General features: G+C 36.4%; 3 protein-coding genes across 8 annotated transcripts in view; 2 read left to right on the forward strand and 1 right to left on the reverse strand.

The window, feature by feature from the left end:
- The first annotated feature begins 1,036 nt into the window (after positions 1 to 1,036).
- On the forward strand, positions 1,037 to 7,848 carry LOC148676797 (vitamin K-dependent protein S-like). Its single transcript, XM_088613285.1, has 8 exons — positions 1,037 to 1,375; positions 1,900 to 2,015; positions 2,588 to 2,777; positions 3,586 to 3,747; positions 4,661 to 4,826; positions 5,286 to 5,440; positions 6,704 to 6,929; positions 7,360 to 7,848. The coding sequence occupies exons 1-8, from the start codon at positions 1,280 to 1,282 to the stop codon at positions 7,512 to 7,514; spliced, it is 1,266 nt and encodes a 421-aa protein (XP_088469411.1). The 5' UTR covers positions 1,037 to 1,279; the 3' UTR covers positions 7,515 to 7,848.
- A 1,181-nt stretch (positions 7,849 to 9,029) lies between these two features.
- LOC148676798 (transmembrane protein 255B) lies at positions 9,030 to 35,924 on the reverse strand. 2 transcript variants are annotated; one of them, XM_088613304.1, is made up of 9 exons: positions 35,613 to 35,924; positions 31,643 to 31,785; positions 29,662 to 29,724; positions 17,861 to 17,950; positions 15,699 to 15,779; positions 14,737 to 14,822; positions 11,851 to 12,010; positions 11,190 to 11,324; positions 9,030 to 10,553 (listed from the first exon to the last, which is right to left on the reverse strand). In XM_088613304.1, the coding sequence occupies exons 1-9, from the start codon at positions 35,659 to 35,661 to the stop codon at positions 10,407 to 10,409; spliced, it is 954 nt and encodes a 317-aa protein (XP_088469430.1). In that variant the 5' UTR covers positions 35,662 to 35,924; the 3' UTR covers positions 9,030 to 10,406. The 2 variants fall into 2 exon arrangements, with proteins under 2 accessions (XP_088469430.1, XP_088469421.1); XM_088613295.1 differs by having other exon boundaries at positions 11,190 to 11,327; positions 35,613 to 35,907.
- Positions 35,925 to 48,750: 12,826 nt separating this feature from the next.
- Positions 48,751 to 72,089, forward strand: part of LOC148676799 (uncharacterized) — a 35,186-nt gene continuing 11,847 nt past the window's right edge. For 4 of the 5 annotated variants that reach the window (XM_088613315.1, XM_088613338.1, XM_088613319.1 and 1 more), the window contains exons 1-6: positions 48,751 to 48,858; positions 50,026 to 50,251; positions 52,578 to 52,730; positions 66,035 to 66,183; positions 67,673 to 67,813; positions 68,205 to 68,296. In XM_088613315.1, the coding sequence (XP_088469441.1) occupies positions 50,060 to 50,251; positions 52,578 to 52,730; positions 66,035 to 66,183; positions 67,673 to 67,813; positions 68,205 to 68,296 (727 nt within the window). In that variant the 5' untranslated portion in view covers positions 48,751 to 48,858; positions 50,026 to 50,059. Of the gene's footprint in view, positions 48,859 to 50,025; positions 50,252 to 52,577; positions 52,731 to 62,958; positions 63,018 to 66,034; positions 66,184 to 67,672; positions 67,814 to 68,204; positions 68,297 to 72,089 lie in introns of those variants that run through there. The other variant, XM_088613348.1, reaches the window with a different exon arrangement.

Consider the following 72,089-nt stretch of genomic DNA (forward strand, 5'->3'; position numbering starts at 1 on the left):
TGACAATCGTTTTCAGAGAATAACCTTCAATAATTAATAATAATTGCTTACGCTTATATAGAGCTTTTCTGGACACTCCACTCAAAGCGCTTTACAGGTAATGGGGACTCCCCTCCACCACCACCAGTGTGCAGCATCCACCTGGATGATGTGACGGCAGCCATAGTGCGCCAGAACGCTCACCACACACCAGCTATCATTGGGTAGGAGAGCAGAGTAATGTAGCCAATTCATAGAGGGGGATTATTAGGAGGCCATGATTGGTAATGGGAAATTTGGCCAGGACGCCGGGGTACACCCCTACTCTTTTCGAGAAACACCCTGGGATTTTTATTGACCACAGAGTCAGGACCTTGGTTTTACGTCTCATCCGAAGGACGGCACCTGTTTACTGTATAGTGTCCCCGTCACTATACTGGGGCATTAGGACCCACATGGACCGCAGGGTGAGTCCCCCCTGCTGGCCCCACTAACACCTATTTCAGCAGCAACCTTAGTTTTTCCCAGGAGGTCTCCCATCCAGGTACTGACCAGGCTCACACCTGCTTGGCTTCAGTGGGTTGTCAGTTGTGAGTTGCAGGGTGATATGGCTGCTTGCCGTTCAATGTACATTACAACTTGACTTTGTTATAATCAGGTCTTAGTGGCAGTCAATGCAGAGACAGTGGAACAAGCCCAGACCTTTGCTTCAGTATTTTGATGCTTGGAACCCAAACTCATGTATGAATACTTTGCAATAGAAAACACAGGTTAAGACTTTTTTTAAATGATTAATTCAAAATGCTTGTTAATTTAATATGGATATTAAAAATTCTTCTACCTCCCTTCAAGCAGTTAGTTCCTATATACTCATCATAAATCTAAGTTACACAGTGTGTCCTATGACTAGTCCACTACTGATATTTTCAGTTTTCTAAATTGCCTTTTTTTATGATGGTGATATTAACAAGGACGTGATGACCTTTTCCCAAGATATGGTCTTAGAAACTGTGTCACAAAGGAATTTGCCTTGTGGTCTTGAGCTTTTTCTTTGTAAATATTGTGTCTAACATTGTGAAACTTGCAGTGGATTTACAACTGTACCAATGCTGTCTACGAGAGAAGAACAAAGACAGTGCAGTACTCTATCAAGCCTTCTCAAATTTCCACGATAAGACTGTTTCTTCTTCAGAAGCTTTTAGACGCACAAAAGCCCCAGAGAGGAATAACACAAGGCACAGGGTCACAGAAGGAAGGGCTTTAAGTTGGGCACTGTCAAGCTTTCAGAAACAAGCAGGCAATGGAAGTTTTAATTCAAGCTTTCATTCTAGTGCTCTTCGCACAGTGGGAGAATTGCATAGAAGCTCGCAGCCTGGAAACATCACAAATCACTCAGGTACTGTAAGCAGTTTTAATTATAAAAAGTTGAATTATGATAAAGTCCTGCCTTTGGACATTATTTCCTACTACAGCTCTTCATTTAATTGCTGCTTTATAATAAGTAACAATACTGACCTACCCAAAGAAAAAACAGAGGTAGTGTAAGCATACATTTGCCATCTAACCCTGAAATACCAAGGATGAGTCGAAATAATGTCTTTGATGTTCTTGTTGTATCTGATGGGCTGACAGGATAGAGAAGTACAATTTTTGCTGTAAGCTTGATTCTGTTTATAATACTTTCAGAAGAAGTACCTCATCCATTAGTTTGCAACCACACCTTTATCCTCTAGACACAAAGATAATGTACATAAATTTCTATTGTATGCATTAACTGTTTTTGTCAACGAAATCTTAATTAAACTATCTATATCACAGGGAGCAAGACAGTAAAACAGAAACATGTGGCTGAGATATATGATTTGTTAAATATTCTTAAAATAAATTCATTTGAAACTGGACATTTTCTGTCCTTTTAAGGCCGAGAATTCCTGCTTTCCCTTTGATGAAATGAAACCTTCCCATCTTCTCTACACTGGTAACAGCACTTCTGGGACAGTTCCTGTTTTGCAGTTTAAGATCTCAGAAATAACTAGGTATTTATTAAACTCAATATGTTTTCAAGTATTTTTTGTGTAGTATCCAGCAAAATTGTGTTTGCAAAAACACATTACAAATGAGCAGAATACATTTTTGTTTGCTCACTGTATTTTCACATGCTGCTTTAGCAACACAATATCCTTCCAGTAATGTCCTATTTTGTTGAATCACAATTTAAAAAATATATTTAATGAAAATGAGGTTGTTTAAAATAAACACTTTTGGGTTGAAAGAAGTAAAATGTCAATAAAGTCCAATAAAAATCAAAAAGCATAATATGAAACTCCAGTGTAATTATATATATATATTACAATTCAACAAAATAGGTCAGAATTGGAAAGGGGGTGAATACTTTTGCAAGGGACTAGGCAAACCACTCTGAATATTATCAAAGGTACAGTACTTTAAAAACCTGCAATGAGATTTATGTTAAATACCCAAAATTTAAATGGAGATTTGGAATTTATTGCGTTTTATCATAGAAAAAGTACATATTGTCATACACTTAATGAGATAATTTAAAAAATATAAACTTTTATTAAAGCTCCCTTTCTTTTTTTCTCCCTAGTTTTGAGTCTGAGTTTGAGGTGCGCACGTTTGATCCTGAGGGAATCATCTTTTTCGGTGACATGGGAGGGGAACACAATTGGTTTCTTTTAGCACTTCATGAGAACCTCCTGGAAATTCAAATTCAAAACAATGTTGCTCGGGCCACCGTCGACATGGGGCTCAATATCAGCGATGGAGAGTGGAGAAAGGTAATCCAACAGCCACAGCCCATATTTTTAATATTGAGCTCTGCTGCTGCTTTTTTTCTTTCCTGTATTAAGGCACATGGGTATTTTAAAACATATGCTGTTAAACAGTCATGGTCCCCTGATAAATTTACACAATTTCCTGTCTCCTTTCCAGACTCCCTCTAACTGAGCAAATCAAAGTTTGCTAAGACTTTACAGTACATTCAATACCCTTTACATTTCAATTTTGCATTTCCATCAGAAGCAAATCAAGATCTATTACCTAGCTTTTAAAGTACAGTATGTTAGGAAAAATGTGCGTGATAGCACCCTCAATTTACCATGGTAAATCAGCTGGGTATTTGTGCAGTATTTCCATGCATTTAAAATGCATTTATATTTTAGCTTCCCACAGTTTTTATGATACTTCCTCATATGTCTTCACTATGCTGTACTTCTGTTATAGTATTTTTTTTATTTCAGTAAGAGTATCACAGCGGGACTTGATTTTAAAGGTTATTTTTGTGAGGAATCCATTGTCTGTCATTGAATATCTGCAACAGAGAAATGTATCCTTACATAGACTCTTTCCTTGTCACTGTTCAGGTTATGTTTTGACTTTTACAATGTACAAGGAATCTCAAAATGTTGTCATATGCAGTTTAAAAAAATATTCCAGCTTTAATCTGAATTCAGTGTGTGTACCAGTTAAACAGAGATTCACAGCCTCCTGTCTTGTATGCCCAATATCGATCACAGGTTACTTTAATCATCTTCTTTTCTCTTGCATTACAAAGCACTTGAAGGTGGTTTTTTTTTGTCTTTACAGATAACAGTTTTAAAACAGGACTCCAGTGTCATTGTGAAAGTGGGCAATGAAAGAGTCTTAAAAGTGTTTGAGCCCGGGCTGCACACAGATATAAACAGGGAAGCTGGCTTCCTTCGAATTGCTATCGGGGCACTGTTTCCCAACAGCAGCATGACACTGGCAGTAAGTTTCAGCAAAACAGGATCAGTGAATGCAGAACCACCTACTGACATTCCACTGGCCCTTGCCAAACAAACTCAGCTGGCTGGATGAAATTTTAAATGAATGTCGGCTCACTTTACACTCTTTTCAACTGCTTTTATGTCCAGCTTGAAGTTAATAAAATGGTTTTCCACGCTTTGCTGTAGACTGATGTTTGTCGGTTCGCTGTCAGTGGGTTCTCATTCTAGTTTTGTTAGAAGAAGTGAAACCTCGTGGCTTGTGTTTCAGTACATTATTTTTGATTGACAATTAACGAAGAAGACTGGGGATGAATTATGATGGAGAAGGGGGCATATTTTTTTACCAAAACAAAAGGAAATCACTTTAGGCTAATGCAATACATATGTCCTTTATTCCTTTCCAAGCATTTTCATACATATTTCATGGTAGTTTCTGATGTTTGCTGAGCCTTGTAGTAACTGATCAAGGTTTTCTATTTAAAACAAAAAAAAACAAAGGTGCACTTTATAAACCCTCTCATTTTTGGCACCACTTATTATTTATAATAGTGAAATTTAAAAGGTGTTGATAGAGGGGAAATAAATAATATCCTATCTTTACACTTCTTCCACTGCATTTAAGAATGTTTCTCTCTGTGGCAATCCAGTGGATTGGTTGTAAGGACAGTGTTTAAGAAAAGCTTTTCAATTTTTAATCTGTGCTAAGGTTTAAATGTAAAAAAGACTTCTAAAGAAGAAGAGAATCCCCATCTCCTTTTTAGAACTGGTCCTTTTTTTATACTTCAAGATCCTGCAATCTGCGTGGCATCTTAAATCCCTTAAAGCACCTTTCTCAACTAATTCAACACAATGGTCTGATTTTCTGTATTGCTTTGAGCACAGGATACTGAAGTCAGCTTCTTTTCCCAATTTAGTTCAACCCTCACTTTGACGGCTGCCTTAGAAACTGGAACTGGGTTAAAAAGGATGCTGGTATTCTGAAGCAACTCCTGGAGTCTTCAGAAAGTCAGAGGTGCTGGCAGAACGTTGCACCAGGAACCTATTTCCCTGGGTTTGGAGCTGGAGTGTTTGAATCTCAAGGTACAGTAGCCTTTTTTTTTTGTTTCACTTCATTCACCCACTATGTACTATGTGCTGCTATTAAAAATGGTAAGTTTACACTTGGAAATGATAAACACTATTATAACCTCAGCCATTCAATTAATTTTTGTTAACAATTTTTTTTGTGAACAATTTTTGTTAACCGAAAACTTGTTGAACATTGAATTCTGGCTTATATGGAAAACATTATAGCATTGATGCAGCACGACGTCTTCAAGAAGTAACGCTCTAGGGGAACCCACAGTGCACCGCCTCCATATGGGGAAAACCAATGGAGGTCCTGAAAACCTGCAATTTGAATTTCAACACTGACAATTAAGGAGAGTTATGGGTTACGTTACTTACATTAGGATCTAATTACTGTGAAAGGGGAAGTCTTTTTTTTGTCCTCTGTGAAAGAAAAGCTTTGAGCTCTCCTGTATTTTATATTGTTGACAGTGTTCTTTTCAAATTCCACCGACCCTGACGCTGAGGGCTGGAATCTAGTGGTGGAGCTGGCGTTCCGGCCTGTGGTGGATGATGGTGTTCTGTTTGCTATTGTGGATTCCCAAAATAACATTTCCTTCTCCGTCTCCATGGATCGAACAACAAAGGTACTGCAGGGCCTTCTGCCTTCTCCGTGTAAAACGCCACTGCTTGTCCCAACAAAAAACTTGTGAAACCTCGTGAAACTCCTGTGATCGGGCACAAGTGCTCGTTGATTGATATCTCAGGATGAATACTGCAGCTCTGGTTTAAAGAAAGGCAGAATGGAAAATAGCTCAGAGCAGGGCTTTTTCCTACTTAACCACCCCATAGTACAGCGTCATTCTGTAAGAATTATTGCAAACAGATGAAAAAATCAAACAGAAAGCTTTCCTCATGTGAGGCTAAGGAAACACACGTTCAACATTTATTGCTGAATTATGCCAAACCCCAACACACATATGGTTGATTTAGGGCATATTTGGCAGTCCTATACACTGTTACACAGAGTGAAACTTTAGATATGATCATTGATAATAAAGGCAAAATGTATTCAAGATTGGTTTAGGACCGTGCTCATTCTACTGTATATACCACCCTGGGTGGTGAGTGAAATCAGCCATCATTGTTAGATGGTATACAGCCTTTGTAGCAGACTATGCATAGGAATGACAACAGACATGCCAAAAGATTGAGATAATTTTTCGTCTCAGTTTCCATAGTAGCTAAAATTACATTCATTAATGTTGCATCTTGTTGCCTTATTATGAGAATTGCTCATTAGTTTAATGTAGTTTAAGCAAAATGTTTAACCACAATGCTCAGTCCATGTTGGAACTGTTTCATTGCTCTATTTAAAAGTACCTAAAGCAGAAGCTCCGAAGTATTTAAAAGCGATATTTTACTCAGTACCTGGTGAATTAATTTATTTAGAACACGTTTGAAAGAAATTCGTCAGTCGAAGTACTGACAGTTTACCACATGGGGTACTCTAAAATACCTGGAACTAGAATTACATCAAATTTATTGCACATCTGATACTTTTAAAATATGGATATTAGTCTGATTCAGGAATTGACTTTCCTACAACTTAAAACTGTTTTTTGTGAAAGTAATAGAATTGAAGCTGATGTTCCTGACTAGTAGAAGGGAACAATTCTGAGAAATAATTTATAATAGATCATAAATACATTTAATACAAAAAGCCACATTTCCTGCATCATTTTTCACAGATTGTTTATGACAGGTCAATTGTAGCCTAAATGAGATACATATTGAATATTGGGTTACAAATTGCAGCTGACAGAAAGTAGAAATCAAGCAGATCCCTCCAGGAGAAAGTCAAGGTGATTTTTGCAATTAAATGTTTATTCTAAAACTTTCTTTCCTAGAATTTAATCCTTACAATTGGAAACAGGATTGCTGGTTCTCTTAACTTCCCTCCAAGTCTGTGCTCTGGTGAGAGTCAGTTCCAGCAGCTTACACTAACCAAGACAAAGCTGAATATGATTTGGGGAACAGATGAAAAGATGTGGAATATTTCTGGCGAAAGCTTTGAAGCTCTGCAATCTGCATGGAAACAGCCAGGGACTATGGTCTCTCTAGGAGGACTTCCAGGTACTTCAATGGGCAGATACAAGATACTGTATGAACTGATGAGAAAGGAAATCAGAAGATTAAAAGTTTATGTCCACCTCCTTCTGTCTTAATGCTTAAGCTTTTAAAAGCTGTCTGATTTTTCTCAGCCATCAGGAATCATAAGACTGCAAAGAAGACAACTCGGGTTCACAGCCAAGATGTTATTTGAACCGTGTTTCCTTACAATGTTTTTGAACCATCCTGTTGTTTCAGAGGAACATGTTTAAAAATACGTTTTTTCATAATATTTGTAAATGCCTACGTATGTGTACCCATGTATGAAAAGAAGTAAGACAGTCTTAGTATAATTCAAACAGAATTCGCAAGTCTATGTATCATAAGTGTGTTATATTGTGTGGCTGTATGAGAAACTAAGCTTTTGGTATTCTGTTGTTTTTTTTTCCCACAGAGAGCTGCTCTGCTGCGTCCTCCTCATATTTTCATGGCTGCATGCAAGTGAAGATCCAGGGAAATCCAGTGGACCTTGATAAAGCATCAGTCAAGCACGGGGGCATCAGATCCCACAGTTGTCCTTCCACCCTGGATCTGGGAGATGGGAAGTGAGCACATTGCAGTTTTCTATGATAAGTGGACACTGTGATACTAGAAAAGGTATACATAGTATGTATACAAAAGAACTGTGTACACCTAAGCGCCCTTACTTTAACGCTGTTAAAGTACCACTATCTTTATAATAACATACATATGTATAATGTCATTACAGTTCTGCAAGTTTCAAGACTAGAATAGAAAAGCACTTTCTAGCTCAATGCTTTGAGATTATACAGTATGTCTACAACTAACTGCAGGAGATATTAGTAATGAGTAATAATGTGAGTGTGCAATATGACCTTGCAATGACATGAACTGGAATAAAGCACTTGTGATAACTTTATAACTTTGTGATAAACCTTAGTTTGAGTTTGAAAAAACTCTTGTGAGGGGACATGTTGTTGTAACCACAGAAGGTTATTGAATAGTGTCTAAGAAATCCTTTTGAATTTACCAGGAAAATGTTGCCATTTTCGGAAGAAGTAGACATTCTGTAGCCGTTGAGAGGGAACAGAGTTGAAACAGAGTCCTCAGTGTGCCTCTGAAAATCTTCCTTCATAAAAAAGCTTTGCCTCGGTGATAAAGTTTATGTGGAAACATTACCAGACTTTTGCCTAACAGCAATAACTTTAGAAGAGCAGCTGCTTTTATTTTAATACTAGATCTACATTCCTAGACTTGTTTTAATGTTAATATGTGCAGTAACATCATAAACTATTGAACAGATAAGCTTTATCTTCTATATCTACAAAGGTCCATTTGCCCTTTACTCCCTAATGTTACCAACATCTGTTTTTCTGTACACAAAATGCACTGGTGAATGGAAACAGATTTCCTTCATTTCTCTGCATTAATTAAAAATGTTATACATATTTCTATAAATAGGCACTTTGAGCAGTTTAAAAAATAGGTCTTAAATACAATCTGCATGTTATTGTAAATTACAATAGCAGTATCTTAATAATGTATTTGAATAACAAAATATATAATTTGGCATACCTACTCTGAAGCTGACACATAAACATTAAATCTTTATCTCCTCTATAACCATTGATAATCTATTTCACAAAAGCTCAGTTGGAAAATCCTGTTCAAATTCTTATAATGTAAGCTATCTTAATATGTACAGTATAACACATTTGGGTTAAAAGTCAAAAGCATTCAAAGTTTAGCAGGGTAACTGTTAAGATTCCAGTGAAGTGTCTTGTTCTTTTTGGATTTTTGGATTATTTTGAACACTAATGAAAGAAATTGGTCAGAAACAAGTAGAATTTGATTAAACAATATCCCAAGCTTATCTTCAGTCAATTGAAGTGTATTTGGTAGAATATCTCACCAACACGGACTCCCTCTCAAAGAATTTTACAATGATTAAGGAATAACGAAAGAGTATCAGAAGAACTAGAAGTTGAGGTAAAATTAAGAAATGTAACAAAATCCATGAAAATACAAATAATAGGTTAAAAGCTCGAAACATTCATAGAGAACTACATATGTCCGTCTTCCTCTGACATTACAAAATTTGGCTTTTCAAGTATAATATTTTATTGTGTATCTAAAATGTATACAGTATGTGATATACGATACTGTGATCTATAGAAGTGGGCCTCATATGAAGAAAAACATAACCATGGTTACATGACAAATGTCTGATTAATGCAGAAATCTACAGAGAAATCACAAAGCAGTGGTATGGGAACCGAGTGCTGCTTATTTTTCCAAGAAACTGAGAATTGCAAAACGCAAACTAGATTAATTGCATCATGTCTTTTTATGCAAGTGTGCAAGTTACTGTATGCTGGGAGGCAAATGGTCATGTGGAAGTGCCAGGCTTCTCCTCTCCCTTGAAATTTCCAAACTGCCCAGTATGCAGTTGCTTAACTGGGCTCTTGAAATTTAATCCAATAAAACTAATGCTTCCTTCTGTCCTCCAGGTTCATTTCACTTTTTGCCAGACCATAGCTTGCTGTGCTCATACAGTACTTTTTAAGACACCAAGCACACCACACCAAACATAGGCAGAATGCTCTTTGTGACAGTGCTAAGAACACACCCAATAATATAAGAAACAAAAACAATATATCTGTCAATATTTTGGCAATTAGACATTTATAACACCTTTTTGTAGAAGACATCACGTTTTATAAAATGAGGACATGTTATACAAAAATAAGTATGTTTTCTGCAAAATACATTGACTTTGTTTTATGCTTCACTGGCAAAATACCTAATGTATAGCTAAAAAAAATCAGGCAGTAGATAAATACACATCAGTAACAAGGAGCCCTGCAATTAGCAAATGTCAACAGCATTTCCAACCGCTATGGTTCAGTGGCCATATAAAACTTACATAATATTTACAAATTATGTACAAGAATTTACATAAAATCTAGCTAATTTCTAAATCAAGTACAATTATTCACAGATGACAATGTTTGCTATTTTGGATTTACTGGTGGCAAGTACCCATAAAAAAAAACATTTGCTGAAAATGTCCTGCCAACTAGGAAAGGTGAAAAAATAACTAGGCAAGATCTTCTGTACAGTCTAAAATGGGGTCAAAATAACATTTTAAAAAATTGCTTTAACATCAACATTGTCATCTACGTTCCAGGAAACAAGAATCATAATGGTTTATAAGCATAGGAATCAACCACAAATCAATGGCAAAGCGATGTGGGATCTAAATTAAGTGAACTTTAAAAAAATGTTACGCCTTTCTATTGTTGGACTGTTCTCTATTCTGCCTGTAATATTCCCTTATCTCCTGTAAAATATAGAGAGCCTTTAATGGCTCATTAACAAAACATCAAGCATAAGGGGAACTTTCTGCATTGTTTGGAAACAGGAAATGAAAATACGATGTAGGAGGAAACAAGTCTCATCGAGGTGGTGAGCTTATTCTCACCCAGTGAAACCCTGCGTTCTGCAATGGAGGAGGTTATACAGGGGTGCAAAAGGAGGCGGATTGATTTGTGTCCTAGTAGCGTCAGAGGAGATAGACTGCGTGCCATCTGCTGTGTCCGAGGTTGCATAGTATGGCGATGTATTCTGGAAGAAATGGAAGAGCATTAAGATAAATGAAGCAGCCTGTTTAAAGTCAGCTTATATTATAGCATTAGGTTTTCTTGATTTGGAAAAGCTGGCTTTCATGGCTTAATCAGCTGTAATGCTATAATTATCACAGGCTCAGCCCCAGGTAAAACATCACCTGTATCTATCTACTGTACAGTAGGTCTTTAGTCTGACAGTGATATCTAATTCAGTGGTTAAGGGGAGCCCGAGCCAGTCCCGGCAAGCAGTGGCCACAAGGCAAGGTATATCCTGGACAGGACGCCAGACCATTGCTGCTCAGATACACACACACACACCCAGGGCCAATTTTCCCAGAATCCTATTAACCTACCAAGACGTATTTGGAATAGTCGTAAAAAACGGGAGCACCCACACAGATAGCACCGCAGGTCAGAATTGAGCCCCAGGCCCAAGTACATCCCATTACAGTACAAGTTTTATTTAACCTCAAATGATTTTTTATTCCTGGGGCTGCAGTGCAGGAATGCATGCTGTTAACTTTATTGTTTAATGGATATCTTCACCTAGGAAAATCCACACACCTTCATCTAAGAAAACCTGATTCAACAAATCAAGGCATGGAAGGCTTAACAAAAAAAAAAAGAAACTAACTGGGTATAGTGAGTTCCGTCCGTGGTCCTGTATCAATGGAGCAGTGGGAGAAAGGGCACTGTTGCTGTCCTGGCAATCTGTGCTGCTGTGAAAAGCTTGAAGCTGCGTTCTTATATCAGGACTCACAGCAAATCCCTTCTGACAAAGACAAAGTGCAAAATCAGAGAATGAGCTTGACAAACCTCTTCCAATCTAAAAGAACAGCTACTTTTCCACCAATATTTTCTCACTAGAACGGGATGTTGTGCCACTTTACTTCTATTTCCTATTTATTTCTGACCTCATCTTGCTGCTTGCATGATACTAATTAAAACGGACAGGGGCTGAAGTGAGGAACTGAGGAGACATATAGTATTGGATTACTTTTAGGAATTAAGGAACCCTAGCCTCATGAAGAATCGCAAAGGATTGTATAGTGGATAGGGTTCATTCCAATAAGAGAAAAATCAATCCAATAAGCCAAATGATCTAACTGGGTTGCATGTGTCCTGTAATGCTTATGCAGAAATATATTAAAAAGCTGTTAACCACCATGTTTCTAATGTTTATAGCAATGTACAGTATATATTATTCACAAAATATATTTTTTAAGAACATCTTGATGCCACATCGGTCGACAATATAATGAAAATATATTGTGTACCATATCGACCTTGCTTACCACATCTTTAATGCTGCCAAGGACTGCAGTTGTCAGTATTCCCAGGACGAACGCCGACAGATTCAGTGCAGTCAGTAACCAGATCATTGCATACAGCGACATGACGTCTTGGCAGCTCTTCACACCCACAAACTCATAATGGTTATTTAAATATCCCCCACTGTGAAAATATATTTAACAGGTTAGCCTCTAAATTAAAGCAAATGTGAATCACGAATTCTTCTTTTTGTTCTGAAAGACTAAAAGTGATTGATGTTTCACACTTCTCAGTTCTCCAAAAGTTTCTCAGCCAAAAGCCTATTTAAATAAATATGATATTTCAGGCTATCTATATTTCGTCTAGCCTTCCATTTTCTAACTGCTTCCTCCAATTCGGGATAGGAGGGGAGCTATAGCCTATCCTGGCAAGCAACAGACACAAGGCAGGAGACACAGACACACACACTCGCACCAGGACTAGTTTTCCCAGAAGCCAATTAACCTACCAGTATGTGTTTGGACTGTGGGAGGAAATGGGAACACCTGGGGAAACGCACACAAACATGGAGAGAACAAAGGAAATCCATCCAGAATTGAACCCAAGGCCCCACCTGATTCAATGCTAACCACTGTGCCACCATGTCGCCCTTCATATAAAATATATTCACTGTGCAATGGTTAGATCATCTTTGGTATTTAATTAATGCGGTTACCTGCAGATTTATTTCTCTTTTTGTGATAATTAAATGACTCATTTGTTTCACACTTACCTTGAACTAACTGTTTCTGATCACTAGGCCGTTCTGTTTTGTAGAAATCTTGACACTGACACTGGCCTGAGGTCATTACTCCTGACCAGGCTTCAGTGCATTTTAAATAGACACCTGCTATATGTCACACCACAGGAGTTATTGAAAGGCAGGGATAACATTATCGAGAAGAGACACTGTGCCATAAGTGAAATAATTTCTATGATTCCAATATGAGTGGTAATGGTCATTCCTAAACCAACATTCATAATAATGACATAAGGTGACCATAGCTGTACACAGACTATAAAACTCGCTGTAACACTGCTGTAATTCAGGACAAAGTGGGGGATACACTTGTACATGTGTTCTCCAGAAATGGCCATTTTTGTCACAAATTAAACTTATCTAAACCTTCACTGCACTGCGCTGTGATTCTTGCATCCCTACATTTTGATATAGAATTCCTTGTCTGACACCCTTTCAACATTATGTCCTGTAAGTTTTTGCAGCTGGTGAGCAGTTGATCAGAAGAGATTTGCTGATACTGCTCTCTCTTCACTGTCTTGCTTTCCTCAGAAAAACAAGAAACAGATATTACAGTATATAGCTGTGGATGCATTATAATGATAAAAATCTATCTCATCTACTTTTTTTAAGTAACAGTGAAACTGAAATGTCCTAAATCTGAACTCCACAAAAAACAAATGTGCAAAAGCAGTGATATGGAAGAGACTGAGATTGCAGTGAAGATTTTTTCTGAGCCAAACATTTGCGGCTCCCTAAGGAAAAGGAAGTTCATTTCAGAGTTCTCATTTCCCAAATGTTTTCTCATTTTGGAGTCTGTGATCCTCCCGGGTACTTTAGATAAACGTCTTGAAAGGTCACCTAAAATGTTCCCTTAAAATCCTGGAAACTTCATCACAAAAGTAAATAAGCTGGCCGTGCTAAAATTCAGAATATTTGGCTTCCATCTTTTTAATGGTAACAGCCGAAGTACTGTGTTGATAATTACATTAGTAGTATTTGTATTATATCTTTATTTGTGTCTGAGTATACAGTATACTGTAGATATCCATCCATTATCAGAAAGCCCTTATTCCTGGCAAGGATTGCAACAAAAAGGAAAGGGCAAAGGTCAGAACTACACCCAGGACAAGACAGCTCCATCACAAGAAACATGCACAGCAACAATTCAGATCACCTGTTGAGGTAGCCATCATCCCTTTAAGAGATGGCACACGGGCAGAACATGCAAGCTGCAAAGTGGAAGTGCTCCAGGCCAGCATCACACTGTAAGCTACAGCCATTACAGAATTGCACCTGCAGAATATTACAGACTGATATGATATGTTACTAAAGATATTTAAAAAGTTATCGTTTATATGTCTGTAAAAGTCTCCTTTATTGCAACTGGAGCCTTTTTAAAGGATCTCTGATTAGAGGGATTACTGGACCCATATATGTTACAATCTCTTTAATCACACTCCAAAGTTTACTTTAAAACTATTTTGCAGTTGCAGTAGCAATACACTCTAGGCTCTTTTTTTTTGTCAAACTAATGCTTTTGTTCCGTGAATTAATATATCTAGGGGATCCTGGAGTTGGCTAATGACGTGACCCAGCTTCAAACCTGTTAACTCTGGACAATAGGACCTGCCAGTCTGAACAGGCGTTTAAACTGGCTGAGCCAAGCAGGTTCTTCAACATGGAAGGCTCTTCTGACTCCAGCACTGTAATTATTACAGGTTCATTTATATCAAAAAAGATTAAGGTGAAGGACCGAGACATGTTTCTTGGTTTCAGAGGTGTGCAAGCCACCACAATGTCAGGGTGTTTGGAAAATGAGGTGTGTACGTATGCATACTCCCATTCTGTGATGATTGATTTCACTTACAATTCTCTCCTACCTAGCTGCAAGTATAGAGTCTCTTGATTGTGTGGGTGTCTAACTGTAGTATTGAGCAGGAATGATGAAAGCATGCCTTTGTTTGTGTAGTGAAATAATTAAAATATTTTAAGTTAAATATTCAGGAGGAGGTTTGAATGTTGAAATGTTGTTGCTCTTTTTCTGTCATTGCAATCCCTGTTTTATGTGTTAATTGCTTTATTTCCCGGTAGGAGCTTTCTACACTCGTTGTTTATGAAACACACTCACTTAGCGCAGTCATACAGGTCACAGCAGTAGCAGGTTCCACTTCGCACTTTAAGGCTGCAGGAGTCCGTCAGCCCCTGACAAGGCACCTGGAGTTTTAACAGGAAACAGACTAAAAACAGGCTCAAAGAGGAAAAACTCCAGGATTTTCCCAAATAATTTGTAAGCCAACATTCAGTGAAAAGGGATATGATAAGCACTTATGTAAAAACATGTTCTGTTGTGCTATAATTTATTAAACTGATCAAAATAGCAATGAGTTTCAAAATACCAGTGCCACTGGCAAAAAAACATTTCATATGTCTCTTCATATTTCATTGGTCTCTCATTGTCTGATGTTAGCTGGTCCATACTGGAAGAATTTTACATGCTTTAAGAAAGTTACGTATAAAAGGTACAGTAGCTGCCCAAACCTGTGTGGTACAGTATCTCAAGCATGCCAAGGAATTTCAGGTCTGAACAGTCTGATGTATTGCTGTTTGTTCCACAGGGCAGATTTGCACTGAATTTTAAGTTGCTACAGTACATGTACTGTACCTTTTCTTTCACTGCTCAATTCAATGTGCTATTTTTCTGTTTGCCTTCAATCTAAGAACAGCTCATTTAGCTATTTTTGTTACTGCTGTTCCTCACTACATGTAATTAAAAAAACCATCCAGAAATAACAGCATTTGTAAAATAAAATGGAGCATCTCATGTCTAGATACATGTTTCAGTTCACGTTGGAAAAGAAACTGCAAAAAAGAGAACCTGCACCAAGAAAAACAAAATCCATTAAAAAGTGCTAAATGACTCACAGATTAAAATACTTGTTTTTGTACTTGTTTTGTACTTTGTACTTGTTTTTACTTATGGATGTCTTGTGAATCTCAAGTCCTTTATATATATCACAAATTACAAATATCACATATCACTTCTACTAATAATAAATTTAAACTAAAATATATAACAGAGATTCATCTTACAGAGGCAAAGTAATTCTCATAAATGTAGCCGTTGCCACTTGTATAGTACTGGCATCTTCCTGCTCGCAGAGGCCTCATGTCCTGAAAAGAATACACTTCCAGTCAGATAACACTATGAGACATTGTTATTGCCATTGTCCATTCCTCAAGATCTGTGTGAGAGTCATACCTCATGGCTCTACAGAACAAAGCTTTCTTGATGAAGTTGTTTGCATAAGCCAACTAACTTTATAAGCACATTGTGTATTCATCTTGAAAAAGCAAAACTGCCCTTTCTGTAAACACCACACACAAAAGAAAAACAGAATATGAAGAAATAAACTACATTAAAGAGTGTTTTCAAATTTTCTCCCACAGCAAAGGATTTCATGCATTTGTTTTTAACTCGTCACCTCAAATCTCTGAGAAAAGTTTACTTGTAAATGGGCATACAGTATCAATTGCGGTGGCCAATTTATGTCTTGGAAACCTAGCCCAGAATTCTTCAAAACCTAAACTTTAACATTAGCACAATACTCGATGACAGCATTCTGTCTTCCAAATATTTCTTCAATCTTGCCAATGGAAAGTTGTTGTAACTTTGCATTCTGATTCAAATGTTTGTGGGTCTTAAGTGTAGAAGGTCTTAATTTCTACCAGGTTTTGGCCATTCAGTGAAGTGTTTATAATCTGGTTAGTAGTCAAGCGAAAAAGAATTGGAATTAAACAAATTCACAGAAGGAGCTGGCTATATATCAAAAACAACACAAAATGTAATATTTTTGTAATACAGTATCATTTGCCTCTGGCTTCATAGACATACCCTCCATACTAATGTTTCATCTTTCACTGAAAAACAACACTACGTTCCCATATAATTCTCACCAAGGAGTGCATGTTCGAAACATTTTAATGGTAGTTGTTGCACACAGTCCTATGAACCATGAAGGTAAGCATACAGTAACTAACATGCACACAAAAACTATAAACCCTAGACTCTTGTGTTGATTATTGTGCTTAATTCATTAAGTCAATTAACTGTGAGAATATTACTTAATCACTAGCCTGTTTGATAAGGTTAATTTCAAATAAAGAAAAGAATTTAAAAAAACATTGTATGCAATAACCCTGTACATCGGAAAAAGATCAAGCTAGATGTCTTCAGCAATAACGTATGGTCCAATCTAGTTACGTTATGATTTGTTACTGCAAGATTGCTAACTTGTATCTGTGCTTTTCACTCAGAAACAACTGACAATGAGGTCAGTTTATTGTAGCAAGGGTGTCAAGGGACAGGTCAAGAAGCATTACTTACAATTTTGCCTTAAACTGTGACCAAAACATTGGCAAGGAAAATCATGTTGCAATGTAGGCCTATTTCTGAACTAGAAGAATATTCTTCTCAGGGGCAGGAGTGAGCAGCTTGTTAGCTGAATAGGCTCTCTCTTTAGACCCAGCTAGGGTAGAGGTAGCCAGTTTGTCCCCAACATTTAATTTACTTCACAATGAGTCAACTCTGACTGGGAAAAAGCCTGCCAGAGTTTCAATTATATCTCGTTAAAGCTCATCAAATTGTAAATTTGATTCTTCATACAAATTACAGGGGATTATAGATGCTGTGTTACAAGTTTCTCCTTTAGGAAAAGAAGGACTCCACTCTTTCCTACCTGCCCTTGCTCTGTGCTGATCAGCAGATGACAGGGCAATCACTGCTACCTCAAACCACCAGAAGTTTTGTGTGTTACAAATCATTGCCAAGATAAAAAAGTAAGATTTCTGGAAGCACAACTGATGGAGGGAACATGCTCTATACCAAGACACCGAGCAAAAAGCTGTGAAGCTTTATCCAAAACTTTAATCTCAAAAGATTGTAAATGATTCAAAGCTATAATTAAGTCCAGGATCTTTACATAGTAACACTGGGGATTCACCATTCTATAAAAATACTGACTTCTGACTTAATTGAAAAGAACATTACATTGTTAATGCCATAGTATATAGATTGTTTGAAATAACCCTTATTGTATTATTATTATTATTATTATTATTATTTTTATTATTATTGTTGTTGTTGTTGTTACACTTCAGTCAATACAGTAGAAGGAATGTTAATTTTTTTGTGTTGGAAGCCATGTTTTCCTGATCTGAAATTAGAAAAATAAATCAAAAAGACTAGAACTTACAAGGCTCAGCAGGATGAAGACTCCATCCACCACCACACAGAAGAAGGAGACAATTATTCCAAAGCTCAGGAACACTATGGATGCTATTAACTGCAAAACAACATGTTATTGGTTGGTGTGCATTAAGTACTATAATTTAAAAAGCTCAGCAAAGGGGCACTACTCCATCACATTAAAATGTATTTACTCATAATGAGTAATGCAAATACATATATTAATAGAATATTTAAAATATTATATACTGTATATTAATACTTTCTATACTATTAGTGCTATCCACTCCTTTTTAAATATGAAATGTATATAATTGTTTTATTTTGAATAATATACAGTACATACCTACAGTATATACAGTACCTAAGCTTCTAGGTACAGCTATTTATTATACTAAAAGAACAAAAAAAGTCATAAAAATAGTTCAGCAAAAAGCTTATAAATATTATGAACAATTAAATGGATGGATGATTTGTAAAATGTGCTGGCATAGTAAGTGATACAGGGTATACCTTTTTGTAGCTTCCTGAGTTAAAACAATACTTAAAGGTAAGAACCCTAGAAATGTATCAGCTTCATTACTCAATAGGAAGCTTAAGGATATACTTATGTAAGAAAAAACAATGTTGTTTGACTTTGTACATACTGGGAATGGTGCTGACTGGATAGCTCCCAAATGACTAATATATCAGAGAAAAAGGTACATTTTCAGGCAGGAGAATACATATATTTTAAAATAATACATAGGTCTGAGGTTTGAGGATGCAAAGGCATGAAATGCAACCTAATATTTGTTATGGAATTCCCTTTTGACAACCAATTCTTTATCAGACTTTTTCCCCTAACTCTGACCTTTGTTTATAAAGAACTCAGCATTATTCTGTGTCAGAATCTCATTCATTTCAATCAAGATATCATTTTCATACTTAGTTTTCAATTCAATGAAATTAAATTCTGTTGACAGGCTTGAAAATATTTTTGTATATTTAAATATTAACATAATTAATGATACAGCACTATGTAGTCAACTGACAATTAAATCTTGTTCATGTTTTTCCTTCACATTGCAGCATGGCAGTAAAATCAAGCACAACCCCTATGAAAATGTAAGTATGATTTACGGGAATCTTAGAATTGTTTAGGTTTCCTGTAATTGCACACCTAATATTTCATCACTTGATAAAATTAACAATACTATGCTGGGACATTTACTAAATTCTCACTGACGTTTTATATACAGTAATGTGGGATACAGTGTTTCAGAACCTTCTTTTTCCTGCCAATTTCCAAACAAAAACAATTCAGCTGAGTTTTGATTAAAGAGGTTTGAGACATATGTGAATTTGTTGACAGAAGAGTTAATACTTGTTACAACAGAAGCTGGGATTTCTGGTGACTATGATTCTCAGCAATTGAGAATACTGTAGGATTCTATGTCATATCAGAAAACCGCTTATTCCTGTAATGTGTCTACTGAAGGTAGCAATTTGTGTTCGTAAAATAAATCCAAACGTAAGCAGAGAAACTCCGGGAAAACAGGTAAGCAGCAGTGTGAGAAGGCAGCAAGATGTTTACACTGGCAAAGCAAAGGTGAGCACAGAAAGCTTGGGACAGGCAAACACCATGCAAAGCATAGTCCAGAACAGGTTCAAGCTGGGTAAACAGAATCACAGCACAAAGGAAAATCCAAACTCAGAGTAAAGGGAAACAAGGAAGTCTAAAAAGTAATAGATACTGTACCAAAGCACAACAGGAGAATCCAATGAATGTTGTTAAGGTGAAGTGAGGATCCAGAGTCAGGAAACACGCAGCGAGAACTAGGAACGTAGCAAACTTTGGAAAGGTGTCCTGAGCACTGCCAGATCACAGTTTATGCAGCTTGAACCACCTGAGGCGGTGCGTATAATTGCCTCCAGGTGGTACAAGACTCCTGAATGACAGGCGACAGTAAGAGTGGCTGGCTACCATGTAAATACTAGCTTGCTTGGCTGTTCAACAGTGGAGCTAAGCATGACAATTCCAGCTGAGGGTCACGACAACTTAGAGCTTATCCCAGAAACACATGGCAGAAGACTGGACTACAACTTAAACGGAATGCCAGTCCATCACAAGCTGCATACATACTGTATAAATAAAACATATAAATAAACACAATTTAGAGACATCAGCTGACCTAGGACATATTTGGGAATACAGAGGAAGCCAGAGCATCTAGAAAACCCTTGTACAAACTCCACACAGAAGGTGCCCAAATATGGAATTGAACCCAGGAACAAGAGCTGAGGCAGCAAAGCAGAATGTCATGGCATCATGCCTCCTCTTATTGCCTTTTTAGTCAAGCATTTCTTCATCGATTTATAATTTCCAAATACTGAAAGGGATAAATTCCAGTGGACATGTTCACCAAGATTTGACGTGAAAATTCTACACATGGTAACAACTGCACTCAACCTTCCTGGAAGAAAGAAATGTGGCACCTTAGATAGGTCTCAAGATCCTGATTCCCACATTCCCTCTGTTCATTAGTATCTGTGTGATAGTCTGAGGACAGATATTAGTCCTTAGCCATCTGCAGAAGGTGCGCTAACACCTGGAAACAAACTGAAGAACTCGGGAGGGAAACAATTGAGTTGAAAAATCTCCTTTGTAAAAACATCTGAAAGGTGACCAAAATAATCGAACAGCCTTGGGAGTGAAGAAGGCCAGTGATTAAGTCTGCCAAAACAGATGACCATGGGGGTCATTAAATAGATGACTGCTCCTTTGAGATGTAGGAAGTAGTTGAAGGAGACTGGCTGGTATTACTCTGGGATCTTTGGCGCAATTGCAGGTGGAGCATGGTGCCTCAAAACTGTCAATATCGTTCCTCATGTTGGGCCTCCAGAAGTATCCACAAATTAGGAGATATTTAAAACTGTCATAACATAAAGTAGTGCTTTAATTATACACAGCTGGAACTGATTTTCACTGATCTAGTTGTCACGGCAGATGATGAATTTATAGGCTGAGTGATGGCTCGACAGGTTACCGTGGTGCTTCGGATGCACAAACCAGCACTTACGTGGGAGTGAGTATGACAAAAAGCATATGAAACAACAAAATTATGGGAAAACTTACAGACAAAATACAGACATACTATAACAAATTCATTGTGGCTAACTTTCATATGGGATGTGTAAATAGAACGGTTATATCGCTAGAAAGGTTTCCTGCTGAGAGCTCTGCACCTGTCTTTTTCTCCATCAATCATAGTGTAACTTGACAGGCTAATACAACCTTTCTATCTTTTTAGGAAGTACTTTAATGTAAGACCACAAGAAGCTGTGTTTTTGCCAGTTGGAATAGTTCATCTATGTTGTGTAACAAACTAAAAACGCATTACTTTTTTCACTACAACAAAAACAACAATAATGTAAAAACATCCTCCAAATAAGCACCACAATCTGTCAACCAAATTTCAACCAGTAATATTTTTTCTGCATCTGACAAAAATCCCTTCTTTCATCTCCCTCTGTCTTCCTTGTGTTGCACAATGTTTTGGCTGAGAGAAAGCTATCATGCTATGCTGTGTATTCCATCTTTATGTACAATTTTATTTTTTGCTTCTTTTATGTTGTTTTAAGTATTTAGTTATAAGCACTGCATTTATATGAGGTGTATGTGAGGTAAAACTAGTGAATGTGAGTGTTTTGTGTGTATGTGAGAGGTAAAACTAGTGAATGTGAGAGCTTTTTGTGTGCATGTGAGAGCGTGTTGTGAGTATGTCAGAGTTAAATTGGAGAGTGTGAGAGCATTTTATATGAATGTGAGATGTAAAATGGAGAGTGTGAGAGCATTTTGTGTGTAAGTGAGAGCAATTTGTGTGTGTATGAGAGGTAAAGTTTGAATAATGGCCTAAACAGCACCTCATACATTTATATTTGTATCACAGTTTTTCATCTCCTGTGGTCTCATCTGTATCTAAAGCCTAAAATTTCTTTCTAGCCATATACTTCTGTGTAATCTGTCCTACCGTATATCTTGAGGTTACTGTTTAAAAATGTTTTTTTTCCCAGAAAATCTGATGCTTTAGATTACATTTTCCTCTTACATTGTTAGACATCTCTGAAAAGTATTTTTGACACTAGTTTAAACAGTTCTGCATCTGGAAGGGAAGCACATTATTAAACAGTAAGTGCAAGCATAGCCAGGGGGCAAGACACAAAATTTCCTGGGGCACCAAGCCATGAAGAGAACCCACATGGTCACGCAGCCTGAAAAAACGAACACTCAAACTCATAATAGTGCCTGGTGTTGTTGCAACTATCCCAAAAAGCTCAATCATGTGATCATGCTGCAAATAGCTTTTAAAAATGTATGCAAATATCTTTTAACTTATTACTGGCGAAGACCCTTTTAGCCAATTTCTGCCTGGAATTTCCTCCCTTTAAACATTTTAAACAGCAGAACATAGCAGGAACCTGGTTCAGGTCGTAAATTGAAGCTAACCCCCTTGGCTTTGAGTGTGAACAGTCAAATTTCTTTTATTTCTTAATGTGTCCACTCAGCAAACAAACATATGAAAACAAAACAGAAAAAACAGCAGGCGGAATATTTTTTTTGGTCTTCAGAGGTCAGAATTTTACATTCTAGGCCTGTCAGGTAGCTGAAAATGATTTGTAAACCTTCTCCTAGGTGTCTACTAGGAGAAGGTTAGAATCTATGATTTGGCTACATTACTCTCTGCTCTCCTCCCCACTGATAGATGATGTGTTGTGAGTGTTCTGGCGCACTATGGCTGCCGTCGCATCATCCAGGTGGGGCTGCACATTGGTGGTGGTGGAGGGGAGTCCCCATTACCTGTAAAGCGCCTGTATATGGTGCTTCAGAATAAAGTAAAAACATGGGATATATATATTTTTTTTGCTGGTTTATTCATTACCATATCGATGCACATTGGAAGTGCATCATCAGATAAAAAGTGACTTTGTGATTGATTGTCTTGTTTTAAAAAAAAAACACAAGACACAAGTGGTCATTTAAAAAAAAAACATTTTTTTAAAGCTCCGGTTGTCCTTTTTAGATTGATAACATTTTTTTTGTAGTTTTGGTGGTAAAAAACGAGAAAATCTGATGCAAGAATCAAAAGTAAATAATGATTTACACCATGGACGCTTGCGACTACGCCAGGCACAGGCTAGGTTTGATTAAATTATTTTTTTTTCAGTTCTGAAAACGGTTTTCTGAAGCTCTTGTTGAACCTTTTTCAATTGCTAAAAGATTTTCCGTAAAGGGTTTGTGGTTTTGGTGATGTAAAATGATGAAGTGTGATGCTCCTTTTAAGTCAAGTTTCTTAGACCGTAGCCACTTGCGACCACGTTTGCATTGAGAGTTAAACAGTCATTACAAAGTTGTTTTAGAAGTCAGAGACCAATATTTTTATCCAAAGTATCTGCAGTTCTGGTTTCTTTCCAGTAAGTGCTGACTTTGTCTGCTGCACCGAAACACAATATAAAGTACATATGTGTTTGGACCTCTGCAATATCTCACAATGTACTGTACTTTGCAAGACCCATGCACCACAAGACAAAAGCACAGTTATTGATGTCAGAATCAGGCTAATAAATGCCTTCAAACTGTTCCAAGTACTGTTAGCAAGAGACACATTAAATTTCAGTAAAAGTTATTGACTGAAACTACATAACTACATGGTCTTTGCTTCACACTTTTAGCTTGCCTAATGTTGTTAACAGGAGTAAAGGGCAGGATGAAGGCCCTGTCTGTTTCCATGGCAATCTAGAACAAAGCCAAGTGATGAGCCTTTCAGCTCCAGATGTGGCAAGATGTGACTTGGAAGGCTGCCCCGCAAAAAATACCACCAATCTAAGCAACTTCAATAAATATTCACCTCAGCCCTACAGAAAGTTGAAGCTGTGGTGAATATATATATATATGGAGCAAAAGAAGATGCCACTACTTACATAGGGGAAGCACTGCAGTCAAACATTGTGACTTCTCCTCTGAATGCAGACCCCTCTCCTTTCTCACTCATTGATTACTGAAGAGCAGCAGTCTCCTACTCAGAACTGAAAGTAATACATCAGAGATCCCATACAGTAGCTCAGGAACTCAGAGACTGTAATGGAGCTCTTGTAGCCCTAATCATGACCTCACAACTGCAACATGATCTAGACAGATCTGGCGGTCAACTTTTTCACACACCTGGAAACAACACACTACCATACTTTAGATAGAGTAGGTAAAGCAGCCCAAACAACAGCATGTCAGCCACTCTGAAAAGTTTCCAGATCTATACACCCAAAATTCTTTGCAGCTGTTTGCTAGTCAACTATTAAACCAGTAGGTGCTAACTGTCAAGTGCAAAGAAACATGGGATTCCAGAATCCACGTTGATTTCACAGATTTGTGGATCTTATACTGCAAGGATTACAGTTGTAGATGCTTTTTTTCATCTTGGATGCCACCATCATCCTATTAAGAAGAGCAGAACAGACCTTCTGTCTGAGATACTGCAGCAGCTCCAGGGGGTTAGATTCAAACTGCAAACTTCAAAACTCTACCCATGGAAGCACAAAGTTGTCTTTCCAGGCCATGTAAGAAAAGAAGCAAGCCCTTTGAATCAGCTTCTGAGAGAATGTCAGAGAAGAAAGAGTTTTAATGAGAAGAAGCACAGCAGCATGCTTTTGAGAATATAAAAAGCAAACTAACATCTACCCTTTAACTGGCATACCCACCCTCTGAGGGTAGCATTATATTGGACACAGCTGTATTGAATTTCAGCATAGGAACAGTTCTTTCCCCTAGCGTCAAGGGAAAGAGGGGGAGGAGAAGGTATTAGCTTATGCCTGCAGGCTGTTGTGTAACAAGATGAGAGCTCCTTGCTGTTCTGTAGTTCACATTAGACCGCCAGTACTACAGTACCTGGCAAACTGCAACTTCCTGTTCTGTTTTAAGTTGTCAGAAGGCCAGCTAGCTTCACTGCTAAAGGAGGTCAGCCAGTATGACATCCAGTTTGAGCAAAGAGCCAAAACTCGACAAGTGAAGGTCTAAGCCTTCTGCCATCGTAAGTACTAGGAAGGTGTCATTTGCTATATAAACAGGTAAAGAGTTCTCCACCCTACCATGAGAAAGGTCACCACATTGCCAGAAAATGTATCATCAGTGGGCATTACTTGAAAGAGACATGATTCACCCGTGGCAGTAAATATACAGTGATGATCAAAGACATATTACCACGATCCAGTAAAAGAGATACCTAAAATGAAACAATAGTCACTACCGAAATGCAGGAAGAGAGAGATAAGCCTTTGGTCAATATGAAGGAATTCTGCAGGGAGTTTACACACCAGGGGTGTTCTATGTGGAGGGTAGAGAAGTCATTTAAGACTCTTCACTCAAGAGCTGAGAGCTTGTAGGTTCAAATTCCAGGTAGGAATTTGGGACACTGCTACTGCTACTGTAGCTGGAAGGAAACTGCTTTATTCTAGCAATTCCTGTTGCATAAATGGGTCACGATATTCATACAGTATGTTAACAATAGGTAATCGTAAATGTTTGTAAATTACTTTGGCAACAAGCAATAGACATATAAATTATATAATTATAATAATAATAATAATAATAATAATAATATGTTGTTGTTGTTGTTGTTGTTTTTATTGTTGTATTGTTGTTATTATTAACACCTAGCAATGCAGGGCAGCAGGACAACTGTCTTCCTATACATGTATTACATTACTGACAATTCTCCTACAAATTGCCAACATCCAAGCAAGTCTCCCTTGAAAGCCTGGCTGTCAGAATATCCTGTACGACCTTTGGGAGGATGCTTCAGGTACGTCATCATCACACCTGATGGTTTCCAAATCCCTTAAGGGAATATATAGTGCAATCCACAACTCACCACTGTTAGGAATACAAGTGAAGCCAGAAGTGAAGCCAAGATATTGGCAGGAAATTGACAAATAGTTGGTCCTTTCCCCATCTCAAATGATAGTAACAAGTACATTCTTATAATGATTATAAGTTTGTTTTGAAACCTATCCCATTTCTGGACAGGGTGTGGAAACAACTGCCAGAAAGAAAATATATTGTTTCATTCCAGTCAGAAGAAATTGTTAAAAAGATCTCTTTTCCCAGAGATGGATAATCTGTTGCCAATCTCAAAAAACTCGAACAACATCCTACTATCTTGCATCAAACAATTGTGCAGCAACAGTTAACTGTGCTTTCTTACACATGATTCTATTGCCTACCATGCAGTTTGCCACACTTTGTTACAGGCTTTACTTCAAAATGTAGAAAGTTAGGGAGAGGAGTGTACTATCCCCATGATGACTGAGAGCAATCTACGCTGAAAGGGTGCCATCATATAATGCGGAGGGTTTGAAAAACAGCCATACAACAGCCAATGCACTTGCTAAATAACGTCTTCAGGTCTTCCTGAAGACCAAATAAAATCTGAGAACTGCTAACCTGTACAAAGTAGCTGGAGAGGGGGTATTGTTTGAGTTTTTCAAGTGTACAACTCTTGAGGGTCCACTTAAAGTTAGGCCTCACCTAAAATTATTGATTTTCCAGCTAGGCAATAGGACTGCTTGTTCTGCTAAGATCTACTGCTAGTACTACTAGTACTTCTAGTACTACTAATCTTCTAAGATTGATGGCACTGAAATGTATCCTATGTTCTTTCTGACCTTGTGTTGTCATTTGGAAGTCTTGCTTGAAATGTTGCAATGACATCCTTTTTCTATGGATGTAATATTGACCTGTTTTGAATTTAAATCTGGATTCTGCCTTGCTCTGAACCTGCAAATAACCTCTGACATAAACTACATTGCTTCCCTCTGAAACAAAGGGTGGAAGTTAAGTAATACATTTTAAGTGAAGGCAACCTTGTAGATCAGATGTATTTTAAGCACAGTTTGCCATTCGAGCAACAATATTAAATATAGATTTTGTATTTTATTTATAATATCTTTGTACATTTATGAGTTTTTGCAGATGTTTACCAACTTGTAAGATGCTTAATGTCCCCAAACCTGCACATTAAACCTGCAAGCACCACCAGACCATAAAATATAACGCTGCTCACATTTCAACTCAAACTTCAGAAGAACATTATAACACTGATTTAAGGCCCACAAGATGAATTTGCGGTTTTTGTATGTTTCACATTATTACCAGTCAGGCTGGTCTAGAGTTCGAATGGAGATGGAGAAGAAATACCGCCGGAGGACGTGGTTATCCACGCATAGTTATCCTTTGCGCATAGGAGAGGAAACTGCATGAAGCAGTCATCCAAGGATTTTGTAGCTCATCGTATAAATTGCACATTGAAATTAATGAAGCACTAAGGTACTTTTGATTAACATTTTTATACAAATATAAATGAATATTAGCACAGATCATGCAATGAAACATTTTAGTAATGGGCTTATTTACTCTTGTTATTCCTCTTTTCACCACTTGCATGAGTGCTCCTCTGGTGCTCTTCTCCTGTGCCACATGATTGACCTTGCTTGGGTGCAGCTGCTGGGTTTTGGTTGGTACTGCAGGAGCTGTGTCAGCTCAAGGCTGTGGATCAGTGCAGGTAGCACGAGGGTAGGCATTTTGCTCCAGAAATACATTGCTTCGGTCTACTTTCTTGTGTTCATGTACACTGGAGACCCAACACTCTCTCTACATTGACATCTTTAAGTTCTTCTAAAATTGGATTCACTGCCTTTAGGCTCCTGCTGATAGTTTGCATTTTTTCTTGTAGGATTTGTGAAGCCTTCTCTGTGGACAGCAGCATGCTTTTATCCTGACATTCGGAAGACTAGGATATAGAGGGTGGATCATCTTTTCTTCTCCAGAGAAAACCCCAGGACATGCACCTTACTCTTCTTCCCTCCTTCCCAGCTGGGTTTCATTGAGCCTGATTCCTCTTTCAGAAGCCACGAGTGCATCAGCTGTTGAAAGGCGGAGGATGGAGGACGAGGATGTTTAATTAAGGCTGTGTGACTGGTGTTCTAGATCTGTGGCAACTTCTTTTCTCAACCTGGGATGACATGGCACATCAAAAAATATCCATATGAATAAGCATTGCTTTGCAGAGTTTGAAAGGTGCATTAAAAATAGCATTTAATTGCATTAAAGCATACACTCTTAGTAAACTTCAATTTTTATTCTCTTCCATTGATAAACTACTGTATGCATACTGCCCGAGTTTCACACAAAGTTTTTTATTGTTTAACAGGCAGTTAAACTTTTTGTTCTCTTTCCCCAGTTCCTTTATTTCAAACTTTGCACTATACAGTATATACATACTGCAAGTCTGTTTTGCGTGGAAAATTACCTATAGGCAATTATCAAAACACACATTCCACATTTATATATTCACCTCAGTGAGACGTTTCTTCAGTTGTATCCGCTGATTCCATAGAATCTTCTCCACCAGTCTTCCTAGATACCATTACTGGATCGATTACTTGTGGAAATTTTCACTTGGCTGCTCTTTAGTGGACTTCAATCACCAGATGTCCACCTATTACCCAGGCAAAATTACTTTTTGCTTTCTTCTGCATTTCAAGTCTCAAAATTGGTCTGTAGGTTCCTTCGTTGAACTTTTCTTAACCATGAAGCTGCTATTATTTTATTTGTCATTTCTTCCTGTATTTTAATTTTAATCATGGCCCCAGACATTTTGCCCCCAAAGAAACATTATCGAGCATCAGCTCAACACAAACAGCAAATAATTCATTTTTCTCCAAAGTTTCAGCAGCTCTGCATGTACACTGTCTCAGTGTTCTGCTACTTAAATCACATCATTGCAACAACCTTTCTTGTTAAGAAACTTGAAAGTCTAATGTCATTTCAGTTATCATTCACAGGCAGCAGCTTTACAGAACTTTGTAGAATAAATGATTTTGTCCCTGATGGAAAAAGAAGAATTTTTAGGTGGCCAATAACATCCAGTGAAACACATTTTAAACCATTATTAATATTATTTCCCTTAAAATGACCTTTCTGAAAATGAGACCCAGAGTGTCAAATAAAATGTTTATCTAATTAAAAAAAATCTAATTAATTTTAATTACATTAATTTTAGTTCTAATTTTAAAAATCCAAGACTAACACCACTGATTTAAGTGAAGGTGCAGGATTTAGCACCACCAGAGTGCTCTCCCACTGCAAAAGTAACTTTTGATGGGCGCATATTGCATTAATTATGTATTTATATTTTGAGTACTGCAAAATATGTATTTAACTACATTTACCGCCATACAGTTAAGACAGATCTGTCCGATGTTTCAAACTTCATAACGTTTTTGTCATCTCCCACAAAACAGAAACTAATGACAAAAGTGGAATATTTTTGTCAGTAATTATTTTTTAATTTCATTTATAAAATCAAAATGTACATTCAACGTACAGTAAGGCCATGCACTTTATATAATGTATATGTAATGTCTTTGATGCTTAATGTTTTGCATACTTCAGTGTCTTAACACCCAGGGTTCCTGATTATTTATGGTTAATGAATTCTGCAGGTAGTGTCAAGAACAATTTAAATATATTTAAAGTACTCAGATTAATACTGACAGAAATATTCAATTTCAATACTTCCTAGGAAAATGCGCCATGCAAGCAGACAAGTAATTATGAAATGATTGCCCAGTCTTCAAAACCTCATTTAAATACCATTTTACATTGATTATTGTTTTGTAAAAAAAAAGTTTGGATATGAATAATTTCTAAACAATGTACATTAAAGGCTGAAGACTCAAATGACATTTTATCGTTCATTAGTATACACTATTTACCAGCTGCTTCCGGTTTTCCTCAAGACACAATCCCAAGACTCCCAGAAACGATCCAAAAGCCAACTGTAAAAGAAAGTGCAGTTTGAAGAATAAGTGCAGAAAATGTGCATCTTATTGAACTGAACCTTAACAAAACTTTTACACAGGCTTTCATATGTCCATGCAAGCACTGACACTTAGTATTAGATAGTTATGCTAAAGATTTTTTGTATGTTTTTCCTTGTAACAGAACCAACACAGTAATTGAATTATTTTCTTCATCTGCATATGACGTGGTCTTGACTAAAAAAAGCATCAAACCCCGAAGCACATCTAAAAGAAAGTACCCTTGTTTGAGGTCGTTCAGCACAGATAGGTCTCAAAAAACAGAGGAAAAAACAAAAAGATATGAAATCCTTACCTACCTGTACCTCCCCTTGGTTATCTTTTATAGTAAAGGAAGTATTCACATCGGTTCAAGGAATAGCAACTCTTTTACAAAGGAGACTGAAACAAATTTTCGACATCAGCAACTTGTTCTTGATTTTGTGCATGCGTATGTGCTCCCTTTGCTGCTTTGTTCCCTCGCAAACAGTTACAAAAGGAAGCGAGGAGCAGATGTCGAAGTATGTTAATGTATTCTTGTGCTTATACTAAATTACAATGATGTCATGGAATGGCTCTGATCAACACCCGTGCATGCACTTTCCTGGCTTTTAACCAAACTAATTCCACATGAGAGACATGAGAGAAACTAATTCCAGATATGAGAGATGTGCACATCATGTGCATTCTTGAGAGAATATTGGAGTGCTTACCTTGGCATTCCTAGAATATTGGTCTTACATTCCTAGGCAAAGTAATAATAATAATAATAATAATAATAATAATAATAATAATAATAATAATAATAATAAACTTTATTTTATATAGCGCCTTTAAAGATGGCTTCTCAAAGCGCTTAGTGTGGACAAGTGTGGACATTTCTCATGGAAGACTTCATTACTTTGTGAAATCATACTAAAATTACAATTTTCTATGTGACAAGATCTCCTTTCACCTTACAAAAGTCATTTTGGCAGAGAAAGTTTGATGTTTTGATAACCCATGTCTGTGTGTAAGTAACCCTCATGAAATCTGGCAGCTACAAAGAATGTTTTAGTTAGCATTGAGGGTAATTACTATTTCAGCCCCAATCAAACATGGCAATTCTCTGGAAAACTCCATAATATAACAAAAGCTTTATAATAGTAAGCTTAACGTAATTTGCTTAAACAAACAAGCTGTTTTATAACAAGATTACAGTGTAGGTCATGAAAAGAAATGGGATAGCTCTTGTTTATAGGAACATTTAGCATCTCCTTTTGAGGAAGATATTAAATCACCAGCAAAATTATGGGCGGAGTGGTGGCTCAGTGGCTAAGGATCTGTGCTTGTGACTGGAAGGTTGCCAGTTCAAATCCTGCGGCTGGCAGAGGAATCCTACTCCATTGGGCCCCTGAGCAGGGTCCTTAACCCTAACTGCTCCAGGGGCGCCGTATAAATGGCTGACCCTGCACTCTGACTCCAGGCTTCTCTCCCTGTCTGTGTCTCATGGAGAAAACCTGGGGTATGTGAAAAGATGAATTCCTAATGCAAGAAATTGTAAAGGGTTAATAAAGAAACATCATTATTATTATTATTAAAAGCTAAACTTTGTACAATCGGAATTTGAACCAATGTCTAGAAATCTGCTGGCATCTGACAGACCAAGTGCAGAGAATCAGTAAATTGGAAACTTAGAAAACTGCACAGAAAATCAAAATCCAGTACATGCAGCATTTGGAAATAGATTGCTGAGACATTAAATAGATGTAAAATCAAACTCATTCTCGGAAGGAAATTGCTCCAGATGTCGAGAACAGAATTGTCATTTGGTTTGTTTGTACTAGAGGAGAAAATAACAGGGAGTTCTTTTTCCCCTTCCTATAGCAATGGATTTGGAACAGGAGTAAGTACTTACTATAACTCCAGAACTGTATCCACTTATGCTGATGCTTTCTGTCCTTGTCGTAGCAAAGCTTCCAAGAGCCACCACAAGAAGTGACAAGAGCAGCATGCCAACCACCAGCCATATTGCTTTCCTCCTCCTTCGTTCTAGAGGATCTGTTTCAAACACGACAAAAACATCTAACAGGCTTTCATCTTTTTTAGAGGTTATCTTAACAATAATGAGAAAAGAAAGTAACGGCAGTCAGAATTGTATCCTGTCATGTTGTTCTCTGCTTTGGGATAAATAAAAGAAGACCCACACTCTTCCAAACTTAATGAGCCGCAGGAATGACAGCTTCAGTCAAAGTAGAAAGGCGGAAATAGTTGCACACTAGGGTGCACTCCAAAATTTTGAATTCATTTACATGACCTCAGACTTTAAAGGCCAATGGTTTTGGTAAAACAATACTTTCCACGGAGTTTAACAATTTGACAAATATCACCATCACTAAAACTAAGACAACTGACTCTTTGGGAATCTCATCAAAAATAAAACAAAATTCAGAACCTCAGCAATTCTTTACCAGTCGTTCTGTTTGGTCAACCTAAAGCACTCCTTAGCCTTTGCTTGGGCAAGATACTGTACCTTATGACTGAACAGAGCTTTATGTGAGAATTAGGGAAGATTTCTTAGAAATGCTTCGAGCAAACGAAACCATGAAACGCTGTACTACAAGACACTTTTCCTTTTCTAAAATTACAAAAGGTGTGACACAATACACATCAAAGAAGTATGCACATACTGTAGGTATTGTTGTATATGTATAATACTGTACATGTATCATATGAATCTGATATGTACTGTTGTACATCACATTTATTTAAAACAAACAATTTCTCAAAAAGCACACTCGCATGCATTTATCTTGGTCTTGCAGAATCTAGGCACTGATTCACGCTATCAGCTAATCCATTGAGTTTTGTTTACAATTTATGTCTTAACTTTTGCAACATCTTGAAACACTTTTCTGTAATACAAAAGAGTGCAATACTTCTAAGATACCATCTGCCAATAAAACTAATAACATTTTAAAAAATTGATCACATTATAAGAAATATGTGATCTGTTTTTTACACTTAAAAAGACTGAAGTATCACTGTACCCCTAATCTGTTACAGAATGGAATTGCATGAGAAAGTACTGGCTGAAAGATCTGCACAGCAGCTAAATAATAAACCAAATACCAATGTCTTTCATTCATCTTCATACTTCATACTACAGTAGGCTTGGTACAAATCAGTCATCTTCTATACAGGTATTTAATTTCATTCTGCACGCTCATCTGAATGCAAGATTTGAAAACGCTAACCAAAAATGATGAGAAGAAACACAACATCTGCAGTTTTTAATACCACACAAATTATTTTGCACTGTTTTAATGTAAAGGTTAAGTGAAAACTTTACAAACACATAACACATGGTAAACGCTATATTGTCAATTAATATATCGATTACATACAGCATAAGAAAAATTTATGATGTTAATAAAATTCATAATAAATACTAGGGATCAGTTTACTAGGTTATAACATACTGTTAATGATCTATTAGTAGTGTACAGTATAAAGAATTTCCAAAATAATTTGCAATTCCTAATATTTAGTTTTACCCATACATCTAAACTCATACCATACCCTAAATCTTTTCTTAAAAGAGAACAGACAAGGTGTTCTGGTTCTTGCAGTGTTTTAGAGTTAAAAAAAATATTTGTCATGCCGAACTGAATGGGGTATCTCTGAAGTACCTACTGTAATTAGACCAGTAGAGGCTGAAGAAGGACTGACATGAAATCAATCCCCCCAATGTGCTAGTGGCTACAGAGTGAGAGCAAAATCATATATTTCACAGTTTTTATTTTGGCACATATTTTCCTCTACTTTTTCTACACCCAAGTAACAATCATAAAAAATTCAAAAATGAATATGGGTAGAAATAAGGTGGATAGAATTATACTTGTCTTCTATTTTCACTGTCTCTCTTTCATCTTTACAGCCAATTTTTCACAATTTGCAGTCTGCCACAAATTCTGTCAGTCTTTCTGGAGCCTACCTAGCAATGTATCCTGAAACAGGATCTCTTCCTATTTATTTTCAGGAAGTCCCCAAAGCTAAGGAGAGAGTAACGTCTTTTTAAGCTCTATTAATGTAATTTGTTCTCCCAAAAAACAAAGTAAGTGGGTGATTTAGACCACAGTGTCTTAAAGCACAAAACGTACTGTAGGAATAAAACATTGTTTCCTGAGTTAGTTTAGCTTTTCTTTGATCATAAAAACATATCATTCAAATAAAAAAAATAAATCAATAAATGTTTTTGTGTGTAAAAAACAATACAAAGGTTATTATAATGATTCCAGAAACATACCAATACCAACTAAGCACTGTAATATTTGAAATGTTAAAAGTATAAAGCTGCCTGTGTAAAGCTGGCTTTTACAAATTTGTATACTGTAGCTTATAACTGCCTCTTTAACTATGCCATGCATTACATTTCCTGTATACATTAAAGTTAACTGAAAATGATCAAGCAATTAAAGATTATCAGACTATTTTTAGCAATTCTCACTACTCTCATCTGATAAGATAGCCAGTAAAAGTTTCGGTTGATAACGTGTGCTTGTTATAACAAAAGCTAAAATTAACCTTTTGGGTTTTTAGGCTCATTTATGTGTGCTAATCATAATCAGTTAAAAACATAAAGTATTTTCCAGTGCTTTCTTCTCAGGGAAACTTCAATTAAACAAAACCCAATGAAGTCCACGAACTCACTTAATCTTTCTAGTTATGCTAATTTAGTCAGATATGTTGTTCAAACATTAGAGCCTAAAAAAAACTAAGATAGAAAAACCGAATGTCTAAATTATACAGTAAATTGAGCTAAAAGTACAAGAAAATATTATCCTTCTTGTTTGACAAATTTGATCTGTGAGATCTACAGTAAATGGCTTCCTCTCGTTTGAAACCTTATGTACAGTATCAGATTCAATTTCAAGCTACATAATTTGCTAATTCGTTACCAAAACTATTTTAATTAAGCAGAAAAGAAGTAGCTGGTCAAAATACTTAATTGGTAATTCTGCAGCTGATGATGTAATACTCCTATAACGAAATATATATTTTTTTTCTGGTGCAAATAATATGTTGAAATTCCAAAATTAATTCAAGTTGTTTTTTGTAAGTACTATAACTGAAATACGTCTTTTGAGCGAAAGAGGTCCAGCTCATTCATACTGAAAGGAGTTTTTAATTGTAGTGCAATTTGTTGCTGAGCTATGATAAACATTTTAAACAGCGCATTTGTATAAACACAAGGAAACGGCCCCAAATCCCAAAAGGGCCGTAATGTTTTTTATGCGAACGAACTGTTCTATGTGAAATTCCAGAAAATATACTGTACTTGCCATTTTTTTCTTTTTAATTTTTATCTGTCGACATAGTTTGTAAATTAGCAGGGAAGCAATTATATTTAGTCTCAAATTCAGTACGCTTTAAATACATTACAGTTATATTCCAAGTAACTAAAATTCCTTATTAATATTATGCTATATCCTTTTTTTAAATAATTTCAAACACAGAAAAAAGTTTTGTAGTACACTCAATTTTTAAAAGGTGTATTGTATGGAAAGACTGAGTTTGGTACAACGCTACCTTTAAACACAGTAGTGTATTCTCTCTGTGCCTGCGTACTGTACAGTATATGCAAGAATGTCTTCTAACAACAGGAAGACGTTCGGCTCATCTAGCTAATTTTGGTTCCCAGTAGCTAATTTCATCCAATAATCTCATCCAGCACTTTCTGGATTCCTGCACACATGCATATAGCAGAAGGCTCGAGTTTAGAGTTTAAAAATTAAATGCAGTTATACGATTACTCTTCTATATGATCTGTAAAAGTTACCGAATATAATTTTACGCCTAAAAATATGTAAAGAAGTGAGGCGAACCTGAGCTGCTAGCATCTGGCAGGGGGCTGTGTTTCTCTGCTTCTCTCATGTTCCCAGCTGAGATGCTCTCTGGACAGGTCCTCAGCGCAGTACTATCCACACTCCGGCGGCTCTGCGCACTGCACTCCAGATTCACTGAGCTCGCACTGCGTTCACGAGTGTTTTATAGGCGAGCTAGGAACCAGCACTCATTTTAACTACAGATGAAGAATCGATAAATCTGGCGCTGGGCTGTCCATTATTTTTCAGGAAACATTTCTAAGTAGTAACTGACCAATGGATTGACTGACTTACATTGTGTCTTCCCGCTTGGTATCTGTTCTCCTCCCAATATTTTAGATGTGTTTACTTGACCTACCCATTGTTTATCTGTCGTATGCTTTCTCTAAGGATTCTTCAGTTTGTCTTTCAACTTTTACATTCGTTGCTTGTAGGCATAGACATTCATTTTCAAATTCTGAATTTTCAGGTTAAGGATTACTAGATAAAACACTTGTTAACACGCATTCTCTTTTAAGGATTTTCATTTCAAACGAATCCGACCTCTGATGTCACCGAATGCTTAAATGTGTTTATTAGGATGTTTGTTAATGTAAATACAGAGTTAACATAAAACGCTTTAAGATTTGCACAATGGATCTTGATTCTGGAATCGTACATGGACTTGAAAAAGTCTGAATGAGATTAAAACTTTGCGGATCATGGCTTTATGGAAGGCAGCAAATCACTGACTTTGCGTATGACAGACTTTATTAGTGGGTACACCATTTAACAATACTGTCCATTTCGAATAAATGCGTGTGAGCATTTAAATGATTCAAACTAAAGACCTTGTATTTTGTTTACTGACCATCAATGAGACCATCCAGAGGTCCAAATCAAATCGCATATTATTCAGACAGGAATTTAAGATTTATTTTTGGATACCAAATAGCTTGATGAGAATTCTGTTATCTCCGCAGCTTTGGAAATGCATACAGTACGGGTTTCACAAAAGTGAGACGCAAATCGCTGTTCTTCCAGTGCGGTGTTTCTCTTCGACTGCAGTGGGCAATGCATCTTACTACATTTGGGACATATCATTGACCTAATTCATCCTTTGCCAAAGCTTTGTCATGAATTCATAATGCACATATGTTCCTTTGAACCTTGGTATCTATTCAGTGAGGTCAGGTTTTTGTATAGTTAAAAAATTGGAAACTGTTTGTATTTACATTGTTACACACTTTAGTAGTTAAATTTCAGAAAAGAGAGATGATTTCCACACACCTCTTTTTATGGTTCTGGGTACACCACCGTTTTGTGGGAAAACAACCAGGTGGCTCTAGTGTATTTACTGTATGTACTGTAAGTGCTGTATGTATGTTACACAGCACTCAATATTGCAAATTATTATATAAAACGTCAGAGGTAATTGGTCCAAACTGGAAGGGCAATGCACAGTCTCAGCGCAGAAAGACATAAAGCAGAATTCATCTATAATATTTTGTGTTTGCATTGCTGGGTGCTCTGCAATATTTCACATATGACATTCAGCAATGTGCAACTTGACAGATGGAGTTCCATTTTGATGACTAGTTGCCAAATTTAATTCACACTAAATTCTAGCCATGTGTGTGTGATAGTCCACTGTCCATGACTAATCAAATTTCTGGCTTTTTTCTACGTTTTTGCATGTTTTGTGCATAAATGAATGTTTCCGTCGGATACCTCCCTGGTATTTGTAGTTCATTGAATGATTAATTGGCTGCTTGACAAGGGATGGAAACCCCCTGTGTTGTTTGTACCTGAATCAGTACAGCCTGCAGAAAGCTGGGATTTGACTAGATGAAATGTAAAAGATTGGAAAGCAATCAAGTTTAAAAATTATCTGGCTGATTACTTTGCACTGAAATGGATACTGTTTGCTCTTTTATTTATGCATGGATCTGCTTTTGTTTTTATTTGAACTTTTAAGCCTTGGCATTTAAGAGCGGTAACAGTGGTAATAGACTTTGAATTTTTTTGCTTTCCTATTTGTGCTCCAGGCAGGTAGTGGACCTTAACTTTCACAGCTTGTTTTTCCACCATTTGGTTTTTGGATCAAAAGTAAAAACATCTTGCCTTGTGACTAGAAATAGAGCTGCAGGTCAAGAATTGTGTTCTGATTGGCCCTTGTTAGTGTTTTAAAAACAATGAAATAGGTTTTTTTCAGCAAATGTCTAGTAAATGTGTTCATTCTGTGTTAAAACCCAGATTCTGAAAGCTAACAGCACTGGCCAGGCCTATATGCAGAACCCTAGTTGACAGACCCAGGAGAGCAGGAAATTTATCACAATCCATGATAATTAACGACAGCAAAACTATTGTCTGGAGTGTGTGTGTGGAGGGCGGGGGGTTGGGGAAGATGGAGTGAGGGAGACAACTGTCAAGCCTAAGGAGTTCTCCTCTCCTCCCTGGCCGATAGTCAACTGTGGTTATATACTGTAGTTTACCACAATAGAAATCCGAAAAGCGTCCTGTGGCAAAGTGTTGTGATTAACTGCACAAGTGTATTTTAAAAGATAATATAACAATCCCTTGTAATGCTGTTGTGGAATTAGTCTGTATTTTAATTATCTTGTGGCTTTAACCTGACGGTTGAAGGGACAACAGCAGGCCTATATGGAGAAGAAATCGGAACCAGCCAATGAGAAATCAAGAAGCTGCACCATTGTTAGTGGATTAAGGAATGGTAATGGGAGTGTTACTGCACAGAATGCCAGGAAATAGAGGCTTAGGGGCCTGTTTATTTTATCATAGACTTGGAGATTGATGGGAATTGGGGCTTGCCCTGTCCCAAACTTTCACAAAATGAACGACACCTACTGTCTGAGGGACACAAATTCTCCCTTTATTCTTGTTAAGAAAGAGAAGTACCTGGATATTTGCCTGGTTAACATAGAATGTTTGTATAAGGAAGAAGAAATAGGTGGAAATACATTATTCTAATCAAGCAAGTGATATGGGTGAAAATTCCCAATGAACCAAATTACAGCTTACAGTATATATTAGTGGTGTGATTAGTCACACTATACAGTACGTCATAGAGTTAGATAGTAAAAAAATGCTTTTTTTATTTAAAATGTGTTGTATTCTTTTTATAAACAACAATTTTTACTCCCTGCTTGTGCTGATGGTTCAGCAAAAATGTCAAAAAGAATAAATTGATAAATTGGAAAATCTTTAACAGGGGTTCCATTTAAAATAAAACATATAAACTTATTCTATCCAAAATAATTTTAGCAGATGCCCCTGTGTCAATATGCTTACATCATTTATCATTAAACCAGTGATGACATGGAGTTATAATTAGATAAGGAAGTCTCACTGTATAATTATACCTTCCATGTTCCTTAATACTAACACTCATGTTGCTACATTTGCTCTGTGAATTAGCTAATTAATTGTCTTCCAACATGATTTTAAACTGTTACGGAAGCATCTTTCAGATATGAAGACAGTTAGATATAAAACATCCATCCAAGATGCTAAATCTTTGGTAAAAAATGTGTAATTTGTATCAAGCTTATTGGGTGGTAAAGAGATATTTGCAGTGCTTAGTAATAAATGTGAACAAAGTGTAGGTTTCTGTTTTTAATAACACTGTTCTACATTTCAATAGGTTTTGAAATTGCTTTATTTCCCATTAGACTGTAGAGTTCAGCTGGTAATCCCTTTGGCTCTGGGGCTTTATTTTTATGAATGGTTCTAATTACTTGCTGCACCTCTCTGTTAAGGTATGGTTTCTTTAGGTCTGTTGCCTGTTCTATTGCATGATGAAGCTTTACTCAAGAAATGTATATATCTACTGTATCTTTGTTAATTTCAGATTTATATAATATTGAATAATACTCCCTAAAGATTAATTATGTATTCCACTTGCTGTGTATGAAAATATATACTGTAATTGTTTTTGTTTCTAACAAAAACACTGCTGTACAACACATTAAGAGAATGTTCTTTCTTGCTTCACAATGAAACATAACATTTCATAAAGAACCAAAAATAACATTCTAAAGTCAGTTGCATGATATTTAAAAAGAAAATATTATTAGCTTTATATAAAGCTTATCAGAGTCAGAGAGGGAAACAAAGGTGGAAAATGCAATGTTTTTCATTTTCAAGGGAATTCTTCTGGATGGAAAGTAAGTAAACTTGGACTTAAATATAGTAAATACAGTAACAGTTGGCTGGAAATCTGACCAATGTCACAAAAAACACATCACATTTATTTAATCAAGTACAGATGGTTTTAGTTAGGCATACTTTATAATAATAGACTACATTATTGAACTTAATGAAAGAGTTTAGAAACAATTTTCCACAGGGTCAATAAGTATAATGATTGAAGTAAACATTAATGCCACATGCCATTAGTTATTTTTAAATTATATATATATACCGAATACAGTATAATTTAATATTCTTATCTATTGATTCTTTAAGCCATTTGGTGTTGTTTTTTTCATAACCTCACAATTTTGCCAATCAAAGGGATGTCAGTAAAAAAGATTTATTAGAAAAAAGAGATTTGGCCCCAGTGATAGGATACCTGCAATATTTACCACAGTGCTTTTAGCCTGACCCTCAGCATCTATACCCTGTTGTCTACAGTTGTTACTTCTTGAGAAAGTGCCTTATCACCACCCCTCCTCTAGGAATGTAGAGCAAAGGCGTCCAATCAGATGCTGCCATGTCACCCAGCCTCAATGTGGGGTCACGCCCTCTATGTCTTAAAAGATTGAGCCTCGATTGTAGGATTGTATGGGATTGTATCCTCAAGGCTTAAGGTTTCGACAGACCCTGAGTCAGATATCGAAGCTCTCTCTGGGTCTAGTGCCTGTTTTTCATGTGACAAAGATGTATGCCAATCTGGAAGGTCCCACAGACACTCGCGATCTCTGCTTTCACTGACCAGGACTAGAATGTGATCTCAGTGCTCTGGATGGTATGTGTCTTCATCCCATTCAGACTGTGTTTGGAGGAAAGGAGCTGTGCTTTAGAAGGTGGTAGACAGAGTTATAGTGTGGTTGCCACCCCCTTACGATGAGAGAACTCCAGGCACCTCCTTGCCCCTGGTCTCACTCTCTCTCCTGCTCCAGGCAGGGTTCCTCCAGCAGTCTTCATCATTACACCACGAGACACCTTTTTACCTTCTTCTCGGCCTCTGGACTGGATGACTGACCCTGAAACCAGAGAGTTAGCCCCACAATGCCTCACATGGATTAAAGCCTGGCTGCTCATACCAAGAGCCCAGATCATGCTGTCCTGCAGAGTGTTCACTCCATTCTATTGTCTGGCCTGAATTGTTTCACGGAATGGTTCTTGGACCCTCAAGGACTGAGCTTAGCAAGCTGGCTAAACTGGCTGGTGTTTCTTTGATCTAGTGCACAGCCAGGCACAGGAACTGATGGGGAAAGCTTTATCCACACTTTGTGTCCACATGGCTGCCATATCAGACTGTCATGAATGCACTGCACCCTTCAGGATATCCAAACTCCTTGTGTTTGTTGGGATAAAACCCAAGCACAGTTCTCCAGCCCTCATGCTCCTGGCAGTCCGTTGGCTCACCTGCTTAGGCTTCTGTGTACATCCTGGGCCCTCTCTTAAGGGGACGTCTATTGAGGACCACTGGTGGGTGGTATGGTGGTAAAGTGAACAAGAAAATGTTAATTCCATGCTGAAAAGAGAAGAAAAGATTTCTTCACATTTCGGCTGTGGAGTCTTCTTCAGGTGTGAAGCTCAAAGAAGGCTCCGCAGCCAAAGTGTTGTGTTTGTTGTTGTTGTTGTGTTGTTCCTTTGCAGCCTATGCATGCTGACGCAGCAACCTACTTGAACTTCTGGTGGTAAAGTGAGCTTTGTCCACCACATTTGTCCATTTGTTAACACTGAAAAGTGTGACTTTCTATGGAATATAACGTTTTGCAGTCTCTCGGTGACTCTCCATCACCATGATTTTTGCTCCTGTAAACCCTCTAGCTCTCTGTGGAGTAATCATTAGATTCTGGCTAAAAAGGAATGCTAGGTTACTATCATAAACAGGTTCAATGAAAGGGATGTGGGCTCACTTCAAAGAGCTAAAATATAAATTAAAATTAACCAAAAAATTGAATGCAGGTGTCTACAGTGTAGGGTCCAAGTCACATCCACAAATTATATCCACAAGGGAATTTCCACTTGTTATGAACCTCACATTATAGACAGCCATAATCTTGGCAAGAAATCTTCTTTTTGTCAGCTTCAATAAATCCTTCCCCTATATAATTAGGCTGGAAGAAAGTAGGGCTGGTATGAAAACAGGTATGTGGCTTTAACCACCATTAATCAAGAATGAAGATAATAAAGCAAATTCCTGTTCCTCAAAGTCAGAGTCTACTACTTCAACAAATCACTCACAACAAACTTAAAAGACCAGCTTGTAGGAGTAAAACACAGACCTTGTGAACACAGTTCAGACTATACACCATGTATTTTGAAAACTGATCAGTTGTTTTCATTAAATCTTTTTTTAAGTCTTTGATTTTTCATAATTCTTCCATAACATATTCAGGGAGATATTTCCTTATTTCCTTATAGGGAAGGATATGTTATACAGTCTGTTGTTCTTGTCTCTCACCAAATGAGAGACAAATCCAACAAAAAGAATATGGGTGAAGTTCAGTCCAACACTTGCTGCAATGTTTCTTCAGATCTGTTGACATTTATCATGCTCAACTTTGCCATAACATGACAGATTGTGAGGTATTGATATTGCTGGTGTAACGAACAGTTCTATCCGGACCCTATGCGGACGACACGATCCATGGAAAAGTGAAGAAAACACGGGGGAAAAAAGTCATGCAGGATACGGGGATGAAAACAGGGGGCGTGTCCTTGGTGTGCTGGTGTTCGGGGGAGGTGTGGCTGAGGCAAACAATCCGGGAAGAAGTCCAAAGGAGAATCCAAAAGTAGACAAAAGTGAAAAGGTCCTTCCTAGACAGACGATTAAAAACAGGAACCGGTGGGGAACAGGAACAGAAAATAAAACCTTAACGGAACCAGGCGCTTCCTGGTCCCGGACTCGCCTGGTGCAGAAACCAGAGCAGAGTCCGGATTAATGACAACGTCTGGCTTTTAAGGGGAGCTGGAAGGAAGCTGGAAGCAGGTGCACAAATTCAGGTCAGAAGTAAAAGAGCCGGAGCGCCCTTAAGGAGGAGGGACTACAATCGTGACAGCTGGCTTGCATCGAAATTAAACCAATGATTAATCTCTATTGTAAAATCTAATTCCTGGGACCAACTCCAACTGGCGTGACAAATCTTCTTTGAAATTATCATATAATCTGAAGGAGATATGATATGATTCCATGTATATATAAATATCATGATATGAAAGGGAGATCGTTCTGAAATATTTGTGCCAGATCTTACTAATTCACCGTTTTTATGATCGCAGCATTTTTTATTTTATATCTCACACTACTGTATAATTAAAACAGTTTTTTAAAGGAATAATAATTAAAGACTTCTATAATGTAAAAAGTAGATCATATCTATCACAGACATTTTGGGTGTAATTTGATATTGTTGTCCAAGTTATTATGAGCCACACCAGACTGATTAATGGGTTGTAAAACTTAAAATTGAACTTCTAACATGCAGATGATTCTGGAAAACTCATGAAATACATATGACAATGGTAAACGTAAACTATGGGATGCATAAACTAAAAATAGTCAAATAGTTTTCAATGCAAAATTGAAGAGTTTGCCAATTCCAGCACCCTACCTTCATTCACAACCTAAGGATGCATAGGTGATGAGAACGGACAGTATACAAAGTATTTATGTTAATCTGAAAGCCATTCTCCACAAACGTCTTATGGTGAAATGTAATTGACCCCAGGAAGACTTTCTCTACTATTATGTTTAAAAAATTAACAATCCTAAAAATTAAATTGCATCTTTGCACGAATTCCACTTAAAAAAGCCATATGGAACTGATGGAAATTCTGTCTACCAGAGGTAATCAGACACTCCATGCAAAGTTAGTGCACTCTGGCCTAAATACCCTGTAAAGTGAGCCTTGTACTGTACAAGCTCGTAAGCTATAGTAACTCATTATATTGTATATTATAAATCTCACAACACATTGCATTGCACCATGTTCTGATGTTTCACGTAGTGTTATATGGATGAGAAAGTAAGTTGTGCAACCAACAATATTATAGCCCACAAAAAAGATCTGAACGTAATTTAAAGCTCCTAACATATTACTTAGATCTGGTGCTTTGTATGCACATAAAAACCCAGGGTGAAGCTAAATCTATGTGACAAGCATCCTGTCAACCTTCAGAGAATCCAAAGAAACTTTAAGAGGACCCTTGCTTTTGGTACTTGAAGGAACTCATGAAATTGAATGTTTTTTTTTTCCATCTAATGGGCCATCAAACAAAATGAGTGCATCAAAAAGAGAGCCCAAGGGGAAAACAAAACATGAAAGGACCAGGTAATTTAAGTGCTTGGACCTACATGCCAGGTTCTGTATATTACAAACAAAGTGCAGGTGAAAGAAGCTACTGCTTTAGCATCCAATAAGATTACTAGAATCTTAGAAGCATATATAATGAATTGAGAGGGTGAAGAATAAAACATCAGGGGATATGCAATGTTCTGTCGAGACAGAAAAGCTAGAAGAGAGGGGGTGTAGCTTTGAGTATTAAAAAGAACGTGGCACAGGAACTTAGTTTAGATGAATCAAGGGCCTAAATAAATCTGTGTCAAAAACAAACACAGATGCCAAAAATCAGCCAAAATCATTAAATATAGCTAAATAGTAATTGCAAAACAAATTAGTAAAAAAGAAAACACTTTAAAAAGGGACAAAAAAGAATGGGAGTTGGGAAGTAGAATACAATGCAAGCTCTAGTAGAAATGAAAAAGACAGGACAACCTGGACACAGAATGAAATATTGCAATAGAGGCCTAAAATACTGTAGATAATGAAAGTATTTTTCAGTTGCCAGATAAAAATAAAAACCTAATAAACATATTAAAAAAACATAAAACATCTCTCACCATTCTGCTGTTAAAGCCTTTGCCAATTTCTAACCTTATTAAAAAGCACACCCTCATTTCATAATGAATAATTTCCCTTTCTTTTGATTTCAAATGTAATTGTCCCTCATTATGTACAGTCGTTTCCATTATCTTATTTTAAACACTTTATGTTGTAATCCAGACCACATATCTTGATTGTCATATGTCCCTTAGTCAGGACATTACTGTATGTTAAGGCCTACTAATAAAATGTACTTGACAAAATCAAACTGGAAGCATGTAGTATGCTGTGCATTTATTGCATTTATGGGTGTGTTATTGTCAAATCCATTGCATTACGGAAAACAGATCCTATATTCTCTGTATCATTTTAATGTATTTCCGCAACTGTGAGATTTGACAGGGCAGTTAGGAACATTTTACACTTTTCTATTCCATTTACTTAGATTAAAGGATTGGTTACTTGTTTTATTTATCTGCACAGAAATTAATCCTGCAGCAATGGATGAACCATATGGCATAATTACAGTATATAGTATTGTATTGTGTAATCCTTCACAATTAATCTAAATTAAACGCATAGCATTTTGACAGCTTCTGTAACTGTTGATGGTTCATTTCAGCTAAAACAAATACCATCAGAAATTTACAGAGCTTAAATGAAAACCTAAGGCTAATTTCATGTCTCAAACTTCTCCCTTAACTTGTGACTTTAGCTGTTTGCTGTGTTTTCTTGTTGTTTCTTTTTGCTCAAGTGTGGTAGACAGTGAGGATATTGTTTATATCAAAGTCCTCACTGTATCAAATTGCAACCAATTGAATAATTTTATAATACAAGACTGTGGGACTCTTTGTTGCTGTTTGTTCCGAGTTCTTGTGGTAGGTTTTCTCCATAGTCCCGGCTGTGTAGCAGACAATGTTGTTTACTACCTACTTTCTTCTCAGTGTCAGCTTTCTAGAATTTTAGAATAGAAAAATAACATTTTTAAATTAAATTATGCGAATATAATCATCTTTAAAAGCATGTTGGTTGCACACATTTGTTCTGTTCCATGGAAATCCCTACTTTCATGCCAGCATACTTTGCAAAACGCAGAATATCAAAGATAATAAAATTACTGCCATTTTAAATTAGATTGAGACCATTTACTGTAGTACAGTATATGTAATGTCCTATTTGTCCAATTGTTTTTTTATCCCCATTCTTGAGCTTTTTGCCAAAAAGTGCCACATTGTGTGATTATTGTCATTATTTTATATTTAAAAGAAAAGAAGCATAAGGCATATATTATGCAGATAAAACTCTATGGTTAGCAAGATATGTATTGAAATATTACCATGGACAATGGTAATAACATCATGGACAATCCACTTTAATTTCAACCATGTTTAAAATGTTTCACGAGTATATGAATCACATCTTCCCTGAAGACAATTTGTTATTCATAATAATATTTTCAGACTAAGGAATAAAATTGTACCTCCTTATTTTATTAGCTTGACTTAGTGAATGTTTATTTGATAAGGACATTTGATCTTGGAATGGTGTCCAATATATATATTTTTAATTTTACTACTGCAAAACTCGCCAATGTGCAAGTATAGCCATTGATTTCTCTTACCTTCTTTATTTAAAATATTCATAGAAACGGGATGGTCTGTTATAATAAAGTCTTTTATTAATAGTAATGTTAACTGAGCATTTCATCACAGATAACACAGCATAAGAAAAATCTAAGTAAAGCACAGTGTACTAATGTGTTTTTCTATATTCTGTGCTCTTGGTTTCCAATGCTGGTACTCATGTCAACTTTATTTTCTTCCTCACCTTATTAGACCACATACAGAGATGACTACATTCCTCAGACTCTCATGTGACTGTGCGTTTGTTTTTGTTTTCACTAAGCAATCTCATCTGGTCTATTGTAGTCCAGTAAAGTTCTCTGGAGGTGAAAGCAGACCTGCCCATTTTTTTCTTGTTGACTCTGTTTTCCATTCTGTTTCATGGTCTCCAAGGCTGTGCTGTAAGGATGAGATTCTCCCCCCAGACGGAGTCTGTGTTTTATGGGAAACTTCAGACTACACTTCATCTGCATGTTCCCACATACTTTACTCACTCTTAAAATGGATATTTTATATATCTCCCCCCACCACTACCACACACCCACACAGATCAATGTTCACTTCAGCAGGAACCAAAAAAGATCAATCTCTGTTGTTTTATGACTCTTGTGAAAGCAGAGGTGGGTATAAATGTTGACAGAACAAAAAAAAAGAAAACATTGTTTATTTTAGAATAAAGAACTGCAGTGACTCAGTTGTGATTAAAAAGGCCCCATAAGTTTGGGGTTAGCAGACATATTTTATAAATTATATACATATATTACAAGTTTTTATGCCCGTTTCTTGCCACCTCCCCTGTGACCCTGTATCGCATACACTGGCAGGAAAATGGATGGATACTACAAGTTAAATATTTCAGTGAACTCAACCTATTAAGTGTGTTATACAGTACTGAAGTAGTTCAAGTAGGCAGCTGAGTCAGCATGTGTAGGCTGCAAAGGAACAAGTAAAGGTTTATTCCATGATGAAAAGAGAAGAAAAGAAACATGTTTCGGCTGTAGAGTTTTCTTCTGGTGTGTACTGTACAGTACAGTATATGCAGCACTGTGCAAAGTTGCATCGTTCTAATATTTTCACATTTTCTTACATTTTTCAGAGTTTTTCCTTCCTTTAGGCAGAAACAAAGTCCTGTAGAGATTTACTGAGATTTTAACCATTTTATCTGAATTTACATTTGACCAGTTAATCCTACTAATCATGTGGTACAAAAAGCAGCCTTTTAGGTTTTGTGGTGTAGCAAGAAACACATTCTTATTTCTTTGTGAACACACCTTAGGAAGTATTGCCCAGAGTACAAATCAAATTAATAAATGAACAACCACAATCAAAACATCTGAGAAAAAATTGCAGCTAGTTTCATTCCTAAGAAATCTAATGCCTTTCCTGACTCTTTTGAAAGTAGGTTCCCATCTGTCAGCAGCAGCAGCTCAGGAGGAATGTCCTGAAGGCCAGAACACATTTTCACAGGCAGGTGGCCTCTGCAATTCCTGCAAAGCTACAGTGTACAGGAACTTCTAACAACTGCATCTGCTCGGCAGTCACCTGGGCAATGGTTTCAAGATTGTTAATAAACTTTTGAAGGTCTAAAAAGTTCTTCTGTTTCATCATCATCATTATTGTTTTTGTTGTTTCCAGATTGTATAATGTTGACCAAAAATATCTGCGTATAACTGCTCTGCCTAGGTTGAGCCGTGAGTTGTACTTAATCTGTGCAATGTACTGTAGGTCATCCTACTCATAAATGAGAAAGACAGGCGGAGGCGGAAAAGATTCCAAGGGAAGACGTGAAAGGTAGCAATTGTTCTGTAAAAACTCATTCTGATAGATTTGTCTTTATATTCACGTACTGTATGTAAAGGAACGTTTTCTGCAAAATCGTTGGACACAATAATATCGCATGCTCTCACAACAGCACTAGCACAGTGCTACAGTACAATGTCATGTAAATATTTGTATTAGTATGTTTCTATTTTTTTTATTTAGTTCTGACATAGTACACTTTACCTAATTAATCAGTTTTAAGAAAAAAATAAAAATACAAATAAGATAAAAATAAAAAGATAACCATTTAATAACATTTTTATTTCAATAAAGATAATTGCATCTTATTATACTGCATTTGGTTCAAACTCGTTTAAGCAAATAATTGTTTTACCATTAATCGCATTAATATTGAAGCAGGAGAACAACATCGGGAGAGCCAGAATTACAGTAATAACGTAGAATTTTTAAATCGAAAAAATTGCAAAGATAATTCTTACATCGCCAAATTATTGTTGAAGCAAAGGAATTTAAAGCTTGAAGATGCAAGACATTAAAATCAGAAAGAAAACTTTCCAATAATGCCATCGAACTATCGCGGTGAAGCAAAAACAAGAAAAACAACACACACAAAAAAAACCCAAAATGGTGAAAAGGATTATTTAAATATCGCGGCACTAAAGAGCCCTGAACTGAACAGTCAAATCTGCATGGCAGTTTGAAAAAGTACCTTATTTGTTTCTGTGTTTAAACATTCACCCTTGTTTCTATAGGAACAGACGCCAAGAGAAAGTCCCAGTGGTGGTGAGATGAATCTAGTGAATTTTTTGTAAACCTATGGCTAAATCAAAATTAGCACTAGAACAGCACTAGAAGCCTGGACAAAATATAATCAAATCAGTGGGATTATTGTTATTTGTGAATCTCGTCTACATTGTTACTCCATTTCATAGATCACAGGCATTTCGATAGGCTTTTTGTTATAATGTGCAATTTCATGGTTTGCGTTTTTGGACTCTCTGTAAGACGGAAACATTTGTTTCTATTTATTACTAATTCTGTTGCTTTTGTGAATCAAAGTAACCAGGTTTGGAATGGTACAGTATCTGCATATTCCTCAGGAATTATTATTTAAATGTTATTTTTGTTGTATTTTTGTATGCAGCTTTATTTAACTGTTTGCGTTCTTAAACATGCACAGTGGGGCGTATTCATAAAAATAATCTCCACATTAAATTAGCTCAGGTTTCTAATACTGAAAATTAATATATTAAACTGTCATTGCTTGTAACATACTGGCTTTTGTCTTAAATGTTTCTATCAAATAAATACAGTAAATTTAGCTTGACGAGAAAGTTTTAGAAGACAAGTGTTTTCAGCTCAGCATTTATTTGTCAGTGCACGGTTATCAGTAATAAATAAATAAGAAAACAGCCTCTCATATTTTGAACTATTGTAGATGACTTTGTAGGAAAGATTTAATGGAGTCAAAACTTTAGGGTGCACTTTTCCTTGTCGTTATTTAAAAATATGTTTAGGACCTAGAGACTTCTTTTCAGTTACTTCTGATAACGATCTCCAAATTTAAATTTAATCGCACATCAATATTTAAAATTTCGAAAAAGTATCATGACTAAAACTTCGAACGTCAAAATATATGTTAATATATTTTGGTGATGAATTCTAAACACACAGTTAGATTTAGGAATTAAAGTTGATTTATTAAAATGTAGCTACAGTATAATCCAGTTGCTTTCCATTCTTAGTGGTCTCCGATACACTCTTAGTGGTCTTAGTACATTTTATACTGAACTGTGATTTATTGTGACGATTGCTCACCTACAGTACACTGTGACATATTTAGTTAATAATTAGCATGTCCAGGCCTGCATTTTCAATGTACCTCTGATATACAGTATGCCTTTATGGTTCAGCCCAGGAAATTTACAGTCGGTCTTGTTGCTGTTTTAGAGTCAGAAAAAAAAAGAAGAAAATCTACCGCAAAATGGCCAAAAAAAAGAAAGGAAAAGGAACCAGAACAAATGCAAAGCAAGGCTCGGTCACAGATGTTCCCATCATTCTTCGGAGGTTCTTAAGAACATATGAAAACCATTGTGCTCAAGCCCGGAGCAGTGTCAGCCCTACAATCAAGCAAAGCACACTACGCTGTATTGAAAATGAAAAGATCATGACAAAGGTGATTCCATAACTCTAGAGTTCAAAACACTTCCTTAATTAAAATTGTTGGGGGTTTTTTGGTATGGTTTATGAAAATGAAATCTGCCTTTAATTAAATCATTTTTACTGGTTTACAACTTTATAAAACCATTATTTATTTATATTCTAAGTGTATTTTGTCATGCTTCAGCAGGTAGCCAGCTAAATACATACAGTACTCTGTAATCCTAATACCAATAATCTCCATCACAGGTTTTGTAACACTGATTGCAGTAAATAAATAATACATCCAATAACATTTTTAAGACTCAAGACATTTGTGCCTGTCACTGTGACAGTATAGTTTCTCCCTGAATCTTGATTTATGTTTTTTAAATCTGTTTCATGTTAATCTTCTGACATTTTACTTTCTTTTGCAATTCTTTACTTCAAGTGCCATGCTTCCTTGTACAATTGATGCTTTTTTTAACTGCCAGAATATATTTTCTATTCAGAAACATAATAGTATGCATAATAGAGTAGCTATAAGACAGTTTTTTCAAGCTGCCATTTTGAAAGCTGTTTAATACTGTGCTCACAGTGTCAAAACTATATACAGTTCATTAACCACAACAGTGTTTTAACAATTCCTAAGAATATTATTCCCGTTTCTTCCATGTACATCTTTGTACTGCATGTAATTCAGGTGGGTAGCTGCGTCAGCATGCGTAGGCTGCAAAGGAACTAGTAATAGGTTTATTCCATGCTGAGACGTTCTTGACACCCGAAGAAGGCTCCACAGCCGAAACGTTGTGTTTTCTTGCTTCTCTTCTCAGCATGGAATAAACCTATTACTTGTTCGTTAAATATATAATGACATCTCCTTATCTGCTGTATTATTTTTTGATGAGACAGGTTTTTATTAAAAGTCCTCATTATTTAGATTTTCCATAGGCAAGAAAATACTTTGAGAGGGGAGATTGTTGATGTTAGAATATTAGTTGTTTATTTTGCTTGCCAATGCACATTTAAAATGCACTTCAGAGAATGGACACCTCTTTGATGTCCAGATGTTCCCCCTCAGCTGCCAATGGAAGGATTTTTGAAATTGCACTCATGGATTTTTCTTTCTCACTGACAGTTATCCATCTGCTGTCATTGTTTTAATGTGAATATAGTTGTCCCATACTGTATCTATCTAGCTTTCTTGGGTGTGTACAGAACTGTATATGGCTGGGTGCAGTGGATTCCTCCCTCAACCTAGTGACATGCAGTGCCGAATTTCCCATTAGGCACTGTAGGCACAGTGCGTAGGGCCTACGAAATTTTAAGGGCCTATGAAGGAGGGAAACACCAGTGACTAATGAAAAATGAGCTGAAACAACATGCTTGCAATCGGCTCTAGGTGCTCCAAATAATAATAATAATAATAATAATAATAATTGCTTACACTTATATAGCGCTTTTCTGGACACTCCACTCAAAGCGCTTTACAGGTAATGGGGACTCCCCTCCACCACCACCAATGTGCAGCATCCACCTGGATGATGCGACGGCAGCCATAGTGCGCCAGAACGCTCACTACACATCAGCTATCAGTGGGGAGGAGAGCAGAGTACTGTAGCCAATTCATAGATGGGGAATCAATAGTCATACGCTATCTAGCGGCTGTTCTAGAAACTAGAAGTATCAAAGTGATGGCCGCTCGACTCGCTCCACCAGTCACGTGGTTTAGCATTAGAATGGTTTAAAGTGCATCATGTCTATCAACGTAACTCAATTGGCATTTACCCGTCTTTTTGCACATTTCGAACACCAAAATCCGGCCCTGGTGACATGCTGGTTAGGTTGAATTGTGTATTCCAATCTGGCCCTTTGGCTTTAGCTTTGCAATGCACTACTTTAGACCCCTGACTTCTGGGATAGGCTGTGACCTGCAGTGACCATCACCCGGCTTATGGCTCCGGAGGAATGGTGGAGGAATGGAAGTTTGGTAGGTCTTAAAAGAAAAAAGATCTATAACATATTTTAAATAAATTCATTCAAAAAAGTAGAGATACAAAACAGCATGAATCATAAAATAATCACTGAACACCTATCAGTGGATTTCAATGTATCTTTAATTGCATGTTCTTTCCCATAACACATTCTAGACATGGAAAGCATAAAATTTAACTATTAAAATCGTCACATCCATAAATGTGTTTAATTAAGTATTCTGTTAATTTTGAAGTATCCAAAGATGATATTTTGACCTTCATAATATGGATGTCTGTTTTGTTTGTTTGTTTTGTATTTCTGTAACATAGTGTACATGTACTTTCATCATATTTGAGAGGTTTTCCACACATTAATGTGCTCCACAGATAACGCTTGCCTTTCCTGAATACAAGGCTGCCGATGCCCCACCAAAGAGTCTTCAACCATTGCTGATGACAATCCGGGATGAGAGGTACATGCTGGGAAAGCAATTGTGCGTGTGGGATGTAACTCTAAACAATCAAGACATCGCTGATCTTGTAAGTAAAGGGAATAATTTGTTGTAAAATATTCTGGAAGAAAAAAAAATTAAGTATAACCACACGGATAGAAAGCACTACCTCTAAGAACAAAATAAAGGCGACAGTCACAACTGCTGTTTACATTTCGCAGTGACCTTGTAGTCATTATGCCATCAGACCTTGAATTACTGGTAGTGAGGAAGTAAACTTCAGAGACAAAGGCAACAAGATGAAGCACGCTTGTAAGTGCAACTGTACTAGCGATAATCTTTACGATCCTACATTTTAAGTTGTCCTTGGTCTAAGATCAGACCAGCTGCAGCAGTGGGGAATGTGGAGATTAGATTGTAATCTGGTTACATTGTAGATTTCAGGTCACAAATCAGGTCACCGACAGTGTGTTATGTAAAAAATGTTGCTACACCGCCTTGTCCTTTCTATGAAATAGAAACCAGCAGGTGCTTGCATGATGTTTACATTCTGTAATATTAAGCAGCAGAATAATAATTTATTTTTGTAATGTTTTTCACATTTTCGTTCATTAGATATGTTCATTATATCATTACATCATTTCATAATACATTTTGTATTCATAATACATATAATTGAAACCAGTGATGTAAGGATGCAGGAAGAATACCACAGGCACCTGTACAATACCAGATTAAAATTTTAATACCCACATATTCTCTCCAAAAGTATTTTAAAACTGATTAATAAAAGGATAACAGGACTGAGAAATGTTTCCATTTTTGTATTTGTGTCTAAACGGAGACTAAATTTTGTCCAGTAAGCATATGGTTACAAGCAAGACAAACAGATATGGGTCATGGAACCATATTGTTTTTCTATGACACAGAAGAATTACATGAACATTTTTACTTGCTAAACTCCTTAAATTCTGTAGATGTAATGCAGCAAAATAGTGTATTTGAATCTCAAACAAACATTCCAGCATATAAATATTAAAAACTGTCTATGTGTAAAGATGTTATATTTTCTCAACATACTGTAGGCTACAGTACATGAATAAGTACTACAGTGTGATTTATATTAAAGCCATGTAAACATTCTTGTGTGGGCTGGTAGACAAGGAAGTGACAACATAGTCCAGGTTCATAAAACAAATATGAATACTTCTTATACTCTCTGTTTTTTAAGCCTTCAGAGGTTATTCAGAAAATGGCTGTACAGTTATTGACAGGTTACATAAAGCATGAATTCTGAGACTGATTCATGGTCAATAGAAAAGAGCACAAATTAATGTCTGTGCTTTGAAAACAGTTTAACAGTACTCTAACTTTTTATGAATGATCCTCTTTGTGGGATTTGACATTACTAGATATGCCCATAAAGATGTTTCCTTCTGTAATATTTAATATTTAAAGAAACAACTGAGAAAAGGACAATACTCCCAAAATGATAAGTGGAACGTCAACATTCTTAACACAGTGTTTTCTCTTTTCTGGTTTTCTGCTTTTCTCAGGAACTCCAACTGTTTTAGCCAAAGAGGTTACATACTGTAGCAAATCTGATTATTTTTTCAAGAACTATATCCAAGACACCCAGCTGTGTTAAAGTTGTTTGTGTCAAGACATTACCATAAATAAAAGATGCATGCCAGTGAGTACTGCCAGTATCAGTCAATTTCCAAAAATGGTTTCCAAAAACCTCCCAAAACATGAAACATTTAGAGCATCGTTGTAGTTTAAGGTAGTGATGGTAGCCCTGAGAGTAAATTCTCCTTGTTAAATGATATGTACTGCGTTAATTTGTGTTGTTAAGAAGCTAATGAATACCTACTATTATTCACACATTCAGTATGCACTCATTTGTTTTCTGGTTGAGAAATATTAATTAGCTCCACAAAATAATATATTACTTTAATAATGTTTACTCGTGCTTTTGAATAATAAATAACATTTTTAAGACTACATTTCATGATACCATATATTTAAGAATACAAACACAAAAATCAGAATGCTACTCAGTCGATAATTTCTCACATTGTTCTCCAAGTAGCTGATTATGTCCAGAACTTTGTGTAACCTTTCCTGTTACACAATCCCAATAATCGGCATAAAGAAAAGCATTAAAGCCCAATTTAAATGTAATCTTCAGCTCACCTGCCAGCAGCAAATTGTAAACATGTCACTTCATGAGAGGTGGGGGGTTCTGCTTGCCAGGGAAAGTTTTCTATCCCATGGAAAGGAGCCATGTGATAGAAGCCAGTGAAGTAGCTTTTAAACTATTTGGGTATGAGGATTCCATTCAGTATGGACCTAAGTATCATTGTTATTATAAGATACCAATGCACATCTAATCCCACATCTAAATGTATTTTCATAAAAACCCCATTCTCTGTGGTTATTTTTCTGAAGGAACTGTGGTTAAAGAGTGTCGATAACCTACATGTTTCTATTCAAAGCTGCTACAGTATTTTGCTAGTTTTAGAATATCAACCTACTGTAATTGATTAGGTGGGTAGCTGCGTCAGCATGCGTAGGCTGCAAAGGAACAAGTAATAGGTTTATTCCATGCTGAAAAAAAGAAGAAAGAGAACACAACGTTTCGGCCGTAGAGCCTTCTTCAGGTGTGAAGAAGGCACACACCACACCTGAAGAAGGCTCTACGGCCGAAACGTTGTGTTCTCTTTCTTCTTTTTTTCAGCATGGAATAAACCTACTGTAATTGATGCCTTTGTACAGTAGAGCTTCTCTGAATCTATACTGAACATGGATTTTTTTACATTTTGGTATATGCCCAATGAGTTTGTAATCATCAATGGTTTTAAGACTCAATTATCCAGCAATGACTTCCATACCCTGAATGATACATGGATGTCTACCTAGGAAATGTCCACCGGGAGAACCAATCAACATTGTTCCAGATTCCAGAGAACTATACAGGAGTCAGTTTAGAGAGCCAAATCTCTCACTTACATCAGGAGATCCCTTGAATATTTAAATGATGTCTCACCATTATGAATCTGTCTGTTCACTAGAACCAAATGTGGAAAATTTATATTGACCCCCAAAATGTTTTTTTGTGGAGTACTCAAGTTGATCTCAGCCTATATGGAAACGCATCCTGTATTTATCGAATGCAAAATATCGCAGTTTATTTTTCTCAGCAAAATCTCCTTTTCCAACAATGCTGTTTTTAACAGCTTGCATATGGTAATTCAATTAAATTGCTGAGTACTGTGTAATTAATTTTGTGAGGCTTGTGCAACACGTTCATTTACCGTATAGGAACTGGCTGCTATTTGTTGATGCATTTTTTAATTTTAGGTTTGCAGTCGTATTTGACATTTTTAAATCTTTTTTTGTGTGAATATGAAAATGAACTGGAAATACATACATGTATTTGGGATTAACTTTTTACAGCTCAGGCAGAAATGGAGTTACATAATATTTGTTCTAGTGGGAAATTTTAATGATGGACATTTGGGCACATACAACTGATTTTTCTGTTTTCAGAAGGTTATAAAAAGAATCAGGAATCAACATGCACTATACAGTATCAGTTCCTTTTGTTAAGGCTTTTTATCATGGGTCTTGACAGATACATTGAGACATTGAGACCAAAGAGAAAAGCATATCAATCACACAGGTTTTTACTGTGCTGTAACAAGAGCTTTTCAAGACTTCCTGCAGACAGCATAACTTGCTCCACTAACTTTCTGCTGTAGTTGACCTGCTGTAGTGTGTTCATCTTTGTCTTTGTGTAATTTTACAGCTTCACTGCCTAGTCATGGATCATTTCGTTCAATTATGTCAACAATAAAATTAATGAGCTATTTGTTTTGAATCTTCATGGATTGCAATTCAACTCTGCGACAGTTTTGCATTTTTGTTACATTTGTACAGTATACAAGTTTATAGTGTATTTATACAGTAATTGTATATTGAACGATTTGGCTGAATGATTATCTTACCTGTGATGGTGTATCTTTGTACATGCATTATGACAACCTTTGTACTGTTACAGTAAAGGACAGGTAGTCTCAAGTAGACCATCACTATTAAATAACTATCCTGTTCTGGAAGGAATGTTGAATATGTACTACAGTACCATGGCGACATTGCATTGTGTAGATTCAAGGGAGTCTGAAATAAGGTACTCAGAAATGTTGTTGAAGTTGATAAACTAGCTTCTGCTAACAGCTGAATGAGGTCTTTTGATCAGTTACAGTAACCACTAACCATCAAATGGGCTATATGCCCTGAATAGCCTCCATATATTTCCTTATGTTTTTAGGATCAAATCATTTTAGTATCAAATGTTGAATTTAGAATTTGCTAATGACAGGTGAGGTAAAGTTCTAGTATAATTTAGGCCCAACTCACACAACAAACAAGTTGCCATACAACTCATTCTAATCGCTCTCAAAGCTCTGCATAACTGTAGAATAAAACACAGAACTGTATTTCTGTGCTTTGGCCTACCTTTATTGAGATTAGGTATTTGTCACACAAAGGTGGAAACAGAGATTGAAAATAAATGGATAAGATAGTGATGGGGTAGCACAGTGGCTCAGTGGCTAGCTTCCCATCTTGTGCTCGTTGCTTGCCAGGATAGGCTCTGGCTCTCCCGTGGGCCTGTATTAGATAAAGTGGTTGAAAATGGATGGAAGATAGTGACGACTAGCCCTGTCTAGTCCAAGTTAATGAAGGACCTGGGGTTAAAAAATAATCTGCCCTTTTCACCATGGAATGTCTCATTCAAGGAAGTTTAAAGAGAAGTTGACTTGGCACAAATCCCAGTGGTGATTTTGTATGAACCGAACTGCTTCAGCCTCCTGCTGAGCTGTAGCAAAGTACTTCAACAATGATGGATGTTCCACACTGCCCATCTGCTTTCTAGATTTCTTGCAAACTGAATTTGCAAGCTGACCTTTGACAGTACCCTATATGTTTTGATAATGTTGTTAAAAATACACATGTTTAGCCAGAGAAATATAGAAATGTGTGCTGTGGCTGTACCCTTTCTTTTAATCTGATGTAAGCAAGTGGATTTTTAAATTTCCCCTAAGAGAGATGAGCATTGGCTCATTTACAAAAAAAATTAAATTAAAGGAAATTAAAAAATACTAATTTTGCATTTATAGTTTAATCATGTTGAAAATGTTTTTATTTTTATCTGTATAAAGTTTATGGTTTAATTTGGGGGAACTAAGGTGCAAAGAATTGTTGGATGTGTAAAACACATTAAGTGTTGCAGAGCTATACAGAAAAGTATTTTACCACGATAACCAAGTAACTCAATGGCTGCCTTTCATGTCACTACATGGGGAATAATAGTAATTTGTGCTCATGTGGAGCAAGGCTTGTCTTTGTTCCAGGTCACCCTTAATTATCAAAGTGATCTCTGGTATCTCAGTAAATTAAGCATGAAGTCATTATTCAAAGTTTGGTAATGGAATCCAAAACTCCCCTGCCTTCTGATAGACCCCTGAGCTGTTGTGTTCACTCAAACTGTTTTTTGCAATTTTTTCTGAAGCCTTTCAATGTATTGTAATTATTTTATGAATCTTTCAAGAGGAAAGCCCAGTAAGGGTTAAGCATGTATTTAAAATTAAACTTCAAGTTCTATTTTTTTACAAACATTAAAAATGCATAAAAAACAACCTCACATAGAAAATGAGTGGATTAAACAAAATGTGGAAAAATATTTAAACATGTTTATTTTGTAATATTAGTCTTTTAATGAAAAAATAATCAACATTTAAATAAATACAACAGTATTAATCTCTGCAGCACACATGAAAGCAAAACTTTTTTACTGATTTGTCTATGAATTTGTTTTCTAATGTTATGTCCTCAGTGAGCATGTTGTAATATTCTTGTATTTTTTATTTTCAGAAATACTTACATTTGTTGTTGCAATATGGATTTAATGTACCCATTTTTTAAATCCTGAAACAGTCTAGAGAACATCATATGGTCCAGAAATATTTTATTGTTTATAATAAACACTCATTTAAGTTCATTTGTTTTGTTAGGCCTTTACTATTTCTTTATTTGATATGCTATTTTGCCAAAATAGAAATTTAAATCAGATTTAAAAAAAAATAAATTAATGCAACAAGATGATCCTTATTGATGGAAAAAATAAATGTTTTCCTTGTCTGTGCCTTGATTCATTGTTACTTTCATTTTTAACAGCAGTTAGAAGCAAAAAAAACTTTTTGACTTTTTTCTGTATCTTATCATTTTGTATTGAGGAACACAAAGACAAACCATTACCTAGGGACAAGTAAAAAAATACGGACGTCAATATGAATATTATGCTGAGCACCAAACCATTCTGATGTTTTACAAGGCAGTAATCCAACCTAAACTCTAGACAACACGGCTCGTCTTTGTGATGCCTCTGGCATAGACTGCAGTTCCCAGAATTTCACATCCAGACACCCAACAAGCCGGATGAATTTTAGGACCCTTTGCAGTGACTGACAGATAGTAAAAAGGGGTAGAGGAGTCGAAGGAAAATCCGAGTGCACTTATCCAAATCGTAGATCAAAGGCCGTGGTCCAAGAGAGGTTCGTAAGACAGGAAGCCAAAGGTTCAGGAGTCAGGTAAATTGCAAGGAAGTCTCGAGAGTGAGAAGGGGAGCTCCACCAGGTGAAAAACAATACTGAGCATTGAGGTCAAGGTCGTGAGGGCTTAAGTAATCCAGGAAATGGAGGGTGCGATGATGAAAGAAAGGTCTGGTTGTTTGATTAATTAATGCGACAGCATTTGTTGGAATTGGAAAGAGCTGGAGTCTGATTGGGAACGATGCGAGGTCGTTTGACGGGAGTAGCGTATTGGTTGGATTCTGATTGTGGGCGGTCGTGACAAAAAGTCAATACTATGAAAAGTCCAACATAATTGTAATTCCTTCTCTGGTGAATGTATGTCTCTTTGTATAAAATACTGGATTAGTCGAATGTATACAAAACTAATATAAAATAGAGCCAGTAACCTACAGTTCTTAACTGTTTTTAAATTATATTTAGTAAACAGGGATTTATAATAAAAAAAGAAGCTTTTATCTGGCAACAAAAGTGAAGAGTACAAAATGTGGGTGGAAAATAAAGAAACCCCAAATTAAAAGGCAGTATTTTATCAGACCCATTAGATACAATCTATTCATTTTAAAATGAGACCTGTTGAACCTTAAGGAGTCACATGCAGCACTAATGTGAAGAGTGGAATTTGAGTAAAATACAAAAATGCTGTTCTTTCTTTATATATTTTTTTACTTTAATTGCTTGTGATACCCAACATCTTTGGTAGTGATCTGGCCTTTAAATCTTATTTTTTCATGACTCATTTTCATGAAAAGGCTTCGTGCTGCAGTTCAATTCAAATTCTGAGTTACAGTTAAAAAGGAGTTGATTAATGCATTCATTCATTAACACATTACTGACAAATATTCGACACTTGGAGGGTTCTTTCGCATGAAGATTATATAAAAATCTCCTTGTTTGTGTTGGCAACATCCAGCAGGCCTCAGACTATCCCTGCATCCTTTCACATTGGGTGTACCAGCTGCCTTGATCCAGTCCATAACAGTTAATTAGAAACACAGACCAAATGGCTAGAATCCCAGTGATTTTGGCATAGGAAAGACAAGAGCATTCCAAAAAATGTAATCTCACCTACCATTATCACAGTGTGTATCCTACTTGCAACTCTTTCCAACAAGATATTGGAGAGAAAGATGAGAGGTTGTATAAACCCTATTTAAAACTGATCACTGTCTGTATCCAGCTTCACAGCTACAGTACAGTACAGTAGAGCTACAGTTGAAACTTTATTTGCATCATAAGAGAAGCTCTGTAACACTTTATTTGAATGAGCCTAAAACATACCATTATAACTCCTTCTTAAAGACTATATAACTTTATACAATAACATTTACAAATTTTTACAACCATCTGTGAAAATGACATGACAGATATGCGACATTACAGTCATGGAATGGAATGGTTCATAACAACATAAAATTCCAACCGAAAACTAACAGCACAGCCCCAGGGAGACAGGTGACGGTAGTGGAAGACACCACTATGAATTTGAGAGCTGACAAGGACTTTGTATGGATGCAGCTCATTTATCAGAGGTCCTGTTATGTTTATGTGAAGTTTCATTTTATTATTTGTATATATAAATGTTGTTTTATTATATTATATAGTGTGTAAGAAGTTGTAATGGTTTGCATGTCAATATCATGTTTTCATGTTCTAATGAGAGATTGAGAATACATTTTATAGAGTATATAATAATAATAATAATAATAATAATAATAATAATAATAATTGCTCACACTTATATAGCGTTTAACTGGACACTCAACACAAAGTGCTTTACAGTTAATGGGGACTCCCCTCCACCACCACCAATATATTTTGCAATCTGCTTGCGGTATCTCCAGTGGTAAACTGGAGGCCTGTACACTCTAGTTTATAGTCTAGTCATTCTAGTAATCCTTAAAGATTAAGCTTTTGACCAAGCTACAGTAAATATACATTTTGTAGTTGGTCTAATTGTGAATTTGTGTGGCTTCCCAATTTATCTTTTTTGAATAACATAAAGTTTGACAGATAACTTTTGTTCTTCACCAAATATGAATTTGACAAATATCCAACTTGGTAATAAACGTTTATGCACATATTTTCAACTGTTAATAAAATTAACTTTACAGTATTTTTAGAAATGACCCCTCTAAATATGTCCCAAAAAATTAAAAAAATGTTAAATCCTCCCTGACTATATACTGTATGTACATTAATAAAAACAGCTGATCTTTGAAACATTTTAGACAAAAGTCAGAAATTACACTAACCTTGCACTGTGGCTGCCTGCCTAACATAACAGCTAGAATTATTCATTGGTGTTTATTCACTTTGCTCATGGTGATTAATCATAAACATGCTTTATTTTGTGTCATAATATAATCCGAATCTTTTGATTAAAAACAGTCTTTTCTACACTTCATTTCTTACAAAGAAAAAATGAAAAATTATAAACTATTTACCATTAAATAGAAACTAATTCTTTTTTCTCATTAGCAGCTGGTTTATTTTGGCCCCTAATATTTCCAGAAATCCCTGTAGTCCAAATAAATTGTGAGAGTTGTCAAACGAATTAATGTATTGAGAAGTCACTTGGAAAAACATCAGATGTGATTATAATAATAGTCTTTGTTTCGTGTAGCTGCAGTATGTATTGTATTTTATTCTAAATTAAATGATATTCAAACTGTAAACTGCAACCTTTAATTATTTTATTTTGGCAAGATTTGTTCTTTAGGATGAATGAAAGTGGTTTTAACTGCAATCAATTTGACAATTGACTAATGGCTATATAAATATCCATCTGTTATCAAAAAGCATAAAAAGTAAATTGTAAGTTTGGTTATTTGTCCAACAAATTTGTTTAAGTAATGATTACATAAAATTGTTACACAAAGGGATCATCTATCTTCAGCTAATATTTATATTTACAAAAATTTACAACATTTCCACCTTAGGAAAATTAACATGGCCTTCCTGTGCAGCACTTCAAGTTCCATAGCCAATGTCATACTGTATGTGCCTTGATTAATGATCTTAATACTTGTATTTTCTGCAATGGTGCCCTGTCCAGGGTACCCTGCCTTGTGTCTGTAGTCAAGATAGACTCTTGCTCCCCCATGACCAGAACTGGATGAAGCAGTTAGAAAATGGATGGATGAATACTTGTATTTTTGTTGTTGATGTTTAAAAATTAAGTGGCTCCTTTTATTAATGAAATGACATATGTATGCATGCTTTTTTTCACCACTTGCCAAAAGCACTTATGCATGCATTAGCCCTTTTATTTACTGATTATCAGTTTAAATTTGAGGACAGTTTAGTATTCTTATCTATTCTGACCTTGAAAAGGTAATTAAATGTGAATTGAACATAAATCATATTGCATAAAGAATTTCCTAATCAAGGAATGTCATCATACCATCATCTCACCATGCCGGATGTTATGCCTTTAATTATTGTATTGAATATTGTTTAGGTAAAATTGGACCCTGGTAAATCTTATTAAACTAAATTCACATTATTGGCAAAGTGATGTCAAACAAATATCTTCTGGAGTATTGGGGTTGATTCAATCTCATGTATGCTCCACACCTGAAGAAGGCTTCACAGCTGAAACATTGTGTCTCTTTTCTTCTCTTTTCAGCACGGAATAAACCTTTACCTGTTTCTTTGCAGCCTACGCATGCCGGCGCAGCTACGTACTTGAAATTCTTATCCCATTCATATCTTACATGGTACAGTATAAACAACGAGCATGGCAGTAGAATGTTACAGTATGTATTTTACTATAGCAGACTACATATGTGTTTTAACCAATAATCTAGATGTAACAGAAATCATTAAGAAAACTGGTGAACACACCACAGTTTTTTATGTGTGTATGTATGAGCCAGATGAGTGTCATTTAACATGAGCAACAGTGGAAGTGCAATGGCGTGACAATGAGAATTACGAATGGCTCACACATCTGTTACTTGTGAGAATACGTTGACGATTCCATCTGTTTTATATTGTTTGGTAGCTTTGTCCCCAATTCTCTGTCAGTTTTTTCCATTTATTGTTTGATGAGTTTCCCTCATCAAGTACTCTTCTACAGTTCCCCTTCCTCATTTCTTTCCTTGAGAGACCTGACATTATTATAGTATTCTTAAATAGTTGAAAAAGTTTGGAAGACCACAGGTATTTTCCTGAGATCTGATGATACACACACATATTTTAGAGATTTAGCTGTCTTAGAATGAAAGTCGCAGCCCCTAAACAGCCAGTAAAAACAGGTTTATTCTGCTCATGGAACATTCCACTTTTCAAATTCAGTCTGCGCTTGCACAGTAACATTACGGTTAGTGCTACTGCCTCACATCACTTTGGCACAGGATTTGATTCCTGGCAGTACAAATTCTGTGTGGAGTTTGCATGCTCTCATAGTTTTTCTGCTAGTGCTCCAGTTATCTCTCACCTTCCAAAGTCATGTTTGCTACCATAGTTAATCTAAATTATGCCTCTGTGTGTCCACCAATGGACTGGTGTCCCATCTATGGTGTAGTCCCTCCTTGTGCCCTGTGTTTCCAGGAAAGCCTCTGGGACGCAGTGACTTTTGCATGAAATAAGAGGTTTTTCTTTGAAACCTCTTGACGCCTTCTGCTATGACACCTTGTTTTGTGGTAGAAAAGTTTTTTCAGCCCAGGTGTTCTGTGTGTGCAGAATTCAACAAACATTGTAGAGAATGACTAAGATATTTAATTAAAAGGCACAACATTATCATAGAAAGGACATTAACCATACAGAAGTACCTGAAGACTGAATAGAAAACAAATGTACAACATTTGAAAAGTAGTATGTACAGTGTGTCAGTAAAATGGGTTAGAAATCCAGGAGATGAAAGGACAAAGACAAAATCAAATAAGCAAACTACCACACTGCAAGGTGAGGCACATGAATATAAACCTGACTTATTAAACAGAGATAAACTGACACAGGCTTATACTGGGAAGCACTCAGAAGACATAGTTAAAAACCCAGCCAAACATACACACAAACAGGGACAGGTTTAAACCCAAAATACAGATGCAGGCTTAACCCTCAGTAAAATTCACACACAGACAGGGGCAGCCTTAAACCTCAGTCAAACACACACGCAAACAGACACAAGCAGATACTGGGGTTTCTTCCAGTCAAACACAGACAAACAAGGGCCGGCCAAGCTCAAGTACAGAGGAATAAAAGACGTTGCTAAGGGAGTGTGCATAGTTTAAACCTAAAAGAGAGAGCTTCCAGAAGTAATACATACTGTAGAAACTACTACTACTTACTTTAATCTGTTGCAATTCTACACAGAGTCCAACTAGTTAGCTGTGTCAGCATATGTAAGCTGCAAAGGAACAGGTAAAGGTTTATTCCATGCTGAAAAGAAAGAGCCTTCTTTATTGTGTCAAAAGATTTTACACTGCTCTTACAATTACCAACAACTCTGCATTTTCAGTGTTTCCCTCAATTCTTTCTCTTCCCTTGCACCAACAAAGATAATTCCCCACTCCAGAAAGTCCACCCTGTCAGAAGGGTTTCAAATACAGATGCTCAACAAAAAAACAAATTATGTAATTATGAGTACTTCAAAATAAATAAAAAAGAATATTTCGTGTTTACAATATAAATTATTAATACCTGAAAAAAATGATTAGTCTTTGAAATGAATACTTACAAATGTTGTTATCATTACAGATGCAACCGGTACTTTGATTGTTGCATTGATCCTACCAATTGCCAGCTGAATAATTAAATTTCACTGAAAGACTCACATGCTGAGTAAGCCCAGAAACTCTGTAGTTAAATGGACAACTACAGTATAGTTTTTTTTATTTAAACTGCCTGCAATCCCTTAAAAATTAAACATTTCATTATGACCATTTTGAAAATAAACTTTATCTGATGGTCTTTATGTAATTATGTTGTTATTATGCCAATTAAATCATTTACAAATTTATCTGTACTGCATAACGAACATTTTCGTAACATTCAACTGTGAAAAAGTGGTTGCCCGTTCCCCCAATGCAATAACTGTTTACATAAATTTTTGAACTCCTGTGGAAAATTGTTTGCATGTGCATTGTGTTTAATGTAAATGTCTTTGCAAGCATGAAATGTCCAGAATGATAAGTGAGCCCTTGTGATAAGTAACCTGCATTCCCTGGCTAAGGTTTTTAAGTTACCCTTGCAATGAAAGCCTCTTAACTAGCCCATGAAAATCCTTTAGCCTGTTAGTTTAGCATACTTCTAGGGACAAAAATGTGATGTACGCATCTTTGATTTTAACAGAATACACCTGTAACCTCAGACTCATGACACATACACAAGTTGGAAATAGATCTTACAAATCTTATGTTAACCATACATTATCAGGGAGCCATTTAACCTGGAGAAAATCATGGTAGATTAGAGCATTCATTCATAAGGATCAATTCGATAATTAAATTAATCGAATGGTTCAACGTCCTGTAATAAAATGGAAATGCCACAGTTGACTACCCCGGAAGCAGACTTTATGTTATGAAGAGACCACATATGTGCAAAACTGCACAAGTAGAATCCAGTGCCATCTGAAGAGGGAGCAGAGCATTTGCTATACCAGATCAGTAATGTACTTGCAATGTTGTCACAGGAAGAAATCTGGACAATTGCTTAATGTTTGCTGTGTACTTTATATTTACCATACAAAGAAACTGTATTTTTCCTTCAATGCTTTTTTGTTATACAGTCCATAATTCTCGAAAAGAGGGGGCGCACGGTTTACCCATTTACTCATCTCGAGCTGCTGGACTGTGGACTCGATGTATGGTCCATGGAAAGACTTGGGAAAGCAGTTAACCTCAGCTCATTGACTTCTCTTAATCTAGACTATAATACGTAAGTACAGTATTTGCTGGGTTATGTTAGATGATTTGATGTAGATTGTTTCAGCATTCATTTCATTACATGCATAATACTTTAGCAGAAGATGAAAAACACTTCTCAGATATCAAATATAATCTGAAACATAAAGCAGTATATTAAATATAGTGTTCTGTGTTATGTTTCTGCTGTGAGGAATGAATATCGTGATAGGCATGCATCACAGCTTCAGGTCAATGTTCTTCTGATTTTATTTTGGGTTCTGACCAGGATGGAGCTACATGCCTCCATAATCTCATAAGGATGTGGTGGAAAAATATGCAGCAACTGATTTATGGTACCACAGAGCATTGAAGTATGATCTGATGCCAAAATTAGAGTTCTCTTGCTACTTACTGCGTACTGTATGTGCTACTATGAATTGAATGTCAGTTCTTTAGATGCACATAAAAAGCGTCTTAATTGTAATCTTGCATATTTATAACCTATACTAGATGTGATAAATTGATCAATCCAGAGAATAATGAATATTTAATATAGTTATGATATCAAGGACATCATTCATTACAAGAGGGAAATTATGTCTCAGCAATATCCAGGATTGTTAATTTCCCAAATTAGGTTCTTTTAAAATGTAGATGTTTGTTTTATCTACAGTAGACTACCTGCATCTACAGATGTACAATCAAGATATGATGGGGGTAATATCACCAACCTCCATAGTGTTCCATGTGTGATCTACCTCCTTTAATACTTTGCTGCTTTTTGTTATTTACAAAATTAGAAACAAAGACCAGAATATCAATTTTTCTGGAAGGTAATCAGCTAACAAATAACTATTTGATTTGCTACACGTTAGTTTTAAAAGAGAGCTGAAGAACTTTGGATGAAAATGTATAGATCTTAAAGTAGGACCAAATATTAACAGGCATATAAAGTGATTTTAGAGAAAATTATCAATAAGAAAATGTTGTTAAATGGTATTGCTTCAAATGAAGCCTCGAAACAATTTACTAATTTCCACTGACAAACAAAAACTACACTCATCTTATGTTAGTATTTAATCCAGCTAGGCCACGATTTATGCAACCTCTGTGACATTGAAGAAATTCTCCAATGTGGTTCTCTTCAAAGATACAGTACATGTGGAAGTTCCCTATTTTGTGTAGTTGTGGTGTGTTTTTTTCTGGATAGGGTGCTTTATTTAACTTGAGTGCAGAGAAAGAAGTGCAGGAGCTTATTTATTTTCCCAAACAGTTTGTCATAATATACAGTGTATGATTATTTATTTAGGTAAAATAGGATATCTAATGAAATAAAAACTGGTAATGGCAAATCCCTTCTTTCCTGTTGGCCTTGTAAGTTTCCCATCTGTTTTTTTCTTTTTTTTCATTATGTTTTTACTATAGGCTTCTGTTAATAGTTTATCGAGAGACAGTTTACCTGACATCAATTGTAAGAGAGTAATTGAAATGGCATCACATGTAACACTTTCTTCTTGCAGTTTTGGAGAAGAGGGTGTACAAGGATTGCTGCATGGACTTGCAGGAAACAATCAAGTTGTTTCTCTTAGTTTGTGTTACTGTCATCTAGGCCCAGGTAGCGGGTCTCTGCTTGCTGCACTTGTCACAAAAAGTGCAATAAGGTGGGTTTTGTTTTCCTTTTATTGGCTTCTTTAAAAGTTAAAGTTGTTCTTAAACTTATTCGTCTTATAGTGCTAGAGTTTAGGTACAGTAGACAAATGTGTGGATTCTGTACATTTGCATGAACTGGGAGCATAAAATGCCCCCGTGAATATATTTTGATTTATTGCAATTTAAATAATTGAAGTAGCAGGTGCCCATTTATTCATATGAGTGGACTAAAGCAGCGCTGCTTAAAAATATGACAATTCGATTTCTAGTGCGCTTTCCACAGTAATTCATGTTGCCCTTATCTGTTTACTCATTTGTAATACTTGATTTCAATTCTGGTAAATAATTGACTTTTAAAATTATCATCACAATCACATCATATTTTGTTTCTTTTCTTTTTAGAGACCTGTATGTAAATGGTAATGAATTACAAAGTGAAGGTTCGGCAGACCTGGTTAGGGAGATGGCGGAATATGCTGAGAATGTTGCTTTAGGTAAGGTATTATTTTCCAGTGAGGAGAACTTCAGGAACCAGGACTTTGAAAATAGGCATATGATCCAATAAAACAGGATTAATCCATTCAAAGCCAATAACTGAACTGGACAATAGTTGATCTTGAACATCTAAGCCTTTTCAAATCAAAATAAAAAGCAGCCTGCTTATGACGCCCCTAAAGCAATGTTTATATCCAGGTCAAGCTCAGTTGTCCTAATCTCAGGCATGTTTTAAAATTGATGGTTACCTAATTACTGTCAATTCAATGCTAATACATCTACACATTGTTTTTCAGTCTCTGGATATCTAAGTGCACAAATAACAGGCAGGGTATATAGGCTCTCTTTCCTAGTAAAGACACTACTTTCAAGATTTCATCATCCTGTAAAGAACAGTTATAATTACAATTGCTCTTTGCAAAAGTAGTTGGATATTTGTGTGTTTTAAACAGATGGAAAGTAGTCTAAACAAAGGTTTGAATGTGCAATGATTATAGTTTAAAACATTTTCACAGACTTCAACAAATAATATTGTTGTTTGTTAATACAGTATTTGAAATATCAAAGTAACCAGATTTCAGTGAAGGATTGACCATAACTTTGATGCTGAGCTGTAGCTATAAGTAGCCTTTCAACACTTTACTTTTTTATTTTAAGAGAGATGTATTTTAAGTCAGATTCTTTGAATACATACCAGTGATCCTATGAATTGCATACTGAGAGCCAGGATCGTACTGTATTATCACTTCATAAGAGAATCAGACCCACTTTCAGTAGGCAGCGTTTTAGGGGCACCTACATTTCTTGCCACTATAATATTCAATATTTCCTTCTCACTTGACTTTGAACAAAAGGATTGGTCATACAGGGGTATCCCCCTCTTTATGACACCTTGCTTGTGTACTGTAACAATTACTGGAATGCAGGACTCAGCTTGTTTTTTTTTATAATAATAATAATAATAATAATAATAATTGCTTACATTTATATAGCGCTTTTCTGGACACTCCACTCAAAGCGCTTTACAGGCAATGGGGACTCCCCTCCACCACCACCAATGTGCAGCTTCCACCTGGATGTTAGGTGCTGCTGTACATCCACCTGCTGTTTATGATGAACAGCAGCTTTATCCAATCTTATCAAACAAATAAATCCTTTGTTCACAGCTGCAGGGCAGGTGTGGATGGTGGCAAACATATTAGCCAAGTACGCAGAGCTCATACAAAGTAATAAAGATGGCTTAAGTCAATTATTCGTTGATCCAGGAATGTAGACTGCTTAATATCAGCTAATGCCCGTAAATGTATTTGTTGATAAACATCAACATAACATTTTAATATTTGCTTTTTAACACTTGGTTTAAATAATGCATTAACATCTGTGAATGGTCAACAGGCATGTGTGCTCTTCCACATATTTTCAGTCCTGGGGAGGTGTGTGTTTTTATTAGACAGAGATGAAAACCTTCATATGTGAAGGATTTAAAAGATGGTTCTACAGTATTTACTAATGTATTCATCCCTGTACTAGAATGAACATGTGGGTATATCTGATTAATATGGTTCACATGCTGTTTTTATCTTCCAACCCCTTGTCCCCTACTAAAAAGTAATTAGCAGTCAAGTGGAAAGTATTCATTGCCCTGGTAAGAATTAATCCACACCATAGAAATCCTGTCTGAGCAAAACTGTGAAACTGCAGGGCAGAAATGCAAGTAGACAGGCATTGGGATTAGTGATCAGTGTCACCTGTACACTACTGTACACTCTCCTGAAGGATTGATAAGGTTAAACTCTCAGCAACTGTGATGTTAAGTGAAAAGCAGCTGCTTTGCTTTGTAATTAGTAGTTTTAGTGTTTTTAAGTGAGAAACAGATTTGGCTCATGGTAAGTTTAAAGGGATAAAAAATAAACACAGAATACGAATAGCCATATCCATATTATAAAAAACACATTGAGTAAAAATTTTGTTTTCTTTCTTTATTGTGGTTGAGACCCCTTGTAAATGTCAACTATAAAGAGCTGTTTCTCGGTAAAATCTGTGACTAAGTGGAAGTGGGGAGAAACTAAATGTCACACACTTACTGATTATGCAATAACAGTTTTCCTAAAATATTACGAGTGTTTGAGTCATAGCTCTCTATAACCACACGTTTTATAGTCACCTAAAACACAGGCAAAATTACAATCATACTAGACAAAATATTATGAACCCACACTGAATAACACAGTGGTCCTCTGCAAGAGTAAGAACAGCTGGAGAGGACATGACACAAACGTTTAAAATATTTTCTATATAGTTCAATCCCATTCTGTTTGCAGGACCATCTTAATTTGAAGTTATGTTGAGGATAATGGTGTGTACAATTAAACTGCGCAGTCCATCCGTATTCAAGTTTCAAGCTAGGCTTCAGTCAGACTGAGATCTGGGAATTGTCCAGGCAAAGGAAGTCTGTCATGCTCCTACTGTATATTCGACCACACATTACCAGCCACTGATGAAGTCTGTTCATTTGACTGGATGTAGTATTCAATATAAATGTTCAATATTGTGGCCAGTGAATGCAGAATCCTACATACACATATATATATATATGTAGTGTTAGTGAATTTGGTTGAATGATGGTAGACAGAACACTTTTATTTGTGAAGCACTGATATGACAAAAGTAAAAATGATGGAGGGCAGCTCATTTAAATTGGAAAACTGTGTTCCTGGTTTACAGTCTTGTTTTCAAAGGGTTAAATCCCTAATGATCCACAGAGAGCATGAGCCTTTTTCCAGATGGACTAGAGATGTCAGATCAGCTTCTGATTATTAGCCTAACCAGCTTATAGGAGTGTGTGCTTCCATCAGGAGGCAAAGACCGTCTGTACAAGTATAATGGATTACTGCTGAATGAGCCAGGCTAGGGTCAAGCATCTACTGTGAAATTCAAAACCATTTGAACTAGAATGGAAGGGGGAGAATCCAAACATCTTTATGGCAGATGGAGTATATAAAGAAAAGAATCAAAAAGGCATCCCAAGGGAAGACGACAACATCAGTTCACCAGGTAAATAGGTGCATTTACTTAAATGGCAGGACTATTAGGAGAAATTCAAGAAATAGAAGCTACAAGTAATAGCTTTATTCCATACTGAAAAGAGAAGAAAGAAAACAACGTTTTGGCTGTGGACCCTCCTTTGGGTGTGAGCTACGCATGCTGACGCACCAACCCACCTGAACTACTGTACTAGCAACTGTCACAAACAGTTCTTTCCAGACCCTATGCAGAGGACACGATCCAAGGAAAAGTGAGGAAACAGTAGGAAAAAGTCATGCAGGATACGGGAATAAAAATAAGGGGGCATGTCCAAGGAGTGCTGGTGGTCGGGGAAGGTGTAGCGAGGCAAATAAATCCAGGGACGAGTCCAAAGAGATAGCCAAAAACAAGCATAAGTCCATGGCCAGGCGATCCATCCAGGAGATTAAAAACGGGAACCGGGTCGGGACCGGCAGGGGGAACAGGAACAGGAACAGGAACAGGAACAGGAACAGGAACAGGAACAGGAACAGGAAGTTAAAAACATAACGGAGCCAGACACATCCAGGACCCGGGCTCGCATGACGCGGAAACTAGTGCAGAGCCCTGATTAGTGTCAGCGTCTGCCTTTTAAGGGGGAACTGAAAAGAGGCTGGAATAAGGAACAGGTGCGGGGAATGTGGCAAAACAAGGAAGAGTCAGAGCGCCCTTAAGTGGGAGGGACTACAATCGTGACAGTAACCGTATTGTCTGGTTTTTATTGTGTAA

Source organism: Lepisosteus platostomus, chromosome 2 (assembly GCF_059453375.1).
Source record: "Lepisosteus platostomus isolate fLepPlt1 chromosome 2, fLepPlt1.hap1, whole genome shotgun sequence".
In the NCBI taxonomy this organism is placed as follows: domain Eukaryota; kingdom Metazoa; phylum Chordata; class Actinopteri; order Semionotiformes; family Lepisosteidae; genus Lepisosteus; species Lepisosteus platostomus.

Bases quoted from the DNA above. Each gene is read 5' to 3' on its own strand.
- LOC148676797 (XM_088613285.1), top strand. From the start codon at position 1,280: ATGGAAGTTTTAATTCAAGCTTTCATTCTAGTGCTCTTCGCACAGTGG. The intron at 2,016-2,587 runs GTATTTATTAAA...TTTTCTCCCTAG, and splicing joins AAGATCTCAGAAATAACTAG to TTTTGAGTCTGAGTTTGAGG. The intron at 6,930-7,359 runs GTACTTCAATGG...TTTTTCCCACAG, and splicing joins CTCTCTAGGAGGACTTCCAG to AGAGCTGCTCTGCTGCGTCC.
- LOC148676798 (XM_088613295.1), bottom strand. From the start codon at position 35,661: ATGAGAGAAGCAGAGAAACACAGCCCCCTGCCAGATGCTAGCAGCTCA. The intron at 17,951-29,661 runs GTAAATAGTGTA...GTTGTTTTGCAG, and splicing joins AGGAAAACCGGAAGCAGCTG to TTAATAGCATCCATAGTGTT. The intron at 11,328-11,850 runs GTAAGCAAGGTC...TGTCTTTGTCAG, and splicing joins TTGGCAGCATTAAAGATGTG to AAGGGATTTGCTGTGAGTCC.